The following is a 72,089-nucleotide window of genomic DNA, read 5'->3' as shown; positions in this document are numbered from 1 at the left end:
CCACTGTTGTAAGTCCTTACTCCTCCTACCTTTGAACTGATTGGTACTATGATGTGTTCATTTAACTGCTTCGTTTGCAGCCAATGTCAGTTACTCTGTTCACTTTTATACACAGTTGTCTTAACGTATCATTTCACCTTACATGGTTTAAAAGAGATGAAGGATATTATTTTGGTCTTGATCTGTAATCTAGTTGTGATGTTCACGTGCACACACAATGATAGAATAGCATGTTTGTTTTATATCTGTTTGCCCATGATATGAATGATGTCATACTATGTTCATCGTACTTTAAACCATGTCTCTTTATCCTTAGATGTCAACGAATGTGAGGAAATAGACAATACAGTAGGCATGCTACATGGACATATGTTCCGAAAGTGATTTTATTATGTAGTTGGCACTATACATGCTAATGTATTACAGTAGTTCACCAAAATAAGTTATGTATAAACATGAAACCTAGTTTGTTTGTTTTTGTCTCATTAGTAGCTTATCTGGTACACTAATCTACAAGTTCAAACTTTCAGCAAGCTATGGAACAAATGATTGAACAGCCACAACCACATGAAGGTGACGAGGCTACCACAGGCACAATGTCACCTCTTGCTGAAGTGCGTGAGTATCTCTCCACTAACAGTGCAAAATACACCTTCCTGCGTAATTCTGGGTTGGTTGTCAAGGTAACCTCGTCCAAATCGCCTACTGAACAAAATCTTCCGGCTAGACAGAGTGATATATCTGTGCTCCAGACACAAGTCCAATCCCTAATGGACGTTGTGTCGGAAACAAAAATAGTGGTTGACAAATGTAGTGAAGAAATGAATGGTTTTGAAACCAGACTATCAGACATTTGCTTCATTGTTCAAGAGCAATGGCGGAAAAAAGGGGATGATTGTGCTGCTCCATCAGATTCTACAGCTTGAAACATAAGCACTCAGGTCAAATGATCTGTGCTTCTATACATCTGATGGTGCTTTTATCTGCAAGGACTGTAAACTTTATGCCAACAGGCCTTTTTTTGTATGGTTGGAATTTATTTTGTCGTGATACAACATTTATGATGCTGCCAAAGGCTGCAGTAATTACGATGCTATTTTTGTATAGTGTAGGTTTATCTTAGTAATGTATTCGGCCGAAAGCTTCGTAGGAGCCCAACATGCCAACATTCGTCAGGCCCATTCCAATTGGGCTAAAAACGATTCTGGGCCGAAATTTGCATGTAGCCCACTAAAAATATCTAGGCCTAAATCAGCATAAGCTTTCATATTTTTCTGGTAGGCCTGTGCCCATAGTGGGCCTTTAACAGGACTAAATATAATTTGGGCCCTCAGTAATAATAGGCCGTTTACATGTCTAAATATCTTGAGCCCATAAAAAACAAGGGCCTTTAATAGGCCGAAAGTAAGATTGGGCCCTGATTGTGCCAAATAACCCACTGGTCTTAGCATGCCGAAATGGTGGCCCATTTACAATGCGGATCGTCCACAGGCTGAAATTCAGACGGGCCATAAATGCGCCGACCGACTACATGAGCCTTTAAAAGGCCAAAAGTTCGGTCGGGCTTGATTAGTGTCATTTTTATATGGGCCGTTAGTAGGCCCAATGTGGCATTGGGCCACATATGGCCCATGGATTTCGTCCAACGTTAACAGGCCGAAAGTCACAACAGGCTAAAAGTGGCCCAAATCTATAGTGGGCCTCTAACAGGCTAATGTCAGACATGGCCGAATATGACCCATATCTTTCATGGTCGTTTCTGGGCCAAAAGTTTCAATGGCCTATAAATGGGCCCAAATGAAGCAGGACCTTTAATAGGCCGGAAACACACCGGGCCGTAATTCGGCCCAAATTCTTACTGGACTGTTAACGGGCCAGAAGTGACCATGGTCCGCGATGATGACAAGTTTAGGACGGGCCGTTGACGGGCCGATTTGACACTAGACGTATGGGCCTTAACTGAGAATGTTGGGCCTTTAGCTGGGCCAGCCCATCATGGTATGCAAAATCTTGTGGGCCTTTACCTGGGCCGGCCCATTATGGCCCGCTAAATTTTATGGGCCTTTAGTTGGGCCTGCCCACTATGGCCCGCTAAATCTTGTGGGCCTTTAGTTGGGCCGGCACATTTAATCTTTATGGGCCACTTTTGGGCCGGTCCACGTGTCAACGTATCATAGGCGCATCTCGCACATTGGATGAGTGACACTTGTGCCAACGCGGAGCCGACACGTGGTTCCGTCAGCCAATGAGAATTTTACACGTGGAAAATCGGCATTGGTCGTGGCTGTTAGCGGGTTATCGGATCCAATACCGGACCCGATAGCTTAACGGCGTCCCGTTACGGTGGATGCCACGTGTCGGTCACCCTTGACAAAAGCACTTCTATGACGCGTGATTTATCGTCATGGAAGGGGACACCTCCGTGATGATAATTTTGGTAATATCATGGAACACTTCTACGACAGCACAGGTATGACTATCTTGATTCTGTCATAAAATCGTCATGGATGTACATGCATGAAAGAAAACATGACCTACTGCGACAAACACGTATCATCACGGAATTGTCTTTTTTTTGTAGTGACCAAGACCGCCAGGACGGTATGACGGAGGTCATCGTCGAGCCCACCACGGCGTCATGACCAGAGGCTTTTGCAGGCGAAGACTACTTTTGTCAGGATAAGATGTACTAGTTGTCTCCCTTCGAATTTGGCCATTGTGGGATCCCTTCCCACCTCCATTTTGGGGGAAGAGGACCAAGGCCACTATAAATAGGACCCAGCCACCGCCGTAGAGGGGGATCCGGATCATTCAGATCATCCTCTCGCCACCAGCTCAAGAACACACCTCCTGAGGCCGTTCTTCCACTGTACTAGTTCATCCTCAGCCCACCTCGAGGCCAATCCACCACAAAGCAGGAGTAGGGTTTTATACCGCAAGGTGGCCCGAACCTGGGTAAGCTGTTGTGTCCTCTTTCCTTTTAGTTCGTCGAGCTAGGCCGTGGGATCGACGGGTTGACACACTAGGGAGGTTGAGTTCTTCGCACGCACCCCAGAGTTCGAATCTATCCAGGGTTTGCGGAGCCTGAAATTTGCCATTTGGCACGCCAGGTAGGGGTGCATCAGAGATTCGCCTCTTCGCCTGCTGTACACCACCCGCGCCGCTCACCCTCATGGCGGGCGCCGCTCCACCGACAGGACTAACGAGCGCGTTCGGAGGCGCCACGGGTCTCCGGGATCCCTCAAGTGCAGTGGCCGCCCAAGTTCAGGCCGGAGTTGCCGCCTCGATACGACGGTACGGCGGATCCGGCGGGGTTCCTCCAGGCGTGCGCGGAGGCTGTTTGGGCGGCCGACGATGACAAGGTCATGGCGAACTGGCTGCCCATGGCCCTCATGGGGGTGCCGCGCGCCTGGCTTCTAGGCTTGCCGGAGTCCTCGGTGGCCTCCTGGGAGGAGCTGTGCGGCCTCTTCGTCGCACGCTGTTGCGGCCCTCCTCGGCGCCTCGCAGGCACCGGCCTCAGACCGCCATACCAAGCAGTTCTGCCGGAAAATGGGCGCCGCCCACGTGCAGCAGGGAGCTCCTCTGGGCTGGGCGGCGCCTAAGGCTGACCTCACCTTCGACTTGAGGGACCACCCCGCGACTACGGCAGGCGCCGGCGCGCTCCCGATGTTCTGCACCCCCACCATCTACAACGTAGAGGTCACCAGGACCCTCATCGACGGAGGCGCTGGCCTCAACGTGCTCTCTGTGGAGGCGTTCGGCCTGCTTCATGTGCCCCATGGCCAGCTCCGCCCTACCAAGCCGTTCTCCGGAGTCGTTGACGGCTCCACCTGCCCCCTGGGGCAGATCCGCCTCCCCGTGACCTTCGACACACGCGACAACTACCGCACCGAGCTTATCGACTTCAGCATTGCCTGCATCGACCTCCCGTACAACACCATCCTCGGGTACCCGGCCTTGGCCAAGTTCATGGTGGCAACCCACCCCGGTTACAGCCTCATGAAGATGCCAGGAAGCAGCGGCGTCCTCACCGTAGCGGGGGACACCAAGGACGCGCTATTGGCCCTCAAGCTCGCCTTCAGAGCCACGGCGGCCGCGCGGCCAAGCGAGAAGGGAGCCCCGGAGGCTCCGAGGGCTGCACCAGCGAAGAAGAAGCAATTGTTCTCTCAAGATCGGGCCGAGACGATACTGGTGACGGTCGGTGAAGACGGGGCGTCGGGCTCCACCCTCACCATAGGCGCCGGCCTCCCCCCAAACCAAGAAGAAGGGTTGGTCAGCTTCCCATGCGCAAACAAAGTTGTGTTTGAATGGGAGCCAAGGATCTGGTTGGGATCTCGAGGGGGATAATCGAGCACCACTTGAGGGTGTGCCCTCATGTGCGGTCAGTGAAGCAGAAGGCACGACGACAGTCCATGGAGAAGCAGTCGTTCATCATCCAAGAGACCCGCAAGCTGCAAGAGGCTAGTGTCATTTGGGAGGTGCGGTATCGAGAATGGCTAGCAAACCCTGTTATCGTCCCCAAGAAAGGCAGGAAGGAGCGCATGTGCATCGATTTCACCAACCTCAACAAGGCTTGCCCTCAAGACCCCTTTCCACTTCCACGCATTGATCAGGATCTTCGATTCCACCGCCGAATGCGACCTGGTGTGCTTTCTTGACCCCATGCGGGGTGTATTGCTACACCTGCATGCCGTTCGGGCTGCGTAATGCTAGAGAAACCTTCCAGCGGCTGATGCACATCGCTTTGGGCCAGCAGGTCCGGAGGAACACCAAGGCATACGTCGACAACATAGTGGTGAAATCTCGGGAGGCAAGGACCCTTACCGAAGACCAGGAGGGGAAATTTTGCCAGCATGCGCAAGGTGGACCTGCGACTCAACCCGGAGAAATGTGTGTTCAGCGTCCCGTCCGGCAAGCTGCTAGGGTTCCTGGCGTCGCACAGAGGGATTGAGGCCAACCCGGAGAAGGTCAAGGCCATAGAAAGGATGAGTCTGACGTAAACCCTTAAGGAAATGCAGAAGCTGGCGGGCTGCATAACCTCACTCGAGCGTTTCATCTCCAAGCTAGGGGAGCGCGCCCTCCCTTTCTTCAAGTTGATGCAGAAGAAAGGCCCATTCGAGTGGACTCCAGAGGCTGACACAGCTTTCCAAGACCTCAAGAAGTACCTCATTAGCCCGCCGGTGATGGTAGCGCCTCGCCCCCTTCAGCCTTTGGTGCTCTACCTGGCCGCCATGCCTCACTTCGCCAGCGCAGTGCTGGTGGCGGTGCAGGACGAGCGCCTGAGGGCGCACGACGAAGCAGCCCGCACCCGGTTGGGGGACTACAGCCTCAAGGCGAGGCTCCTGAGACCTCGGCCAACCCCCCAGGCAGTGGGGCTCCTGAGGACGGTGCTCCTGAGGCCACGGCTGCCATGTCGGATGGCAAGGCTCCTAAGGGCCCATAGACTCAGGAGGTGCAAGACCTCACCGATGCCTCCCCCCTCGTTGAGCACCCGGTGTACTTCGTCAGCACGGTGCTACGTGAGGCGCGGACGCGCTATCCCATGTCGCAAAAGCTCTTGCTCATGCTCCTCGTCGCCTCCCAGAAGCTGCGCCACTACTTCCAGGGCCACCCCATCAAGGTTCTCTCAGCTTACCCACTAGAGAGGGTGCTCCGGAGCCCAAACGCCGTGGGAAGGGTCGCGGAGTAGAACATCGAGCTGCAAGCGTTCCAGCAGGAGTTCAGCACCACCAGAGTCATCAAGGGCGTTCCCCTCGCAGATTTCATTACAGAATGGACTGACGTCCCTAGCCGTGAAGCGTGCGAGGACCGCTCTCTCCTACCCGGAGATGAGGCACCAAATGGATGGGTCATGTACTTCGGTGAGGCATTCGCACGCCAGGGCGCGGGGCCTAGAGCAGTGCTCATTTCGCCCACCAAGGACAAGCACTACTATGCCGTGCAACTCTGTTTTTAGCACGGCGAGAAGGTCTCCAACAACATTGTAGAGTACAAGGGCTTGATCGCCGGACTCAAAGCCGCCGCGGCTCTGGGGATCAGGTGCCTCACAATCAGGGGTGACTCGCAGCTCCTCTTCAACTTATCCAACAAAGAGTACAAGCCGAAGGACGAGCACATGGAGGCATACCTTGAGGAGGAACGCAGAATTGAGAAATGATTCTTGGGCTTAGAATTGCAGCATCTGCCGCGAGGTACCAGCAGGCGCTGTTGCGGTACCACTGCTGCAGCGTCCGCTCCAAGACGCTCGAGGTGGGTGATCTCATCCTAAGGCGGGTGCTCTCCAGGGAGGGGCTACATAAGCTCTCACCCATGTGGGAGGGCCTGTTCAGGATTACCCGTGTCTCCGGGCCTGGCGCCACGCACGTCGACACGCAGGACGGGATCCCCATCCGGAACGCCTGGAACATCCAGCACCTCCGGAAGTTCTACCCATGAAGCAAGGCCCCGTGCCTATGAATGTCTCCGCTTGTGACACTCTCACGTAATAATGAGTAGGGACTGTACACGCCCCGGAGTCTCCTGGGTGCCGCCCGCGAGCCTCACGGGGGCTCCCACCCACGTCTTAGTGGCAGCACTTAGCTCCGCGCTGGTGAGAAGACTAGTCTAGGTGCCGGACGCGGCTGTTCTTTTGCTTGCTTTCTGTAGCTGGTTTGCAACTTTCCTTTTAGTTCATCGAGCTAGGCCATGGGATCGACGGGTTGGCAGACTAGGGAGGTTGAGTTCTTCGCACGCACCCTAGAGTTCGAATCTATCCAGGGTTTGCGGAGCCCGAAATCCGACAGGTAATGTGTTTCAAGTTATATTTGGAAAACCTCATGACAAAAACACATCTATGGAAAATAAAACTAAAGATGACAATACTTGAATATATGCATTACGCCTAGCTAGGGGCATAAAACGATAGCGCTTGTTGGGAGGCAACCCAACGAATAAAATTTATTTTTGCATTTTACTTTCTGTTCTTGAGTGTTTGCACAATTATGCTACTGTTATGATTGTCTTTTTATGTTTTAATTAGTTTTTGTGCCAAGTAAAGCCTTTGGGATCATGTTGGGTGATAGTTGATTTGATCTTGTTAGAAACAGAAACTTTTGCATCCAGTAGCAGAATTTTGAAAATTCACAGAAGCGACGAAAGCTTCTGAATGTTTTTTCACAAGATTGATATACCAATTTCCTACGCTATCCTAATTTTTCAGAATTTTTTGAGTTACAGAAGTATGAGATCAATTCGCATCTTTACAAACTGTTTTGTTTTTGATAGATTCGGTTTTGTTTGCATTGTGTGCTTATTTTGATGAATCTATGATTTGTATTGGGGGGTATAAGCCATGGTAAAGTTAGAATATAGTAGGTATAATGTAATAACAAAATTTGAATGGGTTTGCAAGAGTACTCAAAGTAAAGATTGGTTTTCTTATGCTATCGGATCTCACAAAGGTTTTGTTAAGTTTTGTGTGATTGAAGTTTTCAAGTTTTGGGTGATATCACGACCGATGAAAGAATAAGGAGTATCAAGAGCCTAAGCTTAGCGATGCCCCATGGCACCCCTAGTTAATATTCAAAGAGAACCAAGCAACTAAGCTTGGGGATGCCCTGAAAGGCATCCCCTCTTTCTTCTAATGTTCATTGGTAATTTTACTTTGTTGGGGAGACGACACCTATGGGATCGCAGGGAATCTCTACTACGGTTGGCGGGGCGCGGGGATGTGCAAAGAGCGGGTTTAGAAGATCAAAATGGGGGAAATTTATCCAGGTTCGGGCCGCAAACGATGCGTAATACCCTAACCCTGCTTTGGTGTATATTTGGTGTTCTTGAGCTCTTGAACTAGCTGCGGTGCATGCCCAGGCCAAAAAGTCCGAATCCTTCCTCAGTACGCCTCGGGCCTCCTTTTATAGTCAAAGGGGTTGCCACAGTGGCACACAGGAGGTGGAAAGTATGTCCAGTGTACAAGTCTATCGCCTGGCACCGTAGGACAAACGCATTTAATGCGCTGCCGACGTGCCCTCTTGCTTTATCGGGGATGGCAAGGAAGCTCGTCCCGTCTGTCACTGCCTCACCTCGCTCTGACGCGTGTCCAAGCTAACGAGGCATGCAACGCCACGCTGGCTGGCTGGTTGCTGAGCTGGTGCGGTGGCAGGGTCTTCGCGAAGATCTTCATGCCACCACGCAGGTGCTTGGCTAGTTGGCCTAGAAGTTGCATGCTGCCACGCAGGTGTTCGCCTGGCTGGCGAGCCGATCACCGTGTTGGAACGGCCGTGGGACGGCGGAGCCTCGGTAGGCGTGGGCCGGGTGGTCGCCCTGGAGATGTCTCCGGCAAGGGTCTTGCCGGGGTCCCGACAAGGGTCTTCCGGGGTCTCGTGGTCGTCCACGGCAAGGATTTGCTGGGGGCCTTCGTCTTCTGGTTCTCATCTAGTCTTGCAGGCCTTCAGTCTTCACAAAGATCTTCATGCCACCATGCAGGCGCCTCCCGAGCCTTGGTTCCTGATGTTGTCGATGGTGTCGGAACCCTCAGGCTCGAGGGTGGCGGTCTTGCTGGTGTTGGGTAGGTTTCCCCGGCAAGGCCATTGCCGGGGCCACGTAGGCCGCGCTAGCAAGGCTCTTGCCAGGGGAAACCCATCTTGTCCCTTCACTCTTCGCACCTCTGGCTTGAGCGCTGCTCTGGTAGTCTCGTATCTTTTCTTCCTCTGCCCCGCCAAGCGTGGCCGCAGGCGTGGCTACAACTGCCCGTGCACAAGTAAAGGGGTACAAAAAGGCCCCCAATTTTTTACACCGACAGGAGCCCCCGGGCCTAGGCCACACATAAGCGCAGAGCGTTATTGGGCCAGGCCCAGAACGGTGCATGGGCATGCGTGGCAAAGTTTTAACTGCGGTAACTCCCTCGCCCGTTGTGCTTCCCCATGACCCGCGTTGAATGCGTGACGTGGGGGTCTTGCGTGGGGCGGTTGCAGCACGCTTGTGTCACGTCGTGGTGGATAGTAAAGAGGCGGCTTGCGTCTTCCCCATAAAAAGAGGAAGCCGCAGGGGCTCGGCTCATTTACTAAGTGGACTCGGGTCGTGGCCTTCAAGGCGCCCGCGCCCCATGATCACGGGGTGGAAAATGGTCGCTTCACTTGTCTTTTCGATTCCGGCCCACTCGCCACGTGTCCTTCATGCCCCAGGGAGGGTAGGTGATGGATACGGAGGGCACGGGCCTTAACGCCGAGGCGGGAAGCCGGTTCATCGCTGATTGGAGCAGCGGGTCGGTCCCGATTCCCTGCGCCTCTAGCGTCCGGATTGGTCGAGTGGGGCGGCCGCCCTTAGATTGGGGGGGGGGGCAAGCCCCGACCCCGCCCCTCTATAAGAAGGGAGAGGGGTGGTATCCTTCAACATTCATCTTCTTCCAACCTGACTCCTTCCTTCCCTTTGCCATGGCGAGAGGGCGCGTCGGTGCTTCAATGGTAGGGACGAGGGCCTCTGCTCGACAGCGTGTCCCCCCTTCCCAGGAGCTCATGGTGGCGGAGCCCGCTGCAAGAGGAAGAGGGAGGGCGCGGTAGAGGCTGCCATGGCGCTCGGGGGAGAGGAGGACGGGGCGGCGCACCGGCCGCGCTCCGCCAGCTGCTCCTCCCACAATGGAGGGCCACGTTGGAGACCAGCCCCGTGAGTTCTTCATCAGGCTGTATAAGCCAGTGCGTGGCCACCTTCGCCTTCCCACTCTGTTTGCTAGGGAGATGGAGCTCGACCCGCCACAGACCTTGAGGCTGCATATGAGGGGCTGCGGGAATGGCAGCATGTGGGTCGACGTCGACTTCCCCGCCCCTCATGTCATGTATCTCCGCCGCGGGTGGAAAACCTCCGCCCATGCCCATAGCCTGCCGAAGGGGCTCGTCCTCCACTTCAAGATGATGGAGAACGGCCTGCTCTCTGTCAAGGTTTTTGGGCACTTGGGAACTCGCCTAAGGTGTTGCGCGGAGAGCTCCACCGACAACGAACCTCCTCCTCGGGCGAGAGTGACGAGGAGGACAGCGACAGCGACGACGAGGGCATCAAGCGGGAGGACTCCGATTCCGACTCCGGCTGACCGCATCGCCCTCCTCCCTCGGCCATGCGCCTTACCAAGGGTCTTCCTTGTCAAGCTCTCCATCGGCGCGTTCCCCGTCGCTCCCTCTTTGCCTTCACCTGCCGCACCTGGGAGGAAAGGGGCAAGAACAGAGATCACGGGGCACTTATCTTCTTTTAAATTGTTGGCACTTGCCAAATTTTAATTCCTAGATAATATAATCTCTTGAGCCCATGCTTGTGTCCTGTAACCTTCATACTTGTATCAGCATGTTAATGAAAAAGACTAGACTTGCCGGGAACCCGCGCACGAGTACGCTCGTGCAGAGGCGAAACGCCTCCTTAATGTAAATAAGCGAGTCCTCCCGGCAAGCTGTCCTACCGGTACCCTCTGCACCTACCGGAGAATCACATCTGTCGGGTTACAGACAAAGGGTCCAACCCCCCGTCCACCTCCTTTTAGCAACGGCTACTATGACCACTCCGACCGAAGCAGCGTTCGGTGCCGGGAATGGGAGCACCCGAGTTTTTTAAAGAAGAGTGGTGAGGTTTTCTAATGCACAAGTCACATGTTACGAATACAGATGGGCAAGAGGTAAACTTTATCTGTTTGGTTTGCCGGGGATCGCCGTGCCGGGCGGTCTTCTTAACTTCTTGCCGGAGCCGGGTCCTTGGCGGGATCACACGTCCTCGCCGTGGCTGGAAAGAAGAGAGGGCAAGAGCATGGAACCTTGGTGGTTCACTAATATTTTTAGGAATCAAAAAGCGGTACAATATCCTGGACAAGCATGCATATACATGTACACATAAACATGGAAATCAACAGGAAACTATACATGCTAATGGATTTCTTTCCCTGAGTGCGCACAGGGTATGTGCGTGGCTCTGTACATAGGGTCACATGCCTTTCCGGCAAGGCTAGTACGAAATGGGGGTCGCCGGGGCTCCCGGCAACCGCGCCTTAGGGGTAAAACTTGCGAAGATGTTCGATATTCTAGGAAATTCCTCACCGGAATGCCATCTTCGGTCTCCAGGCGGACTGCATCGGGGCTGGTGACTCGTATTACCCGATAAGGGCCTTCCCACTTTGGCGTCAACTTGTTTGAATTCTTGGCGGATTGAATTCGCCGAAGAACAAGGTCGCCTTCCTCAAGGCTTCGAGCGCGAACCTTGCGGCTATGGTAGCGGCGCAAGGCTTGCTCTTAGCGAGCGGCTCGCATAGCAGCCTGAAGACGATCTTCCGCAAGGATGTCACATAATCTTGGCGCAACTGCTCTTGCTCAAGCTCATCATAAGCGAGCACTTGAGGGGACCCGTATATGAGTTCCGTGGGGAGAACTACTTCTGCCCCGTATACCAGGGCAAAGGGTGTCTGGCCAGTGGCTCAATTTGGTGTCGTCCTAATTGACCAAAGAACCGTTGGCAACTCATCAATCCCCCGCAATTGTGTAGCTTGTCAAAAGTTCTGGTCTTGAGGCCTCGCAGCACTTCTGCATTTGCCCTCTCAGCCTGGCCGTTACATCTGGGATGGGCAACAGAAGCAAAACAGACCTTGCTGCCAAGGTCTTGAATGTACTGCATGAAGGTGCGGCTCGTGAACTGCGTGCCATTGTCGGTGATGACTCTGTTCGGCACACCAAAACGGCAGACCAGTCCCTTGAAGAACTTGACGGCTGACTGTGTTGTCACCTTCCTCACCGGTTCCACCTCTGGCCACTTTGTGAACTTGTCAATCGCAACGTACAAGTACTCAAAGCCCCCGATGGCACGGGGAAAGGGGCCCAGTATGTCGAGCCCCCAGACCAAAAATGGCCAAGAAAGAGGGATTGTTTGAAGGGCTTGGGCTGGCTGGTGAAGCTTCTTCGAATGGAACTAGCACGGTTCACACTTGGTTACTAGTGCAGCTGCATCCTGGAGAGCGGTGGGCGAGAAGAAACCCTGCCAGAATGCTTTGCCGGCAAGGGCTCTTGACCCTATGTGGGAGTGAAAGTGCAACTATCCCTAGGTGGTTTTGGTAATTCGTAACAACATATAGCTCACTGAGCTCATGATATTTCAAGATAAATATTTCAGTAAAGTTCAATGATTGGCATGGAATGGATCAGGAATTTGGACCCCTCAAAATGCTAAGGACAAAAGATTGGCTCAAGCTCTAAAGCTCAAGACTCTACATTTTACTTTTAGTGATCCAAGATCACATTGAGTCCATAGGAAGAGCCAATACTATTAAAAGGGGATGAGGTGTTGCTTAATGGCTTACTTGCTCAAAATGCTTAGTGATATGCTCAAAAAACCCTCAACCACTTTCTCATATCCACATATGTCCCAAACCAAAAGTCAAACTCGGCCCCACCGAAACATTCTATCCGGCGCCACCGAGTTCACTTGACATAGCCACTGCCACAAACCCTAGTCACTTCGGTCTCACCGATAGGGATCTCGGTCTCACTGAGATGGGATTGCAAACTCTCTGTTTCCCTTCGTAACGTTTCGGTCCAACCGAGATGAGCGATCGGTCCCACTGAGTTCGCAATGCAAACTCTCTGTTTCCCCTTCGTAACGTTCCGGTCTTACCGAGATGAGCGAATCGGTCCCATCGAGTTTGCCTGACCAACTCTCTGGTTAGCTTATTACCAAAATCGGTCCCACCGAGTTTGTGTAATCAGTCTCACTGAGATTACGTTATGCCCTAACCCTAATCAAATCGGTCCCACCGAGTTGACATGTCGGTCCCACCGAAAAGCCTAACGTTCACATTTTGAACTGAATCAGTCTGACCGAGTTTTCTGATTCGGTCCCACCGAGTTTGGTGAATTGTGTGTAACGGTAGATTTTGTGTGGAGGCTATATATATACCCCTCCACCCACTCTTCATTCGTGAAGAGAGCCATCAGAACATGCCTACACTTCCAGCATACATTTTCTAAGAGAGAACCACCTACTCATGTGTTGAGGTCAAGATATTCCATTCCAACCACATAAATCTTGATCTCTAGCCTTCTCCAACTTGCTTTCCACTCAAATCATCTTTCCACAATATCCAAATCTGTGTGAGAGAGTTGAGTGTTGGGGAGACTATCATTTTTAGCACAAGAGCAAGGAGTTCATCATCAATACACCATCTATTACCTTTTGGAGAGTGGTGTCTCCTAGATTGGTTAGGTGTCACTTGGGAGCCTCCGTCAAGATTGTGGAGTTGAACCAAGGAGTTTGTACGGGCAAGGAGATCGCCTACTTTGTGAAGATCTACCCTAGTGAGGCAAGTCCTTCATGGGCGATGGCCATGGTGGGATAGACAAGGTTGCTTCTTCATGGACCCTTCGTCGGTGGAGCCCTCCGTGGAGTCGCGCAACCGTTACCCTTCGTGGGATGAAGTCTCCATCAACGTGGATGTACGATAACACCACCTATCGGAACCACGCCAAAAATCTCCGTGTGTACATTGTGTTTGCTCCCTCCAAACTCCTCCCTTTACCTTCATGTGCAATGTTTTACATTCCGCTGCTATACTCTTAGACTTGCATGTGTAGGTTGATTGCTTGACTTGTGCTAAGTTGTTAAAATATGCCAAGACTTAAAATTGGGAAAAGGCTAGATTTTTATTTGGTCAAGTAGTCTAATCACCCCCCTCTAGACATACTTCCGATCCTACAAGTGGTATCAGAGCTTTGGTCTCCATTTTCCTTGATCCATAGCATTTGGTGATCATAGCCTTGGTTTCACAACCTAGGAGAGTATGGCGTCTAGCGAGGGAAATTACCATCGTAGAGGTCCTTACTTTGATGGTACTAATTTTGCTAGTTGGAAGCACAAGATGAAAATGCATTTTCTTGGACATAGCCCCGCTGTCTGGGCTATTGTGTGTATTCGCTTGCAAGGTAAATTCTTTGATGGGAGAGAACTGAACCGTGAAGCTACCGCGGAAGAGTTGAAGATGCTGCAATACAACGCTCAAGCTTGTGATATTCTCTTCAACGGATTGTGCCCCGAAGAGTTCAACAAAATCAGCCGTCTTGAGAATGCAAAGGAAATTTGGGATACTTTGATTGATATGCATGAGGGTACCGACTCCGTCAAGGAATCCAAATTGGATGTGCTTGACAAGTTCGAAATGAAGGATGGTGAAGGTGTCGCTGAAATGTACTCTAGGCTCGCTCTCATCACAAATGAGATTCCCGACTTAGGAACTGAAGAGATGACCGACAGATTCATCATCAAGAAGATCCTAAGAGCCTTGGATGGAAAATATGATGTTGTGTGCACATTGATCCAAATGATGCCCAATTACAAAGATCTCAAGCCAACGGAAGTCATTGGAAGAATTGTTGCTCATGAGATGTCACTTAAGGATAAGGAAGAGCTCCACAACAAGTCAAGTGGTGCTTACAAAGCCTCATGCGATGCTCCTACATCATCAAGTGAGAAACAAACCTTCAATGAGGAATTAAGCCTAATGGTGAAAATTTTCAACAAGTTCTACAAGAGTAGAAGCAAGGAAAGAAGTTCCAAGTCAAGGTCCTACAATGACAAAAGATCTTCTAGTCGTGAGCGTAATTGCTACAATTGTGGAAGACCCGGACACTACTCCAATGAGTGTACGGCTCCCTACAAAATAAGAGAAGATTCTCCAAAAAGAAGAATAGAAGAGAAGAATCACCACCTAGAGAAAGGAGGAGTAGAGATGATCGTTATGAACGAAGAACCTCTCGGAGAAGCGAGGATTCAGAAAGGAAGAACAAGTCATCGAGGAGCTACACAAAACGAAGACATCAAGCTCATGTTGGTGAATGGGTATCCGGCTCCGACTCCGACCATCACTCCGAAAGAAGTTATCACTCTGACTCCGAATATTCTCAAGATGAAGGTGTTGCCGGTCTAGCACTTGTGTCAACCGACTCCTACGACATATTTGACTCTCCGAATGAAGGAATTGGAAGATGCTTCATGGCTAAAGGTCCAAAGGTATCACACCCCGAGTATGTTGATTTCAATAGTGATGAAGATGATTTGCTAGGAGATGATGATTTACTTATTGACAACTCTAGTTATGAAAACTATGATGAACTTGCTATTAATCATTCTAATCAAGATAAAACGAATGACGATGATAAGAAGGAGATTGAGCGTCTAACTAAAGAACTAAACACTCTTAAGTTAGCTCATGAAACTACCTTGGAAGATCATCGAGAACTTTTAAAGACTCATGAGAAGCTACGCTTTGAAAAGCTCAACCTTGAGCAAGAGCATGGGTTCTTAAAAGCAATCAATGACGATCTTCGCAACAAAAGTTCTTACATTGCCAAGCGTTTACTCTTGTCTACTTACATGGCACAAGTAAAATCTAGCAACAAGGGTAAGAAAGATTCTTCATCTAGTAGTAACAATAATCATGCTAAATCCAATGTTGTTGCTTCTAGTAGTTCTCTTGATTCCACTAATGATTCTCTTAGCCAAGTTACACTTGAGCAAGAAAATAGCTTATTGAAGGGAATTATAGAGAAAGGTGTTTACAAGAGCCTTGCTGGAAGTAAGCAATTTGAGGAAATTGTATGCAAGCAAGGAAGGCACCGGAAGAATCAAGGTGTTGGTTTTGAGCGAAAGTTCAGTGCCAATGGAGTTGAATGGGAAGAAGATCAATACCCCAAGACGAAGTTTGTTCCTCAACAAGAGAAGTATGATCCTACTTCTTTCCAAGGAACACACGCTCAAGATGATCTTCCTCCACAAGACCACAAGCAAAAAGGCAAGGACAAGCTTCAAGAGGAGATTGATGCATTTGAAGAAGCTCCTAAGGCCTTGGTCAAGTGGGTTCCCAAGACTACATCAAGTACGACTACAACTCTAAGGATTCCCATCAAGATGATGTGGATCCCGAAGAAGAAGAACTAGAGAGTTCTTGAGGGTGACTCCGCCAACACACTTCTCTCATATCATTTTGGCGAGGACAAGTGCAAACAACTTCCACATCTTGCACTAGTTTAAGGAGTCACAAACCCTCGGTTGTTAAGACAAGGGACAAGGTAAACTAATGCTTTCATGGACATCATCTTGTGTGTACATCACTCTATGTCTATGGATATCCTTGTTTGTTCCTTGTGGGACTAACCCGTGTAGGTATTGAAAGTGCAACTCACTCCAATGGATTGCTCCGAATGATCTACATCAACATCGAGCGTCCACATCTTCAACACCTACATGAAGTCATCATCGACAAAACCCAAGGTTAGTTCATCCCTCTTAGGGGGGATATCACATCTAGGGGGAGCTTTACTCTAATAAATTGAGCTAAAGCAACTCTAATGGTGTGAACACAACAATGCTTTATGTAAAAGTGGTAACCCCACTTGTGCTAAAACGATGAGTATGACCTATGATTAAATGTTCTCATTTGACTCCTAAGTCAATATACTCATATATAGATGACCTAGTCATCACCAATTGCTTGATAGATGCGAGAGTGTTTGTGAATGCTTTGTCACATATTTCATTTGCCATTTTATTGTGTGAGCATGTTGAATGCATATTTTACTCATTCGAGGACATCCATTTGTTGCTTTGATTGTTTGGGTTTTTCTCTTTTGCCAAATGGATGGACAAGAATGCCTAAGAACTCCCTCTATCTATCTATGCTTTTCTCTATTCATGCTACATCCCAAAGTTTGATCAAGTCAGATTCGAACCACTTTGTGTGAGGAGCACTCAGAGTCCCCGATTCGTCATAGACTTAAACTTCCAAAACCTCTTTGTGTATTTCGGTATGACCATGTCATCCACTTCGGTCACACCGAGTTCACTAAGTTAATCTAGGTTTTTAATCTCGGTGCAACCGATTTGAACTTTTCGGTCACACCGAGTTGCAGTAACCGGTTGCGATTCTGCATCTTGGTGCCACCGAGTTGTTCCACTCAGTCACACCGACAGGATCGGAATATATAAACCCACGGGTGAGATTTTGGAAATTTCTTCAAACTCCTCAGCCCACGCATGTCCTGCTCTGCCTCCTCGGGTCTCCGGATGGTCTCCTCACCGCCAGCGACCTCCCGCCGCTGGTTTCCGTCGCCATCAACGGAATTCTGCTCCGCCGTTGTCGCCGTAGAGAACTCTTCAATGTTTTGTGTTATTTCCTTACTCCGATTCGTAGCACATTGCTTTGCCATGATCTTTACCACGTATGAAAACAATCTATCCACAGAAACATCTTTTAGGTTAGGTTTGATTCACAAATTTAGGGTTATGTTTCCGCCGAACTCATCTCGGACCGACCGAGTTGTAGAAATCGGTCTCACCGATTTGGCTTAGGCCATTGCACATGCGTTTTTCGGTCTGACCGAAAATTGCAAATCGGTGTGACCGAGTTCAACTCTCTGTGAAACCCTAGCAATCTCGGAGCCACCAAACTGTGACTTGGTCTGACCGAGTTCACTAGTTTAGGTTCCAAAAGTTGCTTCGGTGTCACCGAGTTTAACAAATCGGTAGCTACGAAATGCTTTCTGTGGAGAACTAAAACTAAGTTTTTGACTCATCTATTTTGCAAAAACTCTGCACTTTGTGATGCTCATCTACTCTACCTCATCTATATCTAGTCATAGGGTCTGCTCTTAGTTTGCTTTGCCAAGATGTCTAACCAGAGTGATAGCCAGAACAAATCTGAAGAGCAAGTGCATATGAGTGAGGGCACTAGTCCCTCAAGCAGTTATGATGTAGGAAGCAGGAGCACTCCAAGTAACTTGCCCAAGGCAGCCACGAGAAAAAGGAAGAAGAGAACCTCAGACTCTGAAGTGTTCCTAAAGAGCAAAGATGCCAAGTATTGAGGAGGCATCTGAAGTGTTCCTAAAGAGCAAACAAGATCAACTAGCCTATCTGATTCAAGCTACATTGAGGATTGAGAAGGGCTTGGCCACCCTGACTCAGAATCAGGAGAGCTTGGAGAGGATCATAGAGACCAAGTTTTATGAACTTGATCTAAATGTCTTTGAGATTCCGACTGTAGTTGAGCAGCTCCAGGAGGAAGCAGAAGAGAAGAAGGGGAAGGCTACTGCAGATGCTTTTCGCAGAGTGCCTAGAGGTCAGAGGTCTGCTGTAGTGCTAGTACCAGATACTAGAGCTACATCATCAGCACTGTCGGCGTTCTGGGAACGGGGGTCCCCAGACTTGCCTGCCTGCGACCCACGGCGTGGCTCTGCGCGTGGGCCCGTACGGCCCATCTTCATCAACAAGGCGTTCAAGACCCTCGCGAGGGGCCAAGCCTCGCGAGGCGGATGACACAAGACCTCCTCAGGAGCGGCCTCACCAGGTTGGCTCGCGAGGAGCGGAGAGATCAAGGCGAGGCAAACCTTGTGAGGTTCTCGTGATGTGAGCCATGACGATCAAGATCAGGCTGGTGACAGGCGGGCGCCAGCACGCGCAGTGTCCTTGTTTCCCCTTTGGTGCTAAGGAAGCAAGCGCAGGCGCGGGGTACCAAGGCGTCAAGTAAAGGTTTCCATATCAGTGCAACAAGACCAAGACCAGCAGGACGGCAAGACGGAGGTCACCATGGAGCCCAAGGCGGCGTCACCACCAGAGCCTTTTGCAAGCGAAGACTACTTTTGTCAGGATAAGTTGTACTAGCTGTCCCCTTTCAAATTGGCCGTTGTTGGCTCCCTTCCCGCTCAATATTTGGGGAGAGGATCAGGGCCTATATAAGTAGGACTAGCCACCGCAGTAGAGGGCGACTTTGCTGGACCTGATCCAGAGTAAACCTCACCAACGCACAGAGCACAAGAACACCTCAACCTCAGGAGGCTGTTCTTCCCCTTGTATTGTTGATCATCAGCCCAAGAGGCAATCCACCACCACCACATTGGAGTAGGGTATTACACCACAATGGTGGCCTGAACCAGTATAAATCTTGTGTCTCTTGTGCTGTGAGTTCGTTGAGTTCGTCCTCGAGATCTTAGCAAGCTAGGGTGTGGATCGGTAGGGAAAGAACTTTGCGCGCACCCCAGAGTTTGAACCTTAAGGGTTTTGTCGGAACCCGTGATCTGATATCTGGCGCGCCAAATAGGGGTGCGCTGAAGCTTCCCTTCCGACGCTCCGCGTCACGTCGCTTCATCGTCTCCATGCCGGACGCACGCCGCGCCCGCGCCGAGCGCCAGGCTGCCCTCGCCACCCGCGTTGCTCAGACGGCCCCTGTCGGCGGGCCACCCCGTCGTTCTCCATCGCCTGCCGCCAACACCGCCACCAGCCCGGTGGGGAACGAGCAGCAAGCATCCTTGTTTCACCCCTCGGTGCGACAGGACGGCCGCACCGCCACTCCATCGCTGACTCCCGTTGGTTCGTCGTCCCACTCTTGTCGCGCTGCCACGGACGCACGGGCCACGCTCCTCATGGCGCACGAGCTCCTGCACTACCATCCGGTCGATGACCTCTACGAGGACTGGCTCGACCGCATCGCCGAGCTCATCAGCGCTGCAGGGGGCTCCGCCGCGCCGTCCCTCTCACTGCCTCGCCCTCCGCCAGCTATGGGCGACGTAGCACACGGAGCGCCTCCACCACCTCTACACCAAGACGGCGCCCTGGCGCCAAGGCGTGCGGGTCCACGGCGCGACCCACCGCGCCCGTTGCCCGCGCGTGAAGAAAGAAGCTGTCAAGAAGTCCCTTGACCGCAAGAGAACGCTCCACCACTCCTCGCACCACCGCGCCAGGATCGTTTGCTGCGGCAAGGTCCTGCACCGCTTGCTGTAGCGGCGTGTGGGCGCCAAGACCAAGCTCCACCTCCAAGACGGGCCCTGGTGACCACGGCGGGCTGCCGCGCCTTCACCCCCGAGCTGCGTAGCGTCGCCTGGCCGGGCAAGTTCAAGCCCAATCTGCCTCCTCGCTATGACGGCACTCCCGACCCCGCGGAGTTCCTGCAGCTCTACGAGCTGAGCATCGAGGCGGCCAACGGCGACGAGAAAGTCATGGCGAACTGGTTCCCTATGGCGCTCAAAGACGGCGCCCGTTCGTGGCTGCTAAACCTGCCTCCAGGGTCGATCTCCTCCAGGGACGAGATGCGCGACCGTTTCGTCGCCAACTTCCAGGGCACTCGCGACCGCCCACCTGCCGCGGGTGACCTGCGCTGCATCAAGCAACAACCAGGAGAGACCCTCCAGAAGTACATCCAGCGCTTCAAGAACGTTCGTCTCAAGATCCCCAAGGTGACGGACAAGGCCATCATCTCCGCGTTCTCTGATGGCATCTGTGACGTCAAGATGAAGGAGAAGCTCGCTATCCACGAGGAGCTGGGCGCATCCCTGGAGCTGTTCAACCTGGTGACCAAGTGCGCAAGAGCTGAGGAAGGGCGCATCTCCCTCCTTGAGCTCCCGGCTGCGGACCCGGAGGAGAAGAAAGCCAAGGCCAAGGACGTGAAGCGCAAGGGAGCAGCCGTGTTCGCGGCGGAGCCGGACACCAAGCGCGGAAGAGATCAGCCCGAGTCATCCAAGAGCAGCCGACCATTCTGTGCCTTCCATAACCTGCATATCCACAACACCAGTGACTGTCATGAGCTCAGAGCCATTCGAGAAGGACGCTTCGGTCGACGCCCCGAGCGCCGGGGCTACGGCCGAGGAGGAGGATGTGGTGGCGGACACTGGGACGACCGTGGCCCGCGCCACGAGTGGCGCGACCGGCCTCGTGAGGACCGCTGGCAGAATCAGCCTCGCGAGGGCGCCTGGAGGGATCAGCATCGTGAGGATCGTCCTCAAGGCAACGCCAATCTTCCTCTACTACCGCCACCACCCAGAAGGAATGACGACCACCATCAAGACGAGGTGGCTGGGGGCTTCCAGGAGCCACGTGCTATCGCCTGCATCTTGGGAGGAGCTCAGGCCCGAGCCTCGCAGCGTATCTTCAAACAATTTGCTCGTGAAGTGAATGCAGTCCTCCCCAAGCTTGAGGCCACACGCCGCTCAGGTGGTCCAAGTGCGCCATCACCTTTAGTCCGGCGGATCAGCTCAAGTGCACGGCTACCGCAGGTGCCCTCCCGAGGCTTTGCTCCCCAGTCATCAGCAACGTGCAAGTTACCAAGACCCTCATCGACGGCGGCGCAGGGCTCAACGTCCTGTCCGTCGACACGTTCGACAACCTCCAAGTGCCGTATGATCTGCTTCATCCCACCAAGCCTTTCTCAGGAGCGACCGACGGTGTCAGGACCTAGATTCCAAGTCACATCGATCCAGCCGGTAACACCTCATATCACTTTGCGGCCTCACGCACGGTATTCCCACGGGTGTTGCCTTACCATGGCCCGAGACCGTTTGCGCCTTTTGGCTCACGTATATGATAGTGTCGCTAGCATTCATATGACAAAGAACCCGGGCCAACATGACTAGTCGTGAACCCCAAGTGGCACTAATTTACAGGGACAGGCATACATGAATCAACATCGAGCACGTCGGTCAGCAGCGTGCGAATCCGGGCTATAGCACTAGGCTAACAGGACTCCGGTGAACCGGGCTGTAGCAGGCTAGGTAGGACTCCGGATGTCACCGCGTGACATTTCCCCGAAGGGACAGACACAGGAACGAAGTGAATCACATGCCGGTCAGTCAAGTGTTCCAGAGCAGTAGTGCTTGGCTAGCAGGACTCCGGTGAACCGGGCTGTAGCGGACTACTATGGCTCATGGAAGCACAAGACTACATTTCCCCATAAGAGAGGCTACCGAGGATAAACAACTAGGTTGTCGGATCCCACACATACCAAGCATTTCAATCACACACACAATATGCTCGATATGTGTAAATACAACATGGCATCACAACAAAACTCTACGACTCAATGTATTTATTCATTAGGCTCTTAGGAGAGAGATATTACAAGCATGGGTCTCATGACCCAACATTCAGAGCATACAAGTCAAAGCACATGCGGAAGCTTAACATGTCTGAGTACAGACATCTACAAATGAAAAAGGCTGAGAAGCCTGACTATCTACCGAGGTCCCGCCGAGGGCACAAGATCGTAGCTGAGGTATCAAGCTAAACGTCGAAGTCCACACGGAACTACTAGCGATACCGACGTCTCTCTGCAAAACATAAATAAGCAAACGTGAGTAAAAATGTACCCAGCAAGACTTACATCAGAACTAACTACATATGCATCGGTATCAACAAAGGGGGTGGTGGAGTTTAGCTGCAGCAAGCCAGCTTTGACTCGGTGGCTATCCTGAACTACGACTGCAAGCAACTCTTTTGAGGTGGCACACATGAGTCCACATATTCACCATATCAATACACCACTATCGATCCGCTCCCGTCTCCCTACGAGAACGCCATCCATAGCACTCACGCTTATCTTGCGCATTTTAGAGTATCCACTTTCACTTGTCTATGAACTGTTATAGGCAACCCAGAAGTCCTTTACCGTGGACACGGCTCTTCGTATAGATGATGTTAACCCTGCAGGGGTGTACTTCTTCACACACGCTCTCGCCACTTACCGCCATGTACACGTCATGTATCTCGACAACCTTCAAGCGGAAGCCTGGCGAGGGTGTCGGCCACGGCCTACCTAAACACTCAAGTCTCTAGTCCAGGCTTATCGCCTATTCAGGTTCCATCCGCAGGGAGTCCGGCCGAAGTTTCCACATACGGCCCTGAACGATGTGAGCAGGGTTCCCGAGACACCAAACGGGCGCCCGGTACACCGTGCCACGTGCCTACCGCATCACAGCCCACCCCGCGGGTCAGCGCTGCGCACGGCCTCCAGCATACTACAAACACCAGAAACTACTTGCAACTCCTGGACAAAGGACAAGGGTGGTTAAGAAGCCGAGAGAGTTAATTAAGGATCCGAATGTGTGGTAGTAGTTGTTCATGGATCACAAACACAGAACTCAATTCATGAGGACGATTTCAATGAGACAACCCACCATGTACTCCTACATGGCCTCTCACCGCTACCTTTACCAAATCGTGTTCACACACTTAGCTCACACACAGTAGGACATGTTCATCACCATTCCAATTCATTCCTGATGAATCAGACCTGACTCAACTCTAAGCAGTAACAAGCATGACAAACAAGCATGAATGAGTAGGCACATCAGGGCTCAAATAACTCCTACTCATGCTAGTGGGTTTCATCTATTTACTGTGGCAATGACAGGTCATGCAGAGGAAAAGGGGTTCAACTACCGCAGCAAGTAACAGATGAATCATTGTTGTCCTAATGCAGTAAAAGAGAGCAGGAGCGAGAGAGTAGGATTGTATCGGAATGAACAAGGGGTTTTTTCTTGCCTGGCACTTCTGAAGATAGCATCGAGTCTTCATCAGTGTCAACGATCACAACGTCGGAACAACATCTACCGAGGGGGAACAATACCGGCGACAGAGAGGAAACACCATCAATGCAATGCAACAATATGATGCATGAATGTGACATGGCAATATGCTGTGATTTGAGCTAATGCAGCTAGCAACAGAAGAGTTTGAGTTGATTTGAACCAAAGGATCAAATTCAAATTCAAACTATGAAATTCCAAAGTGCATTTACATGTTTTGATCTATACAGCAAGGTTAAGTTGCTTTATCATGCATGAAACCAGTACCAATGGATAGATTAGATTTTTTTTGATAATTTTTCATATATAAATCTTTTCAATCTGAGTTATAGATTAATTTCTATGAATTTTTGAAGTTTAGGACATTTTCTGAAATTTCCTGAATTAAATTAAATCCAGAAAATAGCTTATTGCGTCGGCATGACGTCGGTGTGACGTCAGCAAGTCAACAGGGGCGGTCCATGTCAAACCTGACCAGTGGAGCCCACTGGTCAGTGACATTGTGTCATTTGGGTCACTGACAGGTGGGCCCAGTCAACGGCCACGTCAGCACGGTCAAAACTGACGCGTGGGGCCACTCTGGTTAGTTAATCCTAAGCAGAAACTAAACCGAGTTTAGTTAGGCAGTGGGGCCCTGCTGTCAGTGTCACTAGGTGTTAACTAACGGCGTCATTAGCCCTAAGTTAATCTACCACGTCACCACCGGAGTTTAACCGCTGGCGACCTGAGATCGCGGCGGCGTCCGCGTCGGGATTACGCTACATGGCACGGTTTGGGGCATGGTTGTGTTCCATGGAGAGCTGGGGCTGAGCCGCGTCTGTGGGTGGTGGAGCTGGACCATATGGTCGCCGGAATCAACGCCGACGATGAGGTTTGCGGTGGCCGTGGTTCGGCCGTGCTCGAGTTCCTCGCTAGGGTGTTCGGGAGGAGGAGCTGGTGGTGGCTACGGGTGCGCGGAGAGGTTCTCAGCACACTTGTGTGCTCGGGCACGGGCTGCAGTGACCGTGGCCGCGGCGGCGCCATGGACGGCGGCGGCGAGCTCTCGGGTCCGGGGTTAGTTCGGCTACGGCACGCAAGCGAGGAAGGGAGGGGAGGGGAAACGATGAGGGGCTAACGGTGGAGTCGAGGCGGAGCTCAGCGGGCTCGGGGAGGCGTCAGGGACGGCGTACGGTCATCGGCGATCTCGGTGGCCGAGAGGTTGAAGACGACGCCATGGTCGTGGTGCGGTGCGTCCGGCGTCCTGTAGGTCGTCCAGGAGGCATAGGCGACGGTGGTGGAGCTTTCACGCAACAGGGGAAGGCGAGACGGGGTCGGGGAGCACGGTGGTTCACTGCGGCGCTTCCATGGTCGCGTCGGCCGTCGCGGGAGAGAGGGAGGGAGAGAAGGGGATGGACGCGAGAGAGAGAGGGCTCGGGGGGGAGTGCGTGGCGTCGTCCAGAGGCATCCGGGCGAGCAGGCAGAGAGGAGGTGGCCGACGCGTGCTGGCGCACGGCGACCACGCGCCCCTGTCCTTCTGTCCAGGGAGGAAGATGACAGGGAGGCTGCGGTGGTGGGTTGGGCCAGAACAAGAGCTGGGCCGACTCTGCTGCTGGTAAGTGCCAGGTAAGCCTTTCTCCGCTCTGTCCTATATTCATTTGTTCCCGTTTTCTATTTATGGAAATTTGTTTTAATTTGGTTTTTCAAACCAAATCGCTTTTAAAAATTCTTTAAAATAGTTATGGGCACTAAATGAATTATTCCAGAGGCCCTCAACGAATTCCAAAATTGTTGGAGCATTTAAAATATTTATTGTATTTAAATGCCCCAATTCAAATACAATATGAGTTAATTCAAAAAACAGAACGGCCTAAAAATATGTGCATCATTTTTGGCAGAGGTTTTCACCTTTATCAAAAACCATGAACTTTTCTAAAGGGCATTCTGGGTTCGTTGAAAATATTTAAACTTGAACCTAGTTGAATTGATTTAGTGCCAGGGCTTGGTCATCCCCAATTCAAATTTCCTTTGAATTTAAACATGATGCATGCTCACTGATGCAACTATTTACAGTCATGAATCTAGGGCTATGACAGACGGCTCCACCACACCGATAGGGCAGGTCCGCCTCCCTGTCACCTTCGGAGAACGCAACAACTACCGCACCGAACTCATCGACTTGGATGTCGCGCATATCCGTCTGCCGTACAATGCCATCCTCGGGAATCCAGCCCTAGCCAAGTTCATGGCGGTGACCCATCACGGCTACAATGTCCTCAAGATGCCGAGAACCGGCGGAATCATCACGGTCCTGTGCGAAGAAAGAGATGCAATGTGCTCCCTCGAGCGTGCCTTCCAAGCTGCAGCAATCGACGACCCCGACAGCAAGGGCGAGTGCCCTCCTGAGGCCACCCCCAAGAAGAAGAAGCAGCTGCGCCGTGCAGGACCTCAGGAGGGTGGCGTCGTGACTGGAACCTCGTCAGGATCAGTGCCCGCGCCAGGGGCACGTCCATCCATCGCATAGGAAGGCGCGCCCGGCGCCCTTCTCGGGCAGGGCTCGGGGGCTCTCTTCTGGAGGGCCTCAGACCTTGCCAGCATCACGAGGGAGGTGCTTGGGCACCACTTGGAGGCGTGCTTCACGGCACGTTTCCCTCAGGAGGACACAGGGCAAGGAGTGCCCACTGTTCAGGAGTTCATCACCAAGACCACTCAGGAACTGCAAGACGCAAGGGCCATGCGCGGCGGCCGCCGCTCACCAGGCACAGCTCCCCATCCAGGCGAGGATGCCGGGCTGCGCGTCTGCATCGACGTCCCGGGGCTCAACAGGGCTGCCTCTTAGGAGCTTTTCTGGCCTTCGCGTGTGGGACGCTGCGAGGGTCCACCACACAGCTACGTTCACATGCCTTTTGGCCTGCCGAGCGTGGTGACCGCCTATCAGTGCAACCTACGGAGCATCCTGGCGGCTCAGGAGGCCAGGCACCACGCTGTGCTGACGGAGATGGAGACGGTCCTCAAGGAACCACCTGGACCCGCAGAGCCTCCCGAGGCTCAGGGCCCCGGTGGCTCATGAGGAGCGACCCCTCCACCGCGTACCTCAGGGAACCAGGTGACATTTTCCAAGTTTATTTAGCTGGGAGCGCCCCTCGGGCTACATCATTCCCATGCCGCGTGGGTCCGTCCCTGTGGCATGCACCCCTTTTTCTTATGTCTTTAGCTTACCTTGCTGGGGGCGCCCCTCGGGCTGCATCATCCCCAAACCGCTCGGGCCGGACCCGGTGGCATGTATCTTCCCTGCATTTACCTAAACCAGTTTGCTTTCCATGCCTAATCTATCAATGATTATCACATGTTTGACTCTCACCTCCCACGGGGGCTGCTCACGGTAGCACGGCGCTTGTGCACGGGTCCATCCCTGCAACGTCGACAAATCTGAGCGGTCGAGCTCTGGCTCGCGGCACGCCCCGCGCACGTCACCTCACCAGGCCCTCAGTGCCTTCGTCTCCTCACGAAGCAATCGGCGGCGGACTGGCAACCATAATGGCAAATTGTGTTTCTCCCTATGCTGGCTCGCAGGAATCTCCAGAGAGTGACAGCAGGCGGCACCGCGAGCTCCCTCTTCTCCCATGCAATCCGCTTGCGCGTTAAAAGGGGGGCTCCTGAGCATCGCGACTCAGGAGCTCCTACTGGCTCTCCAGTCCTCACCCCCTGGCCTTGACCACGGCACGCGACCTGGCATACCAGCGGCGGCTGAGCTCGCTTGAGCGCCGGGACCTGAGGATGCAGAGCATGAAGGAGAGCGTGGAGAAGAGGGGGAGGCTCGCATGGACCTGGCCTAGCTACGCATTAACACGGTGCATCGCAAGGAATCAACCCCAAACCACCAAGATAAGTCTCACGCTCAGATTGGCTAATCGTTGGAGCCTAAGGGTCACGCTCGCCGTAGCCCTGTTGCGGCAACGTCGCCTCCCTTTCTTACCTTACCACGGCTGCTTGAGCGCTAAAGGGGACCTCCTAAGCACCGCGCCTCAGGGGCTCTTACTGGACCTTGGGCCGCTCACCTTCTGGCCTTGACCACAGCACGCGACCTGGCATACCAGCGACGGCTGCAGCTTTCCTGGGGACCGGGATCTGTCAGCATAGAGCAACAAGCCGTCGCGAGGTTGGAAAGGGGAGACCGAGCCTAAACAAAGCATGCATCCGCAAATTTTCATAACAATGATAGTATCAACAAAAGACATTACATGCCCTTTACACACCCCCATGGGGTACTTCTTGATTCATCGCAAGGACTTGTCAAGTCGGGCAGTTGTCGAGGCAGCGTGGGGAAGCGGAGACGTCCACGTCCAATCAACCGCCACGCGTCAACCAAGGCCGCAGGCTTTTGGGGCCCACGGCGCTCCGTACTTGGCCCTTGGCTTCACCTCGAAGCGAAGCCGAGCTCGCCTTTGGCCCGGGGGCTACTGTCGGTGTTCTGGGAACGGGGGTCCCCAGACTTGCCTGCCTGCGGCCCATGGTGTGGCTCTGCGCGTGGGCCCGTACGACCCATCTTCATCAACAAGGCGTTCAAGACCCTCGCGAGGGGCCAAGCCTCGCGAGGCGGACGACACAAGACCTCCACTGGAGCGGCCTCACCAGGTTGGCTCGCGAGGAGCGGAGAGATCAAGGCGAGGCAAACCTCGCGAGGTTCTCGTGACATGAGCCATGATGATCAAGATCAGGCTGGCGCCAGGCGGGTACCAGCGCGCGTAGTGTCCTCGTTTCCCCTTTGGTGCTAAGGAAGCAAGCGCAGGCGCGGGGTACCGAGGCGTCAAGTAAAGGTTTCCATATCAGTGCAACAAGACCAAGACCAGCAGGATGGCAAGACGGAGGTCACCATGGAGCCCAAGGCGGCGTCACCACCAGAGCCTTTTGCAGGCAAAGACTACTTTTGTCAGGATAAGCTGTACTAGCTGTCCCCTTTCAAATTGGCCGTTGTTGGCTCCCTTCCGCTCAATATATGGGGAGAGGACCAGGGCCTATATAAGTAGGACTAGCCACCGTAGTATAGGGCAACTGAGCTGGACCTGATCCAGAGTAAACCTCACCCACACACAGAGCACAAGAACACCTCAACCTCAAGAGGCTGTTCTTCCCCTTGTATTGTTGATCATCAACCCAAGAGGCAATCCACCACCACCACACTGGAGTAGGGTATTACACCACAACGGTGGCCCGAACCAGTATAAATCTTGTGTCTCTTGTGCTGTGAGTTCGTTGAGTTCGTCCGCGAGATCTTAGCAAGCGAGGGCGTGGATCGGTAGGGAAAGAACTTCGTGCGCACCCCAGAGTTCGAACCTTAAGGGTTTTGCCGGAACCCGTGATCCGACAAGCACCAGCAGCTATAGCTTCAGTGCCACCTCCAACAGCGACTCCACCAGCTCCAACTACATCAACTGATGCCTTCGTCCTTGGAGTTCTCTCTACACCACCTCCGGAAGACCAAGCCTGAGAGACGCATAGCACTATGCATTTTCGAACTTTTTGGTAACTTGTTGCCAAAGGGGGAGAAATTTATAGATCACAGGCTTTGAGAGAGAGTGTGTGTTTTGCTTCTTTGTCTCTCTTGCTATTTGGTTGAACTTTATTGTGTGCTTGTTTGATACTCTATGTCTGTGTGTCAGATACGTGTATGATCAAGTGTTTGATCATATGCTACTTTAATGCTTGCCTGGATGATACTATCTCTTATATCCCATATATGATCATTCACTTTGCTTGGTGATGAGTGCATGCTTTTAATTTCTATCATTTTGAGCGCTCCACCAAGATGTATGTGACATGGAAGAGTAACCCATGATCCTAATCGATTGTGCATTTGCATTCAAAAGCAAATTTTAAATAATGCACAAATTTAGGGGGAGCTCTTGCTTATCACATACTTCTCAAAGCGAAGATGTATTTCAATCTTATTATCATTTGTCGAAGCTTTGATCTATATGTTGTCATCAATTACCAAAAAGGGGGAGATTGAAAGTGCAACTATCCCTGGGTGGTTTTGGTAATTCCTAACAACATATAGCTCATTGAGCTAATGATATTTCAAGATAAATATTTCAGGAAAGTTCAATGATTGGCATGGCATGGATCAGGAATGTGGACCCCTCAAAATGCTACGGACAAAAGATTGGCTCAAGCTCTAAAGCTCAAGACTCTATATTTTACTTTTAGTGATCCAAGGTCACATTGAGTCCATAGGAAAAGCCAATACTATTAAAAGGGGATGAGGTGTTACTTAATGGCTTACTTGCTCAAAATGCTTAGTGATATGCTCCAAAAACCCTCAACCACTTTCTCATATCCACATATGTCCCAAACCAAAAGTCAAACTCAGCCCCACCAAAACATTCTATCCAGTGCCACCAAGTTCACTTGACATAGCCACTGCCACAAACCCTAGTCACTTCGGTCTCACCGATAGGGATCTCGGTCTCACCGAGATGGGATTGCAAACTCTCTGTTTCCATTCATAACGTTTCGCTCCAACCGAGATGATCGATCGGTCCCACCGAGTTCGCAATGCAAACTCTCTATTTCCCCTTGTAACATTCGGTCTTACCGAGATGAGCGAATTGGTCCCACCGAGTTTGCCTGACCAACTCTCTGGTTAGCCTATTACAAAAATCGGTCCCACCGAGTTTGTGTAATCGGTCTCACTGAAATTACGTTATGCCCTAACCCTAATCAAATCGGTCCCACCGAGTTAACATGTCGGTTCCACTGAAAAGCCTAACGTTCACATTTTGAACAGAATCGGTCTGACCGAGTTTTCTGATTCGGTCCCACCGAATTTGGTGAATTGTGTGTAACGGTAGATTTTGTGTGGAGGCTATATATATACCCCTCCACCCACTCTTCATTCGTGAGGAGAGCCATTAGAACATGCCTACACTTCCAGCATACATTTTCTGAGAGAGAACCACCTACTCATGTGTTGAGGTCAAGATATTCCATTCCAACCACATAAATCTTGATCTCTCGCCTTCTCCAACTTGCTTTCCACTCAAATCATCTTTCCACAAAATCCAAATCTGTGAGAGAGAGTTGAGTGGTGGGGATACTATCATTTGAAGCACAAGAGCAAGGAGTTCATCATGAACACACCATCTATTACCTTTTGGAGAGTGGTGTCTCCTAGATTGGTTAGGTGTCACTTGGGAGCCTCCATCAAGATTGTGGAGTTGAACCAAGGAGTTTGTATGGGCAAGGAGATCACCTACTTCGTGAAGATCTACCCTAGTGAGGCAAGTCCTTCGTGGCCGATGGCCATGGTGGGATAGACAAGGTTGCTTCTTCGTGGACCATTCGTGGGTGGAGCCCTCCGTGGACTCGCGCAACCATTACCCTTCGTGGGTTGAAGTCTCCATCAACGTGGATGTACGATAGCACCACCTATCGGAACCACGCCAAAAATCTCCGTGTGTACATTGTGTTTGCTCCCTCCAAACTCCTCCCTTTACTTTCATGTGCAATGGTTTACATTCCGCTGCTATACTCTTAGACTTGCATGTGTAGGTTGATTGCTTGACTTGTGCTAAGTTGTTAAAATCTGCCAAGACTTAAAATTGGGAAAAGGCTAGATTTTTCTTTGGTCAAGTAGTCTAATCACCCCCCTCTAGACATACTTTCGATCCTACAGAGAGCCACACATGCCTCCATGTATCTCTGCCAACAGCTTCAGTCTGTCTTCCTAAGGAATGCATTTCAGTTTCACACCGTTCGATCTCCTTCTGTATAGGGCATCATCCATAAATTGGTACATGCTGGACCGACGGGCTACTTTTTCTGCTTCTTCCTATTCCTCAGGGAGTTCCCCTGTCTGGAGGAAACAGACGGTGCGTTGCGCCCATGCCAGACCATGGGGCTCGACGGCAAGGACTAAAGGCTCATCTATGGCTGCAGGGGCAGCTGCCTCTACGGTCAAGGCTTGAGGCCCTGCCGGAGGTTGCTGCTCCCAGGCAAGCTCGGGGCACCCGGAAATGTCCTTGCCGGCGGCTCCTGGGAGCTCAGCCAGAAAGTACTTGCCGGGGCCCACCTTCCTTCTTTTGTTCTGTCCTGCTAATGGCTCAACGGATGGCTGGGTTAATTGAAGCACAAAGGTAACTGGTTCCACAGGAAACTTGAGGGCAGCGCATTTTGACAAGTCATCCGCAATGCTGTTCTCTGCTCGGGGAACATGCTCTGCTTGTAGACCGTCAAAATGCTCCTCCAACTTCCTCACCTCATCCACATAGGCTTCCATTAACGGGCTCTAGTAATACTTGTTAACTTGCTTGACGACGAGCTGTGAATCACCTCTCATGATGAGCTTCCTGATTCCGAGGTCTGCCATGATCCTGAGACCGGCAAGCAATCCCTCGTACTCTGCCGTGTTGTTCATTTACTTTTGCCGAGGAAAGTGCATCTTGATTACGTACTTGAGGCGCTCTCCGGAGGGTGCGACAAGTAGCACGCCGGCACCAGCACCTTGTAGGGAGAAAACCCCATCAAAGTACACAATCCAATCACGGCTCGTCTCCTTGCCGGGAAGGGTGGTCTCTCAAATCTCTTCGTCGGGCGTTGATGTCCATTCTGCTATGAATTCTGCCAAGGCTCGGCTCTTGATTGTCGAAGTGCTTTCAAACTTGAGGCCAAAGCTTGACAGCTCCAACGCCCACTCCACAATCCTCCCAGTCGCATCTGGATTGTGCAAGATTCATTGCATAGGGAGACAGGTGACGACGGTGATCTCATGTGCTTGGTGACATAAAAAACGATCTTCTCCGTCCTATAGTTCAGCTCGCCCCTGAATGTAACAGGCAACATGATTTTACCTTTCGGCTGACTCCTCCCCGGGTTGACCCTTTGAAACGTACCCGTCTCCTCGAGGTCTCCATCGGGGATTTGCAACCTCTTGATCACGGCGGGCGAGATGAAGTTCAGTGCGGCCCCACCATCAACTAGCACTTTTGCTACCTTGAGGTTGCGTATTGTTGGTGAAACCAACAACGGCAAACACCCAACCGCAGTTGTGCGATCAGGGTGGTCCTCGGTGTCAAAAATGATAGGGGTGCCGGACCACCTCAGTGGCTTTCGGTCATCGAACGATGGCTCTGCCGTAGTGATCTCACGCGCCCACTGCTTCAGTTGGCAGTGAGAGGTGGGCAGCGAGGCACCACCATCGACGCACATGGCCTCCGTAGCTTTCTGGAACTCGTGCTCGCCAGACTCGTCGTCCTCATCATGATCATCATCTTCCTCCTTATCACAGCCCCGAGCAGGCCTCTCTTGTTGATTATCTTTGCCGCGGTGACCTCCTTGGCCACCGCGCTTCTTGTCGGACCCCTCAGCACCATCCTGGCCCTTCTCCTTGTCCCGCCTTTCATATTCAGCTTTCTTCTTTTCTGCAAGCAGCTCAACCTGTCGGCAGTTCTGGAGGTCATGGCCATTGGTGCAATGGATCTTGCAGTACTGCTTGTCGGAGCCTCCTGGCTTGTCGGCAACCGCCAAGGCCCAGCAGGCGGTGCACCCGGCAACTTCCTTGCCGGGGTCATCTGCCTTGGCCTTCTTGGCAGCGCCGGGGTCGCCGAGTCCCTCAACGGCAAGCACGGTCTTGCCCTTATGCTTCCTATTGCAGCGTTGGCCCTTCTTCATCAGGGCGACGGCGTCTTCGTCCGTGGAGCCGGTTTCCGCGCCGGCATCCTCGCCGGGGTACTTCCTTCCTTCCTCAGCCCGAGCACATCTATCAGCCAGAACATAAAGTTTGGCTACATCCTTAACCTTGTTCATCGCCAGCTCTTCACGCATCTTGCGATTGCATACATTCTGATGGAATGCACGGATGACCTCGACGGGGTGAACATCTGGGATGGTGTACTGTGCACGGCTGAACCTTTGTATGTACTTGCATAAGGTCTCGCCGTCCTTCTGGGGATGACATGCAAATCGCTTGCCTGGCCAGGAGCTTGGTGGCCTCCGGTAAAGGCGCCAACAAACTCGTGGCACAGATCCGACCAAGAGGAGATGGAATCCACCGGCAGGTGCATCAACCATGATATGACGTTGGGCTTAAGTGCCAACGGAAAGTAGTTGGCGAGCACCTTGTTGTCGCGAGCCCCGGCGGCTTGCATCGCAATGGTGTAGGTGCTGAGGAACTCTGACGGGTGAGTCTTGCCGTTGTACTTTTCCCCAAAATCAGGCTTGAACAAGCGGTGGGAGGGCCACTGGAACTGCGCAGCTCTTGGGTAAAGGCTGGACAACCCACCTCGTAAGGCATGTCACTGGAGCCCCCAGCGCTGGGTGGACCATAGTAGGCCCCGCACGCCGATTTGACTAATGGCGCGCTTCCCGCCGTCGCTCGATGGTGGTTCGAGCGTCTTCCTTAGCTTGCTCCCGAAGGACTTGGCATTGGTCGCAGCGGGCTCGTGGGTCGGACGACGCCGTAGAAACATTGTCATGGGCGACGGCCCGGTGAGCCAGCGGCTGCTGTCGCGGCCGTGGAGGAGGAGAGTGCATCGTGGTCACAGCATCCCCGGTCCTCCCACCGCCGGCATGCACCGGCTCGACAGAACGCCGGCATGAGGGTCCTGCTAGGAGCGGCTCGTCTTTATTTGCGAAGCTGGTGAGGCTTCGAATGGTGGCCCTCCACTCGTCGAGCTTCTCCGCAGCGGGAGGGAAGTCGAGGAGCAGTTGCACGCGTGCCAATGCTTCTGCTAGCGTGGGTGGCGGCGAAAGTAGTGTGGACCATGATGCGCTCCAACTTCTAACCACGTTAGAAGGAGCTCTATCACAGTCTCGCAGTCGCGCGCCGCTTCTGCCAGCGTCCAGGTGCGCACGCCGGCCTGGTGCGTCCTGAGAATGACGCAAAGGGCTCTTCCCGCGGCGGCACCCGGGGGCACCGACGTCACGATGTTGCTCATCGCGCGCGGCCTGGGAAGGCCGCGGCGTGGGTCCCAGCCGGGGTGTCATGGAGGTTGCCGCGCCGCCCGTGGGCAGCACAGCCTCGCCCCCGGATCCAATGGCGTGTGGCTCGTCGTCTTGGACCCGAACGACGTCGCTCGCCTGGCTCCGATTGCCAGAGTGTCGTGGATGCTCGCGGGCCGCGCCTCCGGCACCATCTGTGGCCATCCTGTCGCCCACCCGTGCTGGTGCGAACAGGCCGGCTCCGGACGACCCGGTCGCTGTGATCCTCTTCTTCTTGGGGGCCATGGTGATGATGAAGTCGATGCGCTAACTTGCAAACCGGATTTTCACAGCTTGCGCCCCCTACCTGGCGCGCCAAAGATGTCGGGGAAACGACACCTATGGGATCACGGGGAATCCCTACTACGGTTACCGGGGAGCGGGGCTATGCAAAGGGCGGCTTTAGAAGATCAACACGGGGGAAATTTGTCCAGGTTCGGGCCGCAAACGATGTGTAATACCCTAATCCTTCTTTGGTGTATATTTGGTGTTCTTGAGCTCTTGAACTAGCTGCGGTGTATGCCAAGTCCAAAAGGTCCGAATCCTTCCTCGGTACGCCCTGGGCCTCCTTTTATAGTCAAAGGAGTTGCCAAAGTGGCACACAGGAGGTGGAAAGTATCTACAGTGTACAAGTCTATCGCCTGGCACGGTAGGACAAATGCATTTAATGCGCTACCGACGTGCCCTCTTGCTTTGTTGGGGATGGCAAGGAAGCTCGTCCCGTCTGTCGCCGCCTCACCTCGCTCCAACGCGCGTCCAAGCTGATGAGGCGTGCAGCGCCACGCTGGCTGGCTGGCTACTAAGCTGGTGCGGTGGGAGGGTCTTCACAAAGATCTGCATGCCACCACGCAGGTGCTTGGCTAGTTGGCCTAGAAGTTGCATGCTGCCACGCAGGTGTTCGCCTGGCTGGCGAGCTGATCACCGTGTTGGAACGGCTGCGGGACGGCGGAGCCCCGGTAGGCGTGGGCCGGGTTGTGGCCCTGGAGATGTCTCCGGCAAGGTTCTTGCCTTGCCGAGGTCTCGTGGTCGTCCCTGGCAAGGATCTTGCCGGGGCCCTTCATCTTCTGGTTCTCATCTAGTCTTGCAGGCCTTCGGTCTTCACAAAGATCTTCATGCCACCATGCAGGCGCCTCCCGAGCCTTGTTTCCTAATGTTGTCGATGGTGTCGGAACCCTCAGGCTCGAGGGTGGCGGTCTTGCTGGTGTTGGGTAGGTTGCCCCGGCAAGGCCCTTGCCGGGGCCACGTAGGCCGCCCCGGCAAGGCTCTTGCCAGGGGAAGCCCATCTTGTCCCTTCGCTCTTCGCGCCTCTGGCTTGAGCGCTGCTCTGGTAGTCTCTTATCTTTGCTTCCTCTGCCCCGCCAAGCGTGGCCGCAGGCGTGGCTACAACTGCCCGTGCACAAGTAAAGGTGTACAATAAGGGCCCCTACTTTTGTACACCGACATACTTGGAGGTATATTTTTACTCATCACATATCATGAGTTTTGCTTGGAGCGTCTTGTATTACATGAGTCTTTGCTTGTTTTGCTTTTTAGTTTGTCAGAAGTATCCTTGTTGGACACACCTATTTGAGAGAGCCAAAATTATGCTATGATTTGTTAGAATTGCTGTGTGTGCTTCACTAAAAAAAATTGAGCTACGGAATTGCTCTAGTGCTTCCTTTATATCTTTTTGAGCATAGTGTGATTTATTATTTTTGAAGACATACTCTCATGCTTCACTTAGATTTATTTGAGAGTTAGTAAAATTTTGAAGAAATTCTCTCATGCTTCACTTATATTATTTTTGAGAGATGAAAATCTTTATGCTCATGTTCTTCACTTAAATTTATTTGAGCTTGTCAAAGCAATTGCAACATATGAAACTAGTCCCAAAGTGATACATATTCAAGAGGGATATAATAAAAACTTTCATGAAGATCATTGGACCAAATAAACTTGATTCATTGTAATAGTTTCGAGATATGATGATAGTAATATGTGAGTCATGTTGGTGAGTAATCATGTTTTAGTAAGAATATTGGTGTTAAGGTTTGTGATTCCCTATGCAAGCACGAAAGTGAATAGTTATGCAATGAAATTACATCCTACTTGTGGTGCATTATTCGGTGTTAGTTATGTTTAATGCTCGTTTATGAGATTTTTTGTTTCTTGGTAGGTTGCTTCTCAATCTTTGTGCCTTCCTCCACTTGTACCAAGTAGAAATACTACTTGTGCATCCAAAATCCTTAAACCCAGTTTTGCTATATGAGTCCACCATACCTACCTATATGCAGTATTTCCGTGTCGTTCTAAGCAAATTTGTATGTGCCAACTCTAATGTTCAAAATGAATTTCCTTTTTGTGTGCCCGTACCGCTCATGAAGCGGCAGGGGGTGGCTAATATTTTCCATGCTAGATGTGTTATTCTCAAGATGAGTGTTTATTCACTTGTCATTGCACGAGAGTACGTCGGTAATAGGGATGCCCAGTCCCGAGATGAAAAAGAGATTTACTTTATGTTGTCAAATAATAAATTCCTTGGGAAGTGTTGGCATGGACGGTACTCGTGGATGCGGCTAGCCATGGAGTGTGAAAGAATGGTGGAAAAAGGAATAAACTTTATTTTATGTTTGCGAACTGCCTATGATATACCTAGCATGCAAAGTATTGGGAACTACTCAGTCGTTTTCATTGACGGGGAAAGCATGCCTCTCGAAATATTTGATCTCTCAATTTCAGCTTTGAGCTCTGGCACCTCTACAAATCCCTACTTCCCTCTACGAAGGGCCTATCTATTTACTTTATGCAATTTTTATTTTTATTTGAGTCTCCATCTTCTCTTATAAAGCACCAACGAAGGGGCACAATGATCGTACTTGAGCATTGGATGTAGCTAATATTCGAGTGTGTTTCATGAATGGATCAATGATTGAGCACGATGTGCTAGGGATAACTTACTTTAGTGTTGATATTTTGAAAGCCATAGTTGCTTGTTGATATGCTTGAGTATTGAAGTCTTTATGTCAAAACTAGACTATTGCTTTGAACCATCTAAAATTCCAAATGTCCATGCTACAAAAGAAAAGAATATGTGATGAACATGTTAAACAGCATTCCACATCAAAAATTCTATTTTTCTCATTTACCTACTCGAGGACGAGCAGGAATTAAGCTTGAGGATGCTGATACGGCTCCAACGTATATATAATTTTTCATTCTTCCATGTTGTTATATTATCATTCTTGGATGTTTTATAATCATTTTATGACAGCTTTATATCATTTTTTGGGACTAACCTATTGACACAGTGCCCAGTGCCAGTTGCTATTTTTTGCTTGTTTTTTACTTTGCAGAATATCAGTACCAAACAAAGTCCAAATGCCCCGAAACTTTTTTGAGATTGTTTTGGACCAGAAGACAACTTGGGAGCCAAGGAAGCACCTGGGGGAGGCCCGTGGGGCCCACAAGACACGAGGGCGCGTCAGAGGCCCCTGGCACGCCCTGATGGGTTGTGGGGCCCACGGGGGTCTTTTCTACTGCCTCTTCGCTCTATAAATCCTCAGAAATTCCAGAAACCCTAGGGGAGCAGACGAAACACAATTCCAGCTGTCGCAAGTTCCAGAACCACGAGATCCAATCTACACCATCAAGGAGGGCTTCATCATCCTCATTGGTGCCTCTCAGATGATGCGTGAGTAGTTCACCATAGATGTACGGGTCCGTAGGTAGTAGCTAGATGGCTTTATCCCTCTTTTTGATTCTCAATACAATGGTATCTTGGAGATCTATTTGATGTAATGACATTTTGCAGTGTGTGTGTTGGGGTCCGATGAAGTTCGAGTTTATAATCAGTTTCTATCCATGAATATTGTTTGAGTCTTCTTTGATCACTTATATGCATGATTCTTATAGCCTCGTATTTCTTCTTCGAATCTTTGGTCTAGTTATGCCAACTAGATCGATTTTTCTTGCCATGGGAAGAGGTTCTTTGTGATGGGTTCGATCTTACGGTGTCCTCACCCAGTGACAGAAGGGGTTGCGAGGCATGTATGTATCGTTGCTATTAAGGATAACAAGATGGGGTCTATTCCTACATGAATAGATGGGGTCTTCATCATGTCACTGTTCTTATTGCATTAATCCGTTTCTCATGAACTTAATACACTAGATGCATGCTGGATAGCGGTCGATGTGTGGAGTAATAGTAGTAGATGCAGAATCATTTCGGTCTACTAATCTTGGATGTGATGCCTATATAATGATCATTGCCTTGGATATCGTCATAATTATTTGATCTTCTATCAATTGCTCAACAGTAATTTGTTTACCCACCGTATGCTATTTTCTCGAGAGAAGCCACTAGTGAAATCTACAACCCCCGGGTCTATCTTTTATCATATTGCTTTCCGATCTATTTTTCATCGCTTTTGTTTTCAGATCTATTATTCCAAAAACCCAAAAATATCTTGCTGCACTTTTTATTTGCATCATTTATTTCGCATTTTATTTAGATATATTTATCCAAACTCATACTATTTAATCTATCTTTTTACCAAGGAGGGATTGACAACCCCTCTTACGCGTTGGGTTGAGAGGTTTTGTTCTTTGTGTGCAGGTACCGTTTACATAGTGTTGCTTGGTTCTCCTACTGGTTCGATAACCCTGGTTTCATAACTAAGGGAAATACCTACCGTAGCTATACTGCATCATCCCTTCCTCTTTGGGGAAATACCGACGCGAATACAAGCAATCATGGCCTCGTGCTCCCATTAGGGTGGACCAACGACGATCCAACAAAACCAATCTATTGCATGACACTCTCCCGGCCACTCCGACAAACTCCCCTTTGGGCTATGTCATGGGTGGCCCCGATGTCAACTCGTCACATCTGCCACCTTTATGATTGCCACCGTGGTGGCAAAACTAAAGATAATCGTCCCAAACGGGGACATCCATGTACCATTCAACTCAGGCACACAAGGCTATGGCCGCCTACCTGATCAGGGTAGCGCACACACATAACCTTCCCTAATTGGAGGCACTGGCGAGAGGCATGGCAATAGACCGAATTAGGGCCTCCCCATCTAGGCAAGTCGCACCGGTGAGCTCGATTCGGCGGCACCATGACTTGGCCAACAGATTTGTTCATGTTCAATTAATGGCAGGTTTAACTTGAATGGTGATGAGCTGAGTCATAACAGAATAACATGAACAATGCATATGAGTATGATATCAACATAAACATGGATGGGCAACATAATCATTTAACATATACATCTCAATGTCAACAATAATAAATCATTAGTTTATTGAATGCAAAAGAGCATGGCATAATGATGATCATGAATCTCACAAGTATTTTCGTAACGAACAATACAAATTTATATGAGCATATCATTATCACTAGCATATGAAATGATTACGAGAATTGAACATGATAATAATGACATTAGCAAATAATCATTTAACTAACTAGATGCAAATGAACATGGCATAAGAAGGAGCATGTATTTGCAAGCATTTACGTAGCATTTAAAAAGTAATTAAATGAGCAAATAATTATTTAAACATTCAAGTGAAAACCATGGCTATTGCAAGGCCATCATGCAAGTGGCTGATGTGTCTTGTCTGGGGTTTATGGAATCACCGGGAAGAAGTGCGATAAGCTCGCGGAAATTTTTGCTGGAAACATTTCTCTCTCAAAAGGGACTGAATAAGGGCAAGGGAAAAATGGTCATTTATAGAGTGTGACAACATCTTGAAAATTGTACCAGCGGAATGGGTAGAGAACGTGGGCTTTTGAATCACCTGAGTCGGAGCTACAGACAATCGTTCGTTAGGCAGAAAAATAAACAGAATATGTCCATTTCTGCTGTTAACGGGTGAACGCCCGCAATCTAGAGGTTTCTGCTTGGGGGGGGGGGCGCTGAAACTGAAAACACATTTCTGGGTTCAGGCCTTCCCTTCTGGAAGGCGCATTTTGGGCCGAAGCCGCAAAGAAATACGCTCTCACCGACCAAAAGCGCACTCCATAGATTATGCGTCCACTTAAAATGCGCAGGCCCGGCCGGCTGTCACTTACACCTAGGCCCCACGGGCTTCTCTCTCTCCTCCTCATTCCTTTCATCTTCTTCCTGACCTGGGGCAGGGGCAGAGGAGGCCGAGTGCGGCCGGCGCTCGTCCCAGCGCTTTCGGCCACCTCGGCTGGGGTCCGGCCACCGGTGGAATCGGGAAGAGGCGTCGTGGCTACCTGGGCCAGGTGTGGACACCGAGGAGGAATAGAGCGGCGGTGGCTTGTGCTCCCATGGACGAAGCTATCAACCAGACTTGGGGACACGGCCACGGGCGTCCCCGGCGATAAAAGAGGAGGTGAAGGGCTTGACATTCCTCCAATTTAGCAGAGGAAAGGCGGTAGCCATGGCGGCCATGGAGGCGTGGAGAGCTCCTCGAGCTAAATGAGTGGTTGGGAGGGGTCGTGGGTAGGAAGAGAGGAGGCGGAGGTGCAATGGCAAGCTCGGACATCGCTATTTATAGCCAAGCCACTACAGTGGCTAAGCACGCCCGCTCGGGCAAGCTGGCCGCGGTCCTGGAGCTCGAGGGCCACGCGTAGAGAGGGGGAGAGATGCTGAGAGGATTCACATGCCGTGGAGGAAAACGCCACGAGGAATATGAGGACGTGTGTGCACTATGCCGCGGCGGATTTGGCGCAGCGAGGTAGAAGGACGAGGGGAAGCGGGGTTCAGAGGCTGCGCATGGACGGAGGAGGGGGAGGGCGACGCTGTAGACATGGTGCGGTGGCGAGAGCTCGTGGTATGGACAGTGGCCAAGGACCCCCGATGTCTAGAGTGCATCAAACGACATGCCAGTCGTGTGGTCACCGTGTGACCATGGCATTGCCACGCGTTCTGAGCGGCCCAAGCATGTCTGGCCGGTTAGGCACTCCCGCAGTAGCTGCTAGGTACAAGGAGACAACAGGAAGATCTACATATGAGACTGAACAAAACTCAAACCCTAATCAATAACAAAGTGTCTGATTAGTGGTGCGGGTAATGTACAAGACCATTTGGCCTGATTTTTGCTTGAGGATGATCATCCACTAAGGTGATCACTATGGCATGGTTTTAGCTCAGTTGGAGGGGTATAGCTAGCACTTCCTTTGCAAAGTGCCAATCTGGCAAAAATCCAAATGGAAGGTGTGCTCAAATTGATGATTGGATTGAGCTGAAATTTGGTGGAGGATGATCATTTAGGCATAGGAAGGCACTGTAAAAATATCATACCATTTGGACAAATATAAATGGTACTTCCTTCACAATGATTCCCACTGGACTGAAACTTAGGGAAATTATTTAGAAATATTGTCTAGATAAAATGAGCTAAAATTTGCTGGAGGATCATGTCCTGGTAAAGTTTCAGAAATTATGGAGCAATATAAAATATATGCTTCACAAACTGAAGTTATGACCATAAACAAAGATTGGATGGTGTGCTCACCATGAGCATGGAATCTTGAATATTTCTCAATATCCAAGGTCCATATGGTCCAAATAAATTTTGAGAATTTTGTGGGAATGCCATAAATGTAGGTTGCTTCACAACCTAGGGCAAATAGGGTTATTCCTTTAATAGAAAAATGAATATTCCCAAGAAAAAGAATTTAGGGTTCGGCTAAGATGGAAATGACATGAGGATATAGAGTGATGCATCACTTGGGAGAGGATATAGAGATGATCTTCCCAGGTTTCAAGACCACAGAGCCACACAAAAAGAAATCCAAATCAAAATTCAAAGAAATCAAAAAGAAAGATAAGGGCCAAAAATCAGGGTGTCACGAACCTACCCGCCTTACAAAAATCTCGTCCTCGAGATTTTGTCACTCAGGGAAGAAGTATGAATATTCTGACTTAAGGAAACCGTTTCCAACTCTGGTATCCTTTTCCTCTATATGATGTTCCCTCTACATTTCATATGATATGTTTAACTTGCTCTGGGGTGGTTTGCTTCACCGTATCCCACACTCTGACAGGTCTTCCCTCATATGTTCAAACTTACCCTGACTCCAATTTCCTTCATGGTTGTTGACTTAGCTGATATATTATCCTTATTGGAATATGTGCTCTTCCCACAAGTCCGGGGATGATTGCCAATTGACGTGACATTCTTCTATCCAGCACTGACGATATTCGATGGAGTTGTGAACAAATTTCCTCAGTGGACACGAAGCCTTTTACTCCTTGCATTGGGTTACCCAAATAGATGCATGTCCTCCAGGTTCCAAACAATGCTGAGAATCTTAATTGTTCTCTTGGCGGAATCTGACTACTTGTAGGGAGTTTTGAATCATCTTGGCTGGCTCCACTGTCTCGAGTATCAAATCCGTACCAAAGATTCGACTGTAGCCCATCGTGACCAGTATAAAGGAGTACGACCTTATAACAATAGCATCTCGAGACTTGACGGACGGGGGTTCTGGTGGAAGAATCCTGTTCATGGCAAGCTATCCTTTCACTGGTTTCCATATGTGAGGGCACATGATCTGAGTTGGTTGTTTAGTATTTCGATTACTCGTTTTGTCGGTATACCAATAGTGTTGGGGATATAAACCCCGCGGTATAACCCGCCCTCATAGGGCCAGGTCAGATCATTAGCGCTTATGAAGCTGGGCCTCAGATAGGCCAAGACAATCAAGACACAAGGCCAGAAGGGCGGCTCACAGAATGGGCCGGCTTCGGGCCCGGAGCCAGAAGGCGGCCCAGAGGTGTAAGCCGTCGTATGATGACTTGTCTTATAAGGCAAGGCGACTTGGAGTAGGACTCAGTCACGGGTCGTAACCTGACCTGGACTCTTGTAAGCTGGAGGTCTCGACCTATATATAAATGTGAGCCCCTGGCGTTGAATAGGATAGGTTACAATCAATCGATAGCTAGGTCAAGCGAATCCGCTCCCTTGTAATCGATACTCATGCAATAAGTAACAAGAGCAGGAGTAGGCTTTTACCTCCATCGTGAGGGGCTGAACCTGGGTAAACTCGTGTCTCTCGTCCCGCTCAGCCCCGACAAGTTAATCACCATCACGATGGCCTCGCACCTAAGTCCTTTCCCTAGGACATCTGCCGTGACAAAACCATGATAGTTGGCGCCACCATGGGGCCAGCGCACTGTGATTTCGAGTTCTTGAAGGTCTATTTCCTAGGGATCAAGGGATACACCATTGGCAGGATGACCAAGAGTCACCGCGGCAAGCTCTACATCGACGACACTGGTTGGGGCCCCGAGGCCGACTCACTCGAGTACGGGTACCGGGTCCCATTCGGCGGAATCCATGTCTTCATCAGCAAGATCGGCAGATCTGAACCTAAGCCGGACATCTGCACCAACATTGTCGAGCCGGCTCGGTGCATGCAACCCGCCCGGGTTCAAGCCGGGCGGAAGCACATTTTCGTGGGCTTCATGCAAGGTGTGGAACTTGCGGAAAGTTCCGCATCTAGAGGAGAGACTCTCATCTACTCAGGTGATGAGTCCTCGACCGGAGAGACGGAGTCCATCTACCAGCTTCAAAATGGCGGGCTTGAGGGCTATTCCAATGGTGACAGTATTCTGGACCCCTACGAGCCACCGTGTTGGGCTGCCATCTTCATGGCAGGCATGGCGCCGGCTCTCAACCGCACGATGGCTGGAGCGACAACAGCTACTGACCCCTCAGGGTCCAGCTCAGTCAGGCCGCCAACTCAAGTCTTATCTGAGTTGATGAATGAGTTGACAACCTTAATGGGGACTGAGGTCACGGCGGAGAACCAAGCGGAGTGTAACACAGAGATCGCTAGGCTTAGGGAGCAAATGACCAAGGCCCAAGAAGATATCAACGCAGAAAACACCCGGATGGCAACAGTGCAGGCTCAGATTAATGTTGAGTCGGAGCGCTTGAAACAAGAAGCTTGGTGTTTAATTCTGGATCAAAACACCTCCAATGCAGTCTTTTGGAGGAGGCACCAGACCCGTTTGCCTTTAAATTATGAACCCATGAATCTGTTCAATACACCGGGGGCGGGACCAAGTACCCCACCGGTTATACCCCCGACTGCAGAGGTGCCTGGGAACAGGATGGCGGCTGAACCTCATCAGTCAGAGCCGGCCTGTAGGGGTCAGACCACGCCTCAACGTTTCTCTACACCACCGGGTCATTTTTCTAACTCGATGGATAACATGGTAGCAGCAGCTACCCGGCTCAATGCGCTCCCTATTACTGGTGAGTTGCCCATTGCAGTAGAAGAACGGAATGCTATTGAGTTTCTTCAAACAGCGATAGCGCACTAGGAAAAGTACTCATAAAGTCGTGATCGTGTGCAATCAATTCCCCTCCCAAGTTGTAGTTACAGTCGGCATGTTGAGTCGCCCACGGTCTCCAGCAGCGAGCAACACCATAACCCGCCCCTTAACCCGAGGAGTGATGCTCAGGCAATTGTGGATGAGGCCAGAGCCCACCGTGAGCACTACAAAAAAACACTTATGTGATGATACGTGTTTGTCACAGTAGGTCACGTTTTCTGTCATGCATGTACATCCATGACAATTTTATGACAGAATCAAGATAGTCATACATGTGCTGTCGTAGAAGTGTTCCATGACAATACCAAAATTATCATCACGGAAGTGTCCACTTCCATGATGATAAATGGCGCGTCATGGAAGTGTTTTCGTCAAGGGTGACCGACACATGGCATCCACCGTAACGGGTCGCCGTTAAGCTATCGAGTTCCGGTTTGGATCCGATAACCCGTTAATAGCCCTCGCCAATGGGGATTTTCCACGTGTAAAATTCGGATTCGCCGGAGGATCCACTTGTCGGCTCAGCCTTGGGACAGATGTCATCCAGCCAATGGACGGGACCACCTATGATAATTCGACACGTGGCTCGGCCCAATAGAGGGCCATTCAGGTGAAAAGGCCGGCCCGTTTGACTTGGTCAAAAGGTAGCGGGACGGCCATGGAAAGCCTGTTAACGGCCTGTTCGCATATAGCCCATTTACAGCCCGCTAACTCACGACCTGTTATGGCCTATCCGAATTGGGCCCAGTAACGTCATCTGGGCCATCCCATATTATTCCAGACCATTGTAACTTCCGGCCCATGTATGGCTCATGACATCTTTCGGCCCACACGAGGCCCTTCGTAACTCTGGGCCCATTAAAGGCCCGTGGTGAAACTGGCCTATAATGAACGGTGTATCACTTTACACCCATTAACAGCACATTATTCTGTTGGCCCGTTTCCAGCCCGTGTTACCTTTCGGCCTTCTAAGGGCCCATTTATTCTTGGGCTCATTTCCAGCATTCGGTTACTTATGGTCCGTTACTGGCATGTTCTGCTTGTGAGCCAAATTCAGCCCGTGGTTACAGTCGGCCCGTTTGTGGCCCATTAACTCGTTGGGCTGTTTCCATAGCGTCATCAAATACGGCCCATTAACGACCCATGATGCCTATCGATAGAATTAAGCCCGTTATACATTTCGTCCTATTAATGGCCCCTTATGGTCGGGCCATAAACACACAATTTCCACTCTAGCCTATTTACGGCCCATTTTGCGGATCGTTATAGTACGGTCCATATTTGGCCAATCGATCATACAACTCGTAGAAGGCCCATTGATTAGACGGCCCGTCAAAGGCCCATGGATTGTACGGCCCGTAGGAGGCCCATGGTCTCTACAGTAGGTAGCAGGACCATGGTTACAACGGTCCGTATGTTGCCCATGGTTATTGTGGCCACTAGAAAAACGCGGAAAAAGAACTGCAGTGACTACAAGCAAACAACTAAACAAGACAATAAGGAAATAAATAAGCAAGCAACTAACACTAGGCTATTACGGCTATTACACATATTACATCCACTGGGCATCAAAGTTCGCCACCAGTGCAATATAGGGAACAAAGTAGATATCACATACACTGCTTGTCAAAGTTGGCGACCAGTGCAAATAAATGCCATAGCAAAACAAGTCCAGAATTGAAACCACTTCAGAAGAGCTCAAGAAACAATATCTTGGGTACCCAACCTGCTGGCAAGATCCTTAGCAAGCCTACTAACTTTCTCATGTTTGGCGCTTAAATCCTCCAGCGCTTGCTGTTGCACCAGAAAGTATGCATCTGAATTCTACAGGAACTTCCTCAGTCCTTCGGCTTCCTATTGCAGCACATCTGCTAGGGTTCTATACTTGTACTATTACAGATGGTAAAGAAAGAGGCGACAGACATTCCAGTTGCTGACCAAGGTGAAGCGGAATGGCCCTATTGTGCTCTCCTGGATGCAGAAGGCATGCAGGACTCTAGTCCAACCCCTTGTGATGGCCGGCTGCCAATCATGTAGTTTGAGAGGTAATCTTGAGTAAACTGCTTCAGGATCCACTACAAAAGAAAAAAGATTCAGATATTGTCATCTAACACAACTCATTACGGGAAGTAAAAAGAAGGCTAGAGGGTTCTTACTTACCATCCTGCAGTTCACTGTTGTCTTGCATAAAGTGTAAAAAAATAGTTCGATTGACATCTTTTGACCCATTTTAGTAACAATCTTTATCAGTTTCCTCACTTGATGCTGGTTCATGAATATCTCATTGCCCCATGCGCAAAAAGGGTCGAAGTGTGTTGGCAATGATATATGTACCTAAAAGCACCAAGTTAATATTAGAAGCTAAACAATAATTGAAAAATGATGTAGTACAACATTTCATCCATCCCATTATATAAGATTTTATTACATGTATATCTAGACATCATGAGAACATTAAGGTAACACTCTTCCTTGTTGCTATGTAGACTGGGATTGCATATTTAGTCATTCAGTACAATGCATGTTGCTAAACAACAATTGAAAAACGAAAAGGCAAGTTAACTGCAATATCCTTAACAGCAACCAAATATTGTAATTCATAGTGGTATTGTTGAAACTGTTATTGATGAAATTGAACTACACAACAAATAGTTGCACATATAGAGCATCACATTGTGAAGAACTGAAATAAACAAGTCATAAGGACATCTCTAGGCGATCCTTAAAAAGTTAAAGGACTAAAACCCTTAGTGGATATATATATATATATATACTCCAGCAATTTTTGGCCTTTTCTAGTCGATCCCCTAAACTTAAGGTTGTAAACTTCAATTTGATCAAGTTCAAAGCAGGTTCAACCGAAAGTAGCATGCATTCAAACATAAACATAGATAGTTTTGCATAACCGAACATAAAACAGAAATTTAAACTAAGCTAAACTACTTTCGGTCAAAGTAGAGGTCGAGCCAATCCTTCCTCGCCATGTACGGTGTGCCGCGAGCCGGGTCCGGGCCAGTACCGTCGTCGGGGTCGTTGGGAAAGGCACTCCTCCACTCGTCGACGTCGATCTCCTCGTCCTGGGGGCTCACCTCGACACCCTCGGCACCTCCGTCGCTGCTGCCTTCGACCTCGTTATCAGAGGAGAGCGCGATAACCTCGCCGCCCTCCGCGCCACCGTCCTCGCCGCCTTCGACCTCATCATCGGAGGTGTAACGCCCATGATGCGGCTATATCTCCCACGTGTCGAGGCACGACTTGGAGGCATAACCGCATGGTGGTTTTGTCGCAAGAAGGGTCATCTTCACACAATCCCATGTAATGAACAAGAATGGGATAAAGAGTTGGCTTACAGTCGCCACTTCACACAATACATAAATTAAACATACATCATTCAGAGTACAATCAAGGTCTGACTACGGAACCAAAATGAAAGAACACAACCCCAAATGCAAAATCCCCGATCGTCCTAACTGGGCTCCACTACTGATCATAAGGAAACGAAACATACTAACGACCAAGTTCCTCGTCGAACTCCCACTTGAGCTCGGTTGCGTCACCTACACTGGTATCGTCGGCACCTGCAACTGTTTTGGTAGAATCTATGAGTCACGAGGACTCAGCAATCTCACACCCACGAGATCAAGACTATTTAAGCTTATAGGAAGGATGAGGTAATGAGGTGGAGCTGCAGCAAGCACTAAGCATATATGGTGGCTAACATACGCAAATAAGGGCGAGAAGAGGAGCAACGCAACGGTCGCGAAGCTAGAAGTGATCAAGAAGTGATCCTAAAACTGCTTACGTTCATACATAACCCAAACCGTGTTCACTTCCCGGGCTCCACCGAAAAGAGACCATTACGGCTACACACCCGGTTGATGTATTTTAATTAAGTCAAGTGTCAAGTTCTCTACAACCGGACATTAAAAAATTCCCATCTGCCACATAACCGCGGGCACGGCTTTCAAAAGATAATACCCTGCAGGGGTGTCCCAACTTAGCCCATCACAAGCTCTCACGGTCAACGAAGGATATTCCTTCTCCCAGGAAGACCCGATCAGACTCGGAATCCCGGTTACAAGACATTTCGACAATGGTAAAACAAGACCAGCAAAGCCGCCCGAATGTGCCGACAAACCCGATAGGAGCTGCACATATCTTGTTCTCAGGGCACACCGGATGGGCAAGACGTCGGGTTGGCATAGACCCTGGTTGCCCAGGGGGCGCCGGACATCGCCCAGTTTGGACCAGCACTCGAAGGAGCACTAGCCCGGGGGTTAAAATAAAGATGACCCTCGGGCTCGCGAAAACCCAAGGGAAAAAGGCTTAGGTAGGCTAATGTAAAACCAAGGTTGGGCCTTGCTAGAGGAGTTTTATTCAAGGCGAACTGTCAAGGGGGTCCTATAAATCACCCAACCGCGTAAGGAACGCAAAATCAAGGAACATAACACCGGTATGACGGAAACTAGGGCGGCAAGAGTGGAACAAAACACCAGGCATAAGGCTGAGCCTTCCACCCTTTACCAAATATATAGATGCATTAATTAAATAAGAGATATTGTGATACGCCAAAATATCCATGTTCCAACATGAAACCAACTTCAACTTCACCTGCAACTAGCAACGCTATAAGAAGGGCTGAGCAAAAGCGGTAACTTAGCCAAACAACGGTTTGCTAGGAACGGTGGGTTAGATGCTTGACATGGCAATATGGGAGGCATGATATAGCAAGTGGTAGGTAGCGTGGCATAGCAATAGAGCGAACAACTAGCAAGCAAAGAGAGAAGTGATTTCGAGGGTAAGGTCATCTTGCCTGCAAAGTTCTCAGAGTTGACGAAAGCTTGATCCTCGTAAGCGTTCTCAACAGGTTCCTCGTAAGCGTACTCGTCTCCCGGCTCTACCCAAGGCAAGAACACAAGCAAAGGACCAACAATCAATCACAGGAAAAGCACAAGCAACATGATGCAACACATGGCATGATATGCGAGATGTGATATGCAATGCATATGCGTGCTTCGGAAGGGAAAAGATGAACAAGGCATCAACTTGGCAAACCAAGTATGCCGCTGGAAAGATGAGATGATTTCGGTTGAAATCGATATAAGGATCACCGGAATCGGATGCACGGTTTGCAAATGACAAGCAAAACAAGGATGGCACAATTCTGCGATTAACAGCATGATGCCACTTAGTATGCAACAAGAATCTAAGCTACTGCACTCCAACATAACAACACATCATATGACAGTGATGTACTCAAGATGCTTGACAAAACATGAACACTGAGCTACGGCTAAATCGCACCAGAGCAGGTTCAAACAAGCATGGCAAAAGTGCAAAAGATATCAGCTTCACAGACTTAGTGAAAATACATCAGGAAGCCATGTTTAGAGCAAGCAAACAGCATGCTAAAGAAACATATCATAGAACATCAAGTCATGGCATGAATATACTAAATTCATAGAAGAAAAGTCCCTTACTGATCATGAGCCAAAAAGGAACATAAGATATACTGGCACCCATATAAACATAGCAAGTTTTATTACCAGATTCAGACTTAGCAGAAGAACAGAGCATGGCATTAACAGAATTATGAAGGCATCTTTGTGAGCTCGATTCACTCATCACAAGGCATTGCAAGATAAGATAAGCAGAGAATCAGCAAGAAAACATGTTCATGAAACTAACCATGGCAAGAACAAGCTCATAGAATGCAAGGATCAACTACAACAACCTTGGCAAACTTGATTAACATGTAAACAATCTGCCAGGAACATTTTATAGCAAAAGTAGAGCAAGATTGAGACATGCTAGGGGACGCCATAATTGCAAACAGGGGCATCAATGGATAGAGCACATTTATATGTACAAAACATCCTTACTGAATATACTCAAAAGAAGCATGGATCTCACTGTAGCAACATGGATACATGGCATAAAAATATCAGCAGAGCAATGACTTGGTGAAATTTCTGAGTCCGTGAAATCAGCAATATCACGAGAGCTACTTTGCATGCTTGTGCTAGTCACCACATTGATCACAAAAATACATGGCATACACCCCTGTAAATATGGCATGGCATAGCCCAAATCACATGTAGAGCTCATGCCCATATGCAGCACCCAATAAATGTAGCAAAAATGACAAATGCTCGAAACCTGATAAGAATCATCACCTAACATTTTATAGCACTCTTGCTTCAACAATTTGGGCATCAAGATGGACTCAAACGAGAATAGAACAATGGAACAAAATGAATAGCACATCATGATGAACATTTTTACATATTATGCATGCAAAACAGAGTAGTATGATAAGAGATATGACATGATGAATAGGAGCACATGATGTGAGAATTTCGGGACTTGGAAGAAAAACGGGGTCAACCTCAGATCTAGGGTTCTTCGTGCACACGAGCCGAGGAGGGGCCGGGCTCGCCGGAGACGTTGCGGTGGCGGCTGGATCTTGAGGAGGAGGTCGCCGGATTCGGGGGGCGCCGGCCCGGATCTGGCCGGAGCTTGAGCCGGCGGCGACGGGCGAGGCGCGGGACGCTCGGGCGCCGGCGGGGTCGGTGAGGCGAGGCGGTGGCCGGAGCGTTGGGCGGCGGAGGCGCGTGGCGCTCGGGCGGCGGGGCCGAGCCGAGGGAGGCGCGGGCGGCGATGGGCTCGGGGGGCCGGCCTCGGGCCCGGCGGGCTTCGGCGGTGGGAGGCGGCGGCGCGCCACGTGGCGGCCTCCGGTTGGTGCGGGCGCGGCGGCGGACGCGTCTGGCCTGATCCGGACGTATCCGGCGGCGGAGAGGGGTGAAGCTAGGGTTGGACTGCGCGAAAAATTCGGAGGGGAGCACATACTTATAGCTAGGAGGAGGTAGGAGTGTCCAAATGGAGTGTAGTTTTCGACCACGCGATCGTGATCCGATGATGGAGAGCATGGAGGGGGTTTAGGTGGGTTATTGGGCTGTTTTGGTGGGGTGTTGGGCTGCAACACACAAGAGGCCTTTGCGGTTACCCGGTTAACCGTTGGAGCATCAAACGGCCTCCAAATGGAACGAAACTTGACAGGTGGTCTACCGGTGGTGTACCAAGGCCACTTGGCAAACCTCGGTCCATTCCAAGAACGTTTAACACCCACTCACGAAAAGAGACAAGAGGGGCGCGCCGGTGCATGTGGGAGTGTAGGATTGCAAAACGGACAACGGGGAAAATGCTCGGATGCATGATACGAACACGTATGCAAATGCGATGCACATTATGACATGGGATGAAATGCATGACATGAACAAAATGCAAAACAAAGACAAAACCCAACCACGAAGGGAATCTCATAACTTAAAGCCGAAAATGGCAAGAGTCGGAGTACAAATAAGGCAAGTTACCACTGGGGAGTTACAACACTCCACCACTACGAGAGGATCTCGTCCCGAGATCTAGGACTGAAAGAACTCCGGATATTCAGAACGGAGGTGGTCCTCGCGCTCCCAGGTGGCTTCTCGGTCGGAATGGTGTGACCACTTCACTTTCAGGAATTTGATTGACTTGTTGCGAGTCTTGCGCTCAGTTTCTTCAAGAATAGCAACGGGGTGCTCATGATAAGACAGATCTTCTTGGAGGTCAATCTCCTCGAAGTTGATGGTGTGCTCAGGAGTCTTGAAGCACTTGCGAAGCTGTGACACGTGGAACACATCGTGCACGTTCGCGAAGTTGGAGGGAAGCTCAAGTTGATAGGCGAGGTCGCCTCTTTTTCCAATGATCTTGAAGGGACCCACGTATCTAGGGGCAAGCTTCCCTTTGATACCAAAGCGACGAGTGCCTTTCAATGGAGAGACGCGGAGGTAGACATGGTCTCCGATTTCAAAAGCCACATCATGGTGCTTGTCATCATAATAGCTCTTCTGGCGCGATTGCGCGGCTTTGAGATTCTCACGAATGACTTTACACATTTCTTCGGCTTCTGAGATCAAGTCGTTGCCAAGAAGTTGGCGTTCACCAGTCTCGGACCAATTCAGAGGAGTACGGCACTTCCTGCCATAGATAATTTCGAATGGGGCCTTGCCCGCACTTGCTTGGAAGCTGTTGTTGTAGGAGAACTCGGCATATGGAAGACAATCTTCCCACTTCATGCCAAAGGAAATGACACAAGCCCTGAGCATATCTTCAAGGATTTGATTGACTCGCTCGACTTGGCCACTAGTTTGCGGATGGAAAGCTGTGCTGAAGCGAATGTTGGTGCCCATGGCCTTCCGAAAGGAGTCCCAGAACTTAGCAGTGAAGATGATTCCACGATCTGAAGAAATCAATTGTGGAACGCTGTGCAAGGATACAATCCTGGAGGTGTATAGCTCTGCCAACTGAGCTGCTGTGATAGATTCTTTGATTGGAAGGAAATGAGCCACTTTTGTAAGCTTGTCGATGACAACGAAGATAGCATCATTTCCGCGCTTGGACTTGGGAAATCCAGTCACGAAGTCCATTTCGATATGATCAAACTTCCATTCTGGAATAACAAGAGGTTGGAAGAGACCAGCTGGTCGTTGGTGTTCTGCTTTCACCCTCCGAGAGACATCACATTCGTTCACGAATTGAGCGATTTCTCGCTTCATTCGAGTCCACCAATACGACTGCTTGAGGTCATGGTACATCTTCGTACTTACAGGATGAATGGAAAGAAGAGAATTGTGCACTTCGTTCATTATGACCTTCCTTAGATCACCTTTAGGAACCACAATCCGGTCCTCGAAGAATAAAGTGTCTCGGTCATCAATGCTATAGCACTTGTATTTGGAAAGACCCTTGGCAATCCCATGTTTTACCTTCTTCACCATGGAGTCAAGGAGTTGTGCCTCACGAATTTGATCTTCCAAAGTAGGAGAGACTAGGAGGTTGGCAAGAAAGCCTTGAGGAACAACTTGGAGATTCAGTTTGCGGAAAGCTTCACAAAGGTCCGGTTGGAAGGGCTTAAGGATTAAGCTACTGCAATAAGCCTTCCTGCTCAAAGCAGCTGCAATGACATTGGCCTTGCCTGGAGTATATTCAATACTCAGATTGTACTCTTGAATCATTTCGACCCATCGAGTATGCCTGAGGTTGAGGTTGGGCTGAGTAAAGATGTACTTGAGACTCTTGTGATCGGTGAATATGTCCACTTTCCTTCCCAACAAGAGATGTCTCCATGTTATTAATGGATGGACAACTGCCGCCAATTCAAGATCGTGAGTGGGGTAGTTCTTTTCGTTGGGCTTCAACTGACGAGAGGTATAGGCCACAACTTTCTTCTCTTGCATTAACACAACACCGAGACCTTGAAGAGAAGCATCACAGAAGACTTTGAATGGCTTGGATTCGTCAGGAGGAGTTAAGGCAGGAGCTGTGACAAGTTTCTCTTTGAGAGTGTTGAAAGCAACATCACACTCAGGAGTCCAGACATACTTCACATGCTTTTGGAGGAGGTTGGAAAGAGGATTTGCAATCTTAGAGAAATTCTCAACGAATCTTCGACAATAGCTTGCGAGCCCAAGAAAACTGCAAAGCTGCTTGACATTCTGAGGAGGTTCCCAATTCACAACTGCAGACACCTTCTCGAGATTAACAGCGATACCCTTGGTAGAGATGATATGACCAAGGAAAAGAACTTCATCAAGCCAAAACTCACATTTGGAAAACTTCGCATAGAATTGATACTCTCTGAGCTTGTCGAGCACCAATCGCAAATGTTTGGCATGGTCCTTCTTATTCTTGGAGAAGACCAAGATATCATCGAGATACACCAAGACGAATTCATTGGTGTAGGGGTTGAAGATGAAGTTCATCATTCGAGAGAATGTTGGAGGAGCATTGACAAGGCCGAAAGACATGACAGTATATTCATAAGAACCAAAACTTGTTCTGAATGCTGTCTTGGGAATATCTTTTTTGCGAATGCGAATCTGATGATAACCCATACGAAGATCATGCTTGGAGAATACTTTTGCACCTTTAAGTTGCTCGAATAGCTCATTGATGTTGGGAAGTGGATACTTGTTCTTGATTGTCTTCTTTTTCAATGGACGGTAGTCGACACAAAGTCGGTCCGTGCCATCCTTCTTCTGGACAAAAAGAACACCACAACCCCATGGACATGTACTCGGTTTGATCAGACCCAGACGCTCTTGTTCATCGAGCTGTTTCTTCAATTCCTTCCGCTCCTTGGGTCCAAGCTTATATGGACGCTTGCAAACGGGTTCCGTGCCAGACTCAAGATCGATAACGAACTCGACTGGCCGGTGAGGAGGCATACCCGGAAGCTCTTCTGGAAAGACATCTTGGTACTAACAAACGACTGGAATCTGAGAGATTGCGTCTAGCTCGCCCTTCTCATTGAGAGAGAATAACTGAATGGTCTCATCACGAGCGGCATAGATGATCACATCCTCAGAAGAGTGTGACAATTGAATTTCCCTGGCAGCACAATCAAGTTGAGCCTTGTGCCTAGAAAGCCAGTCCATCCCGAGAATTAGATCAATATCAGAGTCGCCAAGAACCATTGGAGAAGATAAAAATTTATAGTTGCCCATCTTGATAGAAACATCCGGAGCCATCATTTTGGTATTCATGAACAAGCCCGGAGAGGAAACCGCTATCGGCTTAGGCAGATCGACAGTATGCAAATTGTTCATGGATGCAAAAGGTCTTGATATGAAAGAAATAGATGCACCAGTATCAAATAAAACTTTTGCAGGAATATCATTAACTGAGAGATTACCCATTATCACATCAGTAGATTCCTCTGCTTGAGCTGCATTCATCATGTTCACCTTTGCAAACTTGGGATTATGCTTGACCACTTCATTGCTGGAAGATCTCACAGGAGAAGGAGGCGGAAGGCGCCTTTGGTTGCACTTGTTCGCATAGTGACCTTTCTGCTGACATTTGTTGCAAGTCACCTCTAAGAGCGGACGATGATAAGGAGCATTTGACCTTGGAGCTTGATTCTGAGACTTGTTCTGATAGCCAGGGTTGCGTGGGTGGGAAGATCCATGGCCACCTTTGTTCTTCTGCTGGAAAGGCTGACGAAGTGGAGGAGGTGGAGGAAGCCAAAACTTCTGATGCTTAGCAGCCACTAGTGAGGAAGAAGAAGACTGAACTGCGTCCCTGACTCTCTTCTTAGAAGCCTCACACTTGAGCTGAGCAGCTTCTTGCTTCAGTGCCATGTTGTAGAATTCATCATACTTGGTCGGCTCAAAAAGCACGAGAGCTAATTGCAGATCTTCTCTGAGGCCACCTCTGAATTGATAAATCATGCTCTTTTCATCAGGGACGTCTTGCTTAGCGAAGCGAGCGAGTTTCTGAAACTAGGTATTGTATTGATACACGGACATGCTGCCTTGCTTAAGATTGCAGAACTCCTCATGCTTGCTCTCAACAACACTTTGTGGATTGTGGTGAGCTTTGAAGTCTCGGCGGAAATCATCCCAGGTAATCACACGACCTCCTCTGGAATATTGGTATTGTTGGTACCACTCGGCAGCTTGATCCTTGAGTTGAAAAGAAGCAAACATGACAAAGTCCTCAGGCCTGACATTTCTACATTCAAAATGCTTGTTGATGTCCAGGAGCCAATCATCGGCGTCTGTGGCCTCGGCACAGAAGCTGAAAGACTTTGGCTGATTTGCAAGGAACTGGTTGAGGGTAGCGAAGTGAGGCTGATTGTTTCCTTGGCCGTGATTTCCTTGGTTGCCTTGCCCTTGGGTGCGCTCTTGCAAGAGTTGCAAAATCATCTGGGCATTGGCATTGGTGGCTGCCATGACAGCTTGCCATGCCTCCGGAGGCGGAGGTGGTGGCGGAGGGTTCGCCTGACTCCCATCATTACGTTCCGGATTCTGACGCGTTGGCGGAGCCATCCTGAAGAGGGTGACATCCGTTAGCATCTTGATAGACAGATAGACAAGTTGAATCAACGGATAGAAATTGCAACATATAGTCTTCACAATAAACATTCGAACGAGGATGAACGAATGAATTCCATAGTAAATCATCACACTTCCATAGGTTGAGAAGCCACTTAGAAAAAGGTATGGAATCAACATTTGACTTCGAAGCAACTCGAATACCACAACTCAAAACAAAACAAAGGATTGGCTTGCAGAATAAGCCGGAACAAACATATGATAGAGATTTCGTCTGAAGTTTTCATGGTGGGGCCCACACGGGCTCGATCGTACAACACCATCATGTACAAGGCAGTGCACATGACATACGAAGCGTCCCCGAGTCAGCATAGCCAAGGACTCTTTAAGACACCACGAGACCACTGTAAAACCAACCGTGGATAGGCGGACCGCTAGACGTCAAAACCCAATCTCATATCATGCATCTGTCGGAAAGATATCCTAGGAGCTACTTGAATTCCCACTTATAAACTCCCGACACTTTCTGGTTATGCAATCAGGTGTTGGTGATACAGGGGACACATTATATCTCACCCAAACTAACAATACCTAGATCCAGCTGTATCCATCCTTCAACACATAACCAAGAAACCTTCGAAAATCATTTAACTCAACCTTCGAAAAGCATCCGTTATACGAGTTATGGCAATACTCCCGAACTCCCGCCCCAGTACTGGGTGGCGTCGAGGTGATCTCACCAACAACTGCATAAAAGAGATTTTCGATGTCGGCAAAACTCAGGTATTCCAGAACTGCAACGATAAAATTGTGACGACAACACCTCGGAGCTCAACTCCCCGGGACACTGGCACAACCCCTAAATGTCAGGAGGCACCAAGAACAATGTTCTCGTCACAAAACCATTGGAACGATTCCAAGATACCCGCGTGATCCTAAATTTTTTTTTGTGAAATTTGAGGAGAGGAGAGTCAAAACTTCTATGTCAGGGGGCCTCACCAGAGCGACGAAGGGACTGAGGAGTAAAAAGAATACTACTCTCCGATATATATAATCCTAAGACTCAAAACATTTTTTTCTAGACTCAACAACGCCAGCGATTCGATCAAGCAGGGGGCTCCTAAGTCGGGGATGGCTCTGATTACCAACTTGTAACGCCCACGATGCGGCTATATCTCCCACGTGTCGAGGCACGACTTGGAGGCATAACTGCATGGTGGTTTTGTCACGAGAAGGGTCATCTTCACACAATCATGTAATGAACAAGAATGGGATAAAGAGTTGGCTTACAGTCGCCACTGCACACAATACATAAATTAAGCATACATTATTCAGAGTACAATCAAGGTCCGACTACGGAACCAAAATGAAAGAAGACAACCCCAAATGCTAGATCCTCGATCGTCCCAACTGGGCTCCACTACCGATCATCAGGAAACGAAACATAGTAACGACCAAGTTCCCCGTCGAACTCCCACTTGAGCTCGGTTGCGTCACCTACACTGGTATCGTCGGCACCTGCAACTATTTTGGTAGAATCTGTGAGTCACGTGGACTCAGCAATCTCACACCCGCGAGATCAAGACTATTTAAGCTTATAGGAAGGATGAGGTAATGAGGTGGAGCTGCAGCAAGCACTAAGCATATATGGTGGCTAACATACGCAAATAAGGGCAAGAATAGGAGCAACGCAACGGTCGCGAAGCTAGAAGTGATCAAGAAGTGATCCTAAAACTGCCTACGTTCATACATAACCCAAACCGTGTTCACTTCCCGGGCTCCGCCGAAAAGAGACCATCACGGCTACACACATGGTTGATGTATTTTAATGAAGTCAAGTGTCAAGTTCTCTACAACCGGACATTAAAAAATTCCCATCTGCCACATAACCGCGGGCACGGCTTTCAAAAGATAATACCCTGCAGGGGTGTCCCAACTTAGCCCATCACAAGCTCTCACGGTCAACGAAGGATATTCCTTCTCCCTGGAAGACCCGATCAGACTCGGAATCCCGGTTACAAGACATTTCGACAATGGTAAAACAAGACTAGCAAAGCCGCCCGAATGTGCCGAAAAATCCCGATAGGAGCTGCACATATCTCGTTCTCAGGGCACACCGGATTGGCAAGACGTCGGGTTGGCATAGACCCTGGTTGCCCAGGGGGCGCCGGACATCGCCCAGTTTGGACCAACTCTCAAAGGAGCACTGGCCCGGGGGTTAAAATAAAGATGACCCTCGGGCTCGCGAAAACCCAAGGGAAAAAGGCTTAGGTAGGCTAATGTAAAACCAAGGTTGGGCCTTGCTAGAGGAGTTCTATTCAAGGCGAACTGTCAAGGGGGTCCCATAACCTAACCGCGTAAGGAACGCAAAATCAAGGAACATAACACCGGTATGACGGAAACTAGGGCGGCAAGAGTGGAACAAAACACCAGGCATAAGGCTGAGCCTTCCAACCTTTACCAAATATATAGATGCATTAATTAAATAAGAGATATTGTGATACGCCAAAATATCCATGTTCCAACGTGGAACCAACTTCAACTTCACCTGCAACTAGCAACGCTATAAGAAGGGCTGAGCAAAAGCGGTAACTTAGCCAAACAATGGTTTGCTAGGAACGGTGGGTTAGAGGCTTGACATGGCAATATGGGAGGCATGATATAGCAAGTGGTAGGTAGCGCGGCATAGCAATAGAGCGAACAACTAGCAAGCAAAGATAGAAGTGATTTCGAGGGTAAGGTCATCTTGCCTGCAAAGTTCTCAGAATTGCCGAAAGCTTGATCCTCGTAAGCGTTCTCAACAGGTTCCTCATAAGAGTACTCGTCTCCCGGATGTACCCAAGGCAAGAACACAAGCAAAGGACCAACAATCAATCACGGGAAAAGCACAAACAACATGATGCAATACATGGCATGATATGCGAGATGTGATATGCAATGCATATGCGTGCTCCGGAAGGGAAAAGATGAACAAGGCATCAACTTGGAAAACCAAGCATGCTGCTGGAAAGATGAGATGATTTCGGTTGAAATCGATATAAGTATCACCGGAATCGGATGCACGGTTTGCAAATGACAAGCAAAATAAGGATGGCACAATTCTGCGATTAATAGCACGATGCCACTTAGTATGCAACAAGAAACTAAACTACTACACTCCAACAAAACAACAAATCATATGACAGTGATGTGCTCAAGATGCTTGACAAAACATGAACACTGAGCTCCGGCTAAATCACAACAGAGCAGGCTCAAACAAGCATGGCAAAAGTGCAAAACATATCAGCTTCACAGACTTGGTGAAAATACTAACATGCCAGAAATAACATCAGGAAGCCATGTTTAGAGCAAGCAAACAGCATGCTACAGGAACATATCATAGAAAATCAAGGCATGGCATGAATATAATAAATGCATAGAACAAAAGTCCCTTACTGATCATGAGCCAAAAAGGAACATAAGATATGATGGCACCCATATAAACAGAGCATGGCATTAACAGAATTATGAAGGCATCTTTGCGAGTTCGATTCACTCATCACAAGGCATTGCAAGACAAGATTAGCATAGAATCAACAAGAAAACATGTTCATGAAACTAACCATGGCAAGAACAAGCTCATAGCATGCAAGGATCAACTACAACAACCTTGGCAAACTTGATTAACATGTAAACAATCTGCCAGGAACATTTTATAGCAAAAGTAGAGCAAGATTGAGACATGCTAGGGCACTCCATAATTGCAAACGGCGGCATGGATGGATAGCGCACATCTATATGTCCAAAACATCCTTACTGAACATACTCAAAAGAAGCATGGATCTCACTGTAGCAACATGGATACATGGCATAAAAATATCAGCAGAGCAATGACTTGGGGAAATTTCCGAGTCCCTGAAATCAGCAATATCACGAGAGCTACTTTGCATGCTTGTGCTAGTCACCACATTGATCAAAAAAATACATGGCATACACCCCTGTAAATATGGCATGGCATAGCCCAAATCACATGTAGAGCTCATGCCCATATGCAACACCTAATAAATGTAGCAAAAATGACATGCTGATAACCTGATAAGAATCAGCACCTAACATTTTATAGCACTCTTGCATCCACAATTTGGGCATCAAGCTGGACTCAAACGAGCATAGAACAATGGAACAAAATGAATAGCACATCATGATGAACATTTTTACATATTATGCATGCAAAACGGAGCAGTATGATAAGAGATATGACATGATGAATAGGAGCACATGATGTGAGAATTTCGGGACTTAGAAGAAAAACGGGGTCAACCTCAGATCTAGGGTTCTTCATGCACACGAGCCGAGGCGGTGCCGGGCTCGCCGGAGACGATGCGGTGGCGGCCGGATCTTGAGGAGGAGGTCGCCGGCGAGGACGGGGGCGCCGCATCCGGGCGGCGCCGGCCCGGATCTGGCCGGAGCTTGAGCCAGCGGCGACGGGCGAGGCACGGGGCGCTCAGGCGCCGGTGCGGGGCGGCCGGCGGCGGGGTCGGTGAGGCGAGGCGGTGGCCGGAGCGTTGGGCGGCCGGCGGTGGAGGCGCGAACCGAGCGGGCGGCGGCGCACATATTTATAGCTAGGAGGTAGGAGTGTCCAAATGGAGTGTAGTTTTCGACCACGCGATCGTGATCCGACGACGGAGAGTATGGAGGGTGTTTAGGTGGGTTATTTGGCTGTTTTGGAGGGGTGTTGGGATGCAACACACAAGAGGCCTTTGCGGTTACCCGGTTAACCGTTGGAGCATCAAACGGCCTCCAAATGGAACGAAACTTGACAGGTGGTCTACCGGTGGTGTACCAAGGCCACTGGGCAAACCTCGGTCCATTCCGAGAAAGTTTAACACCCGCACACGAAAAGAGAAGAGGGGCGCACCGGTGCATGTGGGTGTGTAGGATTGTAAAACGGACAACGGGGAAAATGCTCGGATGCATGATATTATGAAGGCATGGCATTAAGAGAATTATGAAGGCATCTTTGCGAGCTCGATTCACTCATCACAAGGCATTGCAAGACAAGATAAGCATAGAATCAGCAAGAAAACATGTTCATGAAACTAACCATGGCAAGAACAAGCTCATAGCATGCAAGGATCAACTACAACAACCTTGGCAAACTTGATTAACATGTAAACAATCTGCCAGGAACATTTTAGAGCAAAAGTAGAGCAAGATTGAGACATGTTAGGGCACTCCATAATTGCAAACAGGGGCATGGATGGATAGCGCACATCTATATGTCCAAAACATCCTTACTGAACATACTCAAAAGAAGCATGGATCTCACTGTAGCAACATGGATACATGGCATAAAAATATTAGCAGAGCAATGACTTGGTGAAATTTTCGAGACCCTGAAATCAGCAATATCACGAGAGCTACTTTGCATGCTTGTGCTAGTCACCACATTGATCACAAAAATACATGGCATACACCCCTGTAAATATGGCATGGCATAGCCCAAATCACATGTAGAGCTCATGCCATATGCAGCACCCAATAAATGTAGCAAAAATGACAAATGCTCATAACCTGGTAAGAATCAGCACCTAAGATTTTATAGCACTCTTGCATCAACAATTTGGGCATCAAGCTGGACTCAAACGAGCATAGAACAATGCAACAAAATGAATAGCACATCATGATGAACATGTTTACATATTATGCAAGCAAAACGGAGCAGTATGATAAGAGATATGACATGATGAATAGGAGCACATGATGTGAGAATTTCGGGACATAGAAGAAAAACGGGGTCAACCTCAGATCTAGGGTTCTTCGTGCACACGAGCCGAGGCGGGGCCGGGCTCGCCGGAGACGATGCGGTGGCGGCCGAATCTTGAGGAGGAGGTCGCCGGCGAGGACAGGGGAGCCGGTTCCGGGCGGCGCCGGCCTGGATCTGGCCGGATGTTGAGCCGGCGGCGACGGGCGAGGCGCGGGGCGCTCGGGCGCCGGTGCGGGGCGGCGGGCGGCGGGGTCGGTGAGGTGAGGCGGTGGCCGAAGCGTTGGGCGGCCGGCGGCGGAGGCGCAAACCGAGCGGGCGGCGGCGGACGGCGGCGCGTGGCGCTCGGGCGGCGGGGCCGAGCCGCGGGAGGCGCGGGCGGCGATGGGCTCGGGGGGCCGGCCTCGGGCCCGGCGGGCTTCGGTGGTGGGAGGCGGCGACGCACCATGTGGCGGCCTCCGGTTGGTGCGGGCACGGCGGCGGACGCGTCCGGCCTGATCCGGACGTGTCCGGCAGCGGAGAGGGGTGAGTCTACGGTTGGACTGCGTGAAAACTTCGGAGGGGAGCACATATTTATAGCTAGGAGGAGGTAGGAGTGTCCAAATGGAGTGTAGTTTTCGACCACGCGATCGTGATCCGACGACGGAGAGCATGGAGGGGGTTTAGGTGGGTTATTTGGATGTTTTGGAGGGGTGTTGGGCTGCAACACACAAGAGGCCTTTGCGGTTACCCGGTTAACCATTGGATCATCAAACGGCCTCCAAATGGAACGAAACATGACAGGTGGTCTACCGGTGGTGTACCAAGGCCACTAGGCAAACCTCGGTCCATTTCGAGAACGTTTAACACCCGTTCACGAAAAGAAACAAGAGGGGCGTGCCAGTGCATGTGGGAGTGTAGGATTGCAAAACAGACAACGGGGAAAATGCTCGGATGCATGATATTATGAAGGCATGGCATTAACAGAATTATGAAGGCATCTTTGCGAGCTCGATTCACTCATCACAAGGCATTGCAAGACAAGATAAGCATAGAATCAGCAAGAAAACATGTTCATGAAACTAACCATGGCAAGAACAAGCTCATAGCATGCAAGGATCAACTACAACAACCCTGGCAAACTTGATTAACATGTAAACAATCTGCCAGGAACATTTTATAGCAAAAGTAGAGCAAGATTGAGACATGCTAGGGCACTCCATAATTGCAAACAGGGGCATGGACGGATAGCGCACATCTATATGTCCAAAACATCCTTACTGAACATACTCAAAAGAAGCATGGATCTCAATGTAGCAACATGGATACATGGCATAAAAATATCAGCAGGGCAATGACTTGGTGAAATTTCCGAGTCCCTGAAATCAGCAATATCACGAGAGCTACTTTGCATGCTTGTGCTAGTCATCACATTGATCACAAAAATACATGGCATACACCCCTGTAAATATGGCATGGCATAGCCCAAATCACATGTAGAGCTCATGCCCATGTGCACCCAATAAATGTAGCAAAAATGACAAATGCTCATAACCTGATAAGAATCAGCACCTAACATTTTATAGCACTCTTGCATCAACAATTTGGGCATCAATATGGTCTCAAACGAGTATAGAACAATGGAACAAAATGAATAGCACATCATGATGAACATTTTTACATATTATGCACGCAAAACGGAGCAGTATGATAAGAGATATGACATGATGAATAGGAGCACATGATGTGAGAATTTCGGGACGTAGAAGAAAACGGGGTCAACCTCAGATCTAGGGTTCTTCGTGCACACGAGCCGAGGCGGGGCCGGGCTCGCCGGAGACGATGCGGTGGCGGCCGGATCTTGAGGAGGAGGTCGCCGGCGAGGACGGGGGCGCCGGATCCGGGCGGCGCTGGCCCGGATCTGGCCGGAGCTTGAGCCGGCGGCGATAGGCGAGGCGCGGGGCGCTCGGGCGCCGGTGCGGGGCGGCCGGCGGCGGGGTCGGTGAGGCTAGGCGGCGGCCGGAGCGTTGGGCGGCCGGCGGCGGAGGTGCGGACCGAGCGGGCGGTGGCGCGTGGCGCTCAGGCGGCGGGGCCGAGCCGCGGGAGGCGCGGGCGGCGAAGGGCTCGGGGGGGGGGGGGGGGCAGCCTCGGGCCCGGCGGGCTTCGGCGGTGGGAGGCGGCGGCGCGCCACGGGGCGGCCTCCGGTTGGTGCGGGCGCGGCGGCGGACGCGTCTGGCCTGATCCGGACGTGTCCGGCGGCGGAGAGGGGTGAGGCTAGGGTTGGACTGCCCGAAAAATTGGCAGGGGGGGCACATATTTATAGCTAGGAGGAGGTAGGAGTGTCCAAATGGAGTGTAGTTTTCGACCACGCGATCGTGATCCGACGACGGAGAGCATGGAGGGGGTTTAGGTGGGTTATTTGGATGTTTTGGAGGGGTGTTGGGCTGCAACACACAAGAGGCCTTTGCGGTTACCCGGTTAACCGTTGGAGCATGAAACGGCCTCCAAATGGAACGAAACTTGACAGGTGGTCTACCGGTGGTGTACCAAGGCCACTTGGCAAACCTCGGTCCATTTCGAGAACGTTTAACACCCGCTCACGAAAAGAGACAAGAGGGGCGTGCCGGTGCATGTGGGAGTGTAGGATTGCGAAACGGACAACGGGGAAAATGCTCGGATGCATGATATTATGAAGGCATGGCATTAAGAGAATTATGAAGGCATCTTTGCTTGCTCGATTCACTCATCACAAGGCATTGCAAGACAAGATAAGCATAGAATCAGCAAGAAAACATGTTCATGAAACTAACCATGGCAAGAACAAGCTCATAGCATGCAAGGATCAACTACAACAACCCTGGCAAACTTCATTAACATGTAAACAATCTGCCAGGAACATTTTATAGCAAAAGTAGAGCAAGATTGAGACATGCTAGGGCACTCCATAATTGCAAACAGGGGCATGGATGGATAGCGCACATCTATATGTCCAAAACATCCTTACTGAACATACTCAAAGAAGCATGGGTCTCAATGTAGAAACATGGATACATGGCATAAAAATATCAGTAGAGCAATGACTTGGTGAAATTTCCGAGTCACTGAAATCAGCAATATCACGAGAGCTACTTTGCATGCTTGTGCTAGTCACCACATTGATCACAAAAATACATGGCATACACCCCTGTAAATATGGAATGGCATAGCCCAAATCACATGTAGAGCTCATGCCCATATGCAGCACCCAATAAATGTAGCAAAAATGACAAATGCTCATAACCTGATAAGAATCAGCACCTAACATTTTATAGCACTCTTGCATCAACAATTTGGGCATCAAGATGGACTCAAATGAGCATAGAACAATGGAACAAAATGAATAGCACATCACGATGAACATTTTTACATATTATGCACGCAAAACGGAGCAGTATGATAAGAGATATGACATGATGAATAGGAGCACATGATGTGAGAATTTCGGGACTTGGAAGAAAAACGGGGTCAACCTCAGATCTAGGGTTCTTCATGCACACGAGCCGAGGCGGGGCTGGGCTCGCCGGAGACGATGCGGTGGCGGCCGGATCTTGAGAAGGAGGTCGCCGGCGAGGACGGGGGAGCCGCATCCGGGCGGCGCCGGCCCGGATCTGGCCGGAGCTTGAGCCGGCGGCGACGGGCGAGGCGCAGGGCGCTCGGGCGCCGGTGCGGGGCGGCCGGCGGCGGGGTCGGTGAGGCGAGGCGGCGGCCAGAGCGTTGGGCGGGCGGCGGCGGAGGCGCGGACCGAGCGGGCGGCGGCGCGTGGCGCTCGGGCGGCGGGGCCGAGCCGCGGGAGGCGCGGGCGGCGATGGGCTGGGGGGGGCCGGCCTCGGGCCCAGTGGGCTTCGGCGGTGGGAGGCGGCGGCGCGCCACGTGGCGGCCTCCTGTTGGTGCGGGCGTGGCGGCGGACGTGTCTGGCCTGATCCGGACGTGTCCGGCGGCGGAGAGGGGTGAGGCTAGGGTTGGACTGCGCGAAAAATTCGGAGGGGGGCACATATTTATAGCTAGGAGGAGGTAGGAGTGTCCAAATGGAGTGTAGTTTTCGACCACGCGATCGTCATCCGACGACAGAGAGCATGGAGGGGGTTTAGGTGGGTTATTTGGATGTTTTGGAGGGGTGTTGGGCTGCAACACACAAGAGGCCTTTGCGGTTACCCAGTTAACCGTTGGAGCATCAAACGGCCTCCAAATGGAACGAAACTTGACAGGTTGTCTACCGGTGGTGTACCAAGGCCACTTGGCAAACCTCGGTCCATTTCGAGAACTTTTAACACCCGCTCACGAAAAGAGACAAGAGGGGCGCGCAGGTGCATGTGGTAGTGTAGGATTGCAAAACGGACAACGGGGAAAATGCTCGGATGCATGATATTATGAAGGCATGGCATTAACAGAATTATGAAGGCATCTTTGCGAGCTCGATTCACTCATCACAAGGCATTGCAAGACAAGATAAGCATAGAATCAGCAAGAAAACATGTTCATGAAACTAACCATGGCAAGAACAAGCTCATAGCATGCAACGATCAACTACAACAACCTTGGCAAACTTGATTAACATGTAAACAATCTGCCAGGAACATTTTATAGCAAAAGTAGAGCAAGATTGAGACATGCTAGGGCACTCCATAATTGCAAACAGGGGCATGGATGGATAGCGCACATCTATATGTCCAAAACATCCTTACTGAACGTACTCAAAAGAAGCATGGATCTCACTGTAGCAACATGGATACATGGCATAAAAATATCAGCAGAGCAATGACTTGGTGAAATTTCCGAGTCCCTGAAATCAGCAATATCACGAGAGCTACTTTGCATGCTTGTGCTAGTCACCACATTGTTCACAAAAATACATGGCATACACCCCTGTAAATATGGCATGGCATAGCCCAAATCACATGTATAGCTCATGCCAATAGGCAGCACCCAATAAATGTAGCAAAAATGACAAATGCTCATAACCTGATAAGAATCAGCACCTAACATTTCATAGCACTCTTGCATCAACAATTTGGGCATCAAGATGGACTCAAACGAGCATAGAACAATGGAACAAAATGAATAGCACATCATGATGAACATTTTTACATATTATGCACGCAAAACGGAGCAGTATGATAAGAGATATGTCATGATGAATAGGAGCACATGATGTGAGAATTTCGGGACTTGGAAGAAAAACGGGGTCAACCTCAGATCTAGGGTTCTTCGTGCACACGAGCCGAGGCTGGGCCGGGCTCGCCGGAGACGATGCGGTGGCGGCCGGATCTTGAGGAGGAGGTCGCCGGCGAGGACGGGGGCGCCGGATCCGGGCGGCGCCGGCCCGGATCTGGCCGGAGCTTGAGCCGGCGGCGACGGGCGAGGCGCGGGGCGCTCGGCGCCGGTGCGGGGCCGCCGGCGACGGGGTCGGTGAGGTGTGGCGGTGGCCGGAGCGTTGGGCGGCCGGCGGCGGAGGCGCGGACCGAGCGGGCGGCGGGGCCGAGCCGCAGGAGGCGTGGGCGGCGATGGGCTCGGGGGGGGCCGGCCTCGGGCCCGGCGGGCTTCGGTGGTGGGAGGCGGCGGCGCGCCACGTGGCAGCCTCCGGTTGGTGCGGGCACGGCGGCGGACGCGTCTGGCCTGATCCGGACGTGTCCGGCTGCGGAGAGGGGTGAGGCTAGGGTTGGACTGCACGAAAAATTCGGAGGGGGGCACATATTTATAGCTAGGAGGAGGTAGGAGTGTCCAAATGGAGTTTAGTGTTCGACCACGCGATCGTGATCCGACGACGGAGAGCATGGAGGGGGTTTAGGTGGGTTATTTGGATGTTTTGGAGGGGTGTTGGGCTGCAACACACAAGAGGCCTTTGCGGTTACCCGGTTAACCGTTGGAGCATCAAACGGCCTCCAAATGGAACGAAACTTGACAGGTTGTCTACCGGTGGTGTACCAAGGCCACTTGGCAAACCTCGGTCCATTTCGAGAACGTTTAACACCCGCTCACGAAAAGAGACAAGAGGGGCGTGCCGGTGCATGTGGGAGTGTAGGATTGCAAAACGGACAACGGGGAAAATGCTGGATGCATGATATTATGAAGGCATGGCATTAACAGAATTATGAAGGCATCTTTGCGAGCTCGATTCACTCATCACAAGGCATTGCAAGACAAGATAAGCATAGAATCAGCAAGAAAACATGTTCATGAAACTAACCATGGCAAGAACAAGCTCATAGCATGCAACGATCAACTACAACAACCTTGGCAAACTTGATTAACATGTAACCAATCTGCCAGGAACATTTTATAGCAAAAGTAGAGCAAGATTGAGACATGCTAGGGCACTCCATAATTGCAAACAGGGGCATGGATGGATAGCGCACATCTATATGTCCAAAATATCCTTAATGAACATACTCAAAAGAAGCATGGATCTCACTGTAGCAACATGGATACATGGCATAAAAATATCAGCAGAGCAATGACTTGGTGAAATTTCCGAGTCCCTGAAATCAGCAATATCACGAGAGCTACTTTGCATGCTTGTGCTAGTCACCACATTGATCACAAAAATACATGGCATACACCCCTGTAAATATGGCATGGCATAGCCCAAATCACATGTAGAGCTCATGCCAATATGCAGCACCCAATAAATGTAGCAAAAATGACAAATGCTCATAACCTGATAAGAATCAGCACCTAACATTTTATAGCACTCTTGCATCAACAATTTGGGCATTAAGATGGACTCAAACGAGCATAGAACAATGGAACAAAATGAATAGCACATCACGATGAACATTTTTACATATTATGCACGCAAAACGGAGCAGTATGATAAGAGATATGACATGATGAATAGGAGCACATGATGTGAGAATTTCGGGACTTAGAAGAAAAACGGGGTCAACCTCAGATCTAGGGTTCTTCGTGCACACGAGCCGAGGCGGGGCCGGGCTTGCCGGAGACGATGCGGTGGCGGCCGGATCTTGAGGAGGAGGTCGCCGGCGAGGACGGGGTCACCGGATCCGGGCGGCGCCGGCCCGGATCTGGCCGGAGCTTGAACCGGCGGCGACGGGCGAGGCGCGGGGCGCTCGGCGCCGGTGCGGGGCGGCCGGCGGCGGGGTCGGTGAGGTGAGGCGGTGGCCGGAGCGTTGGGCGGCCGGCGGCGGAGGCGCGGACCGAGCGGGCGACGGCGGACGGCGGCGCGTGGCGCTCGGGCGGCGGGGCCGAGCCGCAGGAGGCGCAGGCGGCGATGGGCTTGGGGGGTCCGGCCTCGGGCCCGGCGGGCTTCGGCGATGGGAGGAGGCGGCGCGCCACGTGGCAGCCTCCGGTTGGTGCGGGCATGGCGGCGGACGCGTCTGGCCTGATCCGGACGTGTGCGGCTGCGGAGAGGGGTGAGGCTAGGGTTGGACTGCGCGAAAAATTCGGAGGGGAGCACATATTTATAGCTAGGAGGAGGTAGGAGGGTCCAACTGGAGTGTAGTGTTCGACCACGCGATCGTGATCCGACAACGGAGAGCATGGAGGGGGTTTAGGTGGGTTATTTGGATGTTTTGGAGGGGTGTTGCGCTGCAACACACAAGAGACCTTTGCGGTTACCCGGTTAACCGTTGGAGCATCAAACGGCCTCCAAATGGAACGAAACTTGACAGGTGGTCTACCGGTGGTGTACCAAGGCCATTTGGCAAACCTCGGTCCATTTCGAGAACGTTTAACACCCGCTCATGAAAAGATACAAGAGGGGCGTGTCGGTGCATGTGCGAGTGTAGGATTGCAAAACGGAAAACGGGGAAAATGCTCGGATGCATGATATTATGAAGGCATGGCATTAACAGAATTATGAAGGCATCTTTGCGAGCTCGATTCACTCATCACAAGGCATTGCAAGACAAGATAAGCATAGAATCAGCAAGAAAACATGTTCATGAAACTAACCATGGCAAGAACAAGCTCATAGCATGCAACGATCAACTACAACAACCTTGGCAAACTTGATTAACATGTAACCAATCTGCCAGGAACATTTTATAGCAAAAGTAGAGCAAGATTGAGACATGCTAGGGCACTCCATAATTGCAAACAGGGGCATGGATGGATAGCGCACATCTATATGTCCAAAACATCCTTAATGAACATACTCAAAAGAAGCATGGATCTCACTGTAGCAACATGGATACATGGCATAAAAATATCAGCAGAGCAATGACTTGGTGAAATTTCCGAGTCCCTGAAATCAGCAATATCACGAGAGCTACTTTGCATGCTTGTGCTAGTCACCACATTGATCACAAAAATACATGGCATACACCCCTGTAAATATGGCATGGCATAGCCCAAATCACATGTAGAGCTCATGCCAATATGCAGCACCCAATAAATGTAGCAAAAATGACAAATGCTCATAACCTGATAAGAATCAGCACCTAACATTTTATAGCACTCTTGCATCAACAATTTGGGCATTAAGATGGACTCAAACGAGCATAGAACAATGGAACAAAATGAATAGCACATCACGATGAACATTTTTACATATTATGCACGCAAAACGGAGCAGTATGATAAGAGATATGACATGATGAATAGGAGCACATGATGTGAGAATTTCGGGACTTAGAAGAAAAACGGGGTCAACCTCAGATCTAGGGTTCTTCGTGCACACGAGCCGAGGCGGGGCCGGGCTTGCCGGAGACGATGCGGTGGCGGCCGGATCTTGAGGAGGAGGTCGCCGGCGAGGACGGGGTCACCGGATCCGGGCGGCGCCGGCCCGGATCTGGCCGGAGCTTGAACCGGCGGCGACGGGCGAGGCGCGGGGCGCTCGGCGCCGGTGCGGGGCGGCCGGCGGCGGGGTCGGTGAGGTGAGGCGGTGGCCGGAGCGTTGGGCGGCCGGCGGCGGAGGCGCGGACCGAGCGGGCGACGGCGGACGGCGGCGCGTGGCGCTCGGGCGGCGGGGCCGAGCCGCAGGAGGCGCAGGCGGCGATGGGCTTGGGGGGTCCGGCCTCGGGCCCGGCGGGCTTCGGCGATGGGAGGAGGCGGCGCGCCACGTGGCAGCCTCCGGTTGGTGCGGGCATGGCGGCGGACGCGTCTGGCCTGATCCGGACGTGTGCGGCTGCGGAGAGGGGTGAGGCTAGGGTTGGACTGCGCGAAAAATTCGGAGGGGAGCACATATTTATAGCTAGGAGGAGGTAGGAGGGTCCAACTGGAGTGTAGTGTTCGACCACGCGATCGTGATCCGACAACGGAGAGCATGGAGGGGGTTTAGGTGGGTTATTTGGATGTTTTGGAGGGGTGTTGCGCTGCAACACACAAGAGACCTTTGCGGTTACCCGGTTAACCGTTGGAGCATCAAACGGCCTCCAAATGGAACGAAACTTGACAGGTGGTCTACCGGTGGTGTACCAAGGCCATTTGGCAAACCTCGGTCCATTTCGAGAACGTTTAACACCCGCTCATGAAAAGATACAAGAGGGGCGTGTCGGTGCATGTGCGAGTGTAGGATTGCAAAACGGAAAACGGGGAAAATGCTCGGATGCATGATATTATGAAGGCATGGCATTAACAGAATTATGAAGGCATCTTTGCGAGCTCGATTCACTCATCACAAGGCATTGCAAGACAAGATAAGCATAGAATCAGCAAGAAAACATGTTCATGAAACTAACCATGGCAAGAACAAGCTCATAGCATGCAACGATCAACTACAACAACCTTGGCAAACTTGATTAACATGTAACCAATCTGCCAGGAACATTTTATAGCAAAAGTAGAGCAAGATTGAGACATGCTAGGGCACTCCATAATTGCAAACAGGGGCATGGATGGATAGCGCACATCTATATGTCCAAAACATCCTTAATGAACATACTCAAAAGAAGCATGG

This window comes from Aegilops tauschii, chromosome 4 (genome assembly GCF_002575655.3).
Source record: "Aegilops tauschii subsp. strangulata cultivar AL8/78 chromosome 4, Aet v6.0, whole genome shotgun sequence".
NCBI classification, from domain to species: domain Eukaryota; kingdom Viridiplantae; phylum Streptophyta; class Magnoliopsida; order Poales; family Poaceae; genus Aegilops; species Aegilops tauschii.
Note: the sequence above shows the minus strand (reverse complement) of the source record.